The sequence below is a fragment of the Salmo salar genome, chromosome 01, assembly GCF_965601325.2.
Source record: "Salmo salar chromosome 01, fSalSal1, whole genome shotgun sequence".
Taxonomy (NCBI): Eukaryota; Metazoa; Chordata; class Actinopteri; order Salmoniformes; family Salmonidae; genus Salmo; species Salmo salar.
Window position 1 is genome coordinate 69,146,562 of NC_138291.1, and position 72,089 is coordinate 69,218,650.

A 72,089-nucleotide genomic window follows, 5' to 3' on the forward strand; every position below is an offset into this window, starting at 1 on the left:
GTCAGATTTACTATAAGAAAAATGTTATTACCTTTGCTGTCTTCGTCAGAATGCACTCCCAGGACTTCTACTTCAATAACAAATGTTGGTTTGGTCCCAAATAATCCATTGTTATATACAAATAGCGGAGTTTTGTTCGTGCGTTCAAGACACTATCCGAAAGGGTAAATAAGGGTGACGAGCATGGCGCAATTCGTGACAAAAAAAATCGAAATAATCCATTACCGTACTTCGAAGCATGTCAACCGCTGTTTAAAATCAATTTTTATGCAATTTTTCTCATAAAAAAGCGCTAATATTCCGACCGGGAATCTGCGTTTAGGTAAACAGACGAAAGAAAATAAAGCATGGGGTCGACTCGGGCACGCGCCTAAGCCCATAGTACTCTGATCGGCCACTTGCCAAACGCGATAAAGTGTTTCAGCCAGAGGCTGCCTCGATATCGTTCAGCTTTTTCCCGGGCTCTGAGAGCCTATGGGAGCCGTAGGAAGTGTCACGTTATAGCAAAGATCCTCAGTCTTCAATAAAAAGAGCCAAGATGAAACACAACTTGTCAGACAGGCCACTTCCTGCATGGAATCTTCTCAGGTTTTGGCCTGCCATATGAGTTCTGTTATACTCACAGACACCATTCAAACAGTTTTAGAAATTTTAGGGTGTTTTCTATCCAAAGCCAATAATTATATGCATATTCTAGTTACTGGGCAGGAGTAGTAACCAGATTAAATCAGGTACGTTTTTTATCTGGCTGTGTCAATACTGCCCTCTAGCCCTAACAGGTTAACAGATCCTCTTTGGGCTAGGTGTCCTGCTAGCGGGATAATTCCGACAACATCCGGTGAAATTGGACAGCGCCAAATTCAAATGACAAAATCGTAATATTAAACATTCATGAACATACAAGTGTCTCATATCATTTAAAAGCTTAAATTCGTGTTAATCCAATTGCAATGTCAGATTTCCAAAAGGCTTAACGGCGAAAGCATACCATGCGATTCACAAAATCACAAAAGGCGATTAAATAAATCACTTACCTTTGAAGATCGTCATCTGTTTGCAATCCCAAGGGTCCCAGCTGCAACATGGATGGTCATTTTGTTCAATAAAATCCTTCTTTATATCTAAAAAAGTCAGTTTAGTTGGCGCCATTGATTTTAGTAATCCACTCCTTCAACATGCAGACAAAGGAATCCAAAAAGCTACCGGTAAACTTCGTCCAAACAAGTCAAACAACGTTTCTATACAATCCTCATGTACCCTAATATGTAAATAAACAATAATATTTAATACGGAAAGAACGGTGTTCAATAGGAAAGGAAAATAACGAAGAGTGCGCCCTCATTCACACGCGCCAAAAGACTACTTTTCCTGTTGAGTTCCCTTTGGAAAGACTACTATTACTTGTTTGTTTTTCAAGAAACAAGCCTGAAACCCTGTATAAAGACTGTTGACATCTAGTGGAAGTCATAGGTACTGCAATCCGGGAGGAATATTTATATATAGACCCATAGACTTGCATTGGAAAAGCCTGTGACCTCCAAAAAAAAAAATGATTCCAGATGGATTTTCCTCGGGTTTTCACCTGCCTTATAAATGCTGTTATACTCACAGACATTATTTTAACAGTGTTAGAAACTTCAAAGAGTTTTATATCAAATTCTAACAATTATATGCATATCCTAGCTTCTGGGCCTGAATAACAGGCAGTTTACTTTAGGCACATCAGTCAGGCGGAAATTCAGGATACTGCCCCCTAGCCCTAAGAATTAAACACCTCCAACATGGTTAACAGATATTTAAATGTTTTATCTTTTTATGAATACCCATGGCGGTCAAAGTCACTGAAATATAGGAGTATAAGCTTATATGATTATACAATACAACCACACAATGGTGAGGATATTGGCTTGATTCATCATTTTAATAACTGTTCCCTGATGTCACTGATAAATCAAACAGTCTTGATGAACCCATCTTAACAGGTTCCATCAAAGTAGCTCCACTGTGTTGTGTATTCGTTTGATCACGTTTGTTTCTATAGTACCCTGGCTATGTATTAGGGCAAATTAGGCCCTCTCCACTGTTTGAATACAGAGATCAGAGACGTGGATTATTTGGTTGACCTAACTGCTGGGTTGCAGGCGTTGGGTCACTTAGTTAGGTTGTTTTCTTGAAAAACTGCTGCGTTGTTGATGCTGGGTACTGGGTTATTGGTACTGGGTTTTTGAGATTTGACCCAGCGGGTCAGAACAGAAGACTGAATAAGTAATTTAGTAGGGGTATGGCTTTCAAATAGTTATTTTTTGCTACCGATAAGAGTAAATGCAATTCCTTTTCATCTGTTTTGTTTTATAGGAGGCTGAAAAGATTTAGCATGGGCCCTTAGATTATCAAAAAGTTCTACAGCTGCATCATTGAGAGCATCTTGGCTGACTGCATCATCGCTCGGTACGGCAACTGCATGGCACTATAGAAGGTGGTGAGTACAGCCCATTACAACACTGGGGCAGAGCTCCCTGCCATCCGAGACCTCTATACCAGGCGGTGTCAGAGGAAGACCCCAAAAATTGACAAAGCTGTAGACTGTTCTCTCTGCTACCACACGGCAAATCTGGAACCACGGACCCTGAACAGCTTCTATCCCCAAGCCATAAGACTGCTAAACAAGACTGATAAATAACTAATCAAATGGCTCGCCGGAATGGCTTGCACTGACTCAATGCACATACACTGGACTCTACCCACACACTCACAGCCCAACACACACATATACACCCCAACACACAGATATACTTTTTTCCACTAACTCTCCTACACTACTGACTATGCACACACACTAGTGATGCCCGGTTTGACTCATAACCCGATTATATATATATATATATTTTTCCCCACAAAAGTAGTACACTGGACCTTTACTATTCCTATATTAGCGGGCCGATTTAGCCGTCTGTAGCACCTATGTTATGTGTGATGAGGCGCTATACAAATGCAACAGTCGCAGATGGAACTTCAAATAGGCCTATGGCATGTCAAGGGAACTGTAGCCCACTGTTCAGATGGGTTCTACGCATAGTCACTTTACCCCTAACTACTGTGGTGGTTAATTTCTTTACTTTCAAATGAGGAGAGACAAACTTATCACACAAGTCAGAGTCATACTTAAACTAAATCTTTATTCACTTATTAATAAGGGAGCAGGTCAGTACAACACACGCATATAAAGTGAATTGATTTGAGTTCTTAGGAAACTATGCAGTATTTTGTTTTTTAATGTATTATTTCTTACATTGTTTCCCCAGGAAATCTTAAGTCTTATTATATGCAGCCGGGGAAAAACTATTGGATATAAGCGCAACGTCAACTTACGACCAGGAATACGACTTTCCCGAAGCGGATCCTCTGTTCGGACCACCACCCAGGACAATGGATCTAATTCCAGTAGTCGACCCAAAACAACAGCTCAGCAGAAGGGGCAGACGAAGCGGCCACCTGGTCAGGCTCCGTAGACGTGCACATCATCCACCGCTCCCGAGTATACTACTAGCCAATGTCCAGTCTCTTGACAACAAGGAAGACGAAATTTGAGCAAGTGTTGCCTTCCAGAGGGACATCAGAGATTGTAACATTCTCTGTTTCACGGAAACATGGCTCTCTCAGGATATGTTGTCTGAATCGGTTCAGCCACCGGGCTTCTCCATGCATCGTGCCAACAGAGATGAACACCGCTCTCGGGAAGAGGAAAGGCGGGTGTGTATGCTTCATGATTAACGACTCATGGTGTAATCATAACAACATACAGGAACTCAATTCCTTCTGCTCACCTGACCTAGAATTCCTTACAATCAAATGCCGGCCATTTTACCTACCAAGAGAATTCTCGTCAGTTATAGTCAGAGCTGTGTACATTCCCCCTCAAGACAGCCATCAAGGAACTTCACTGGACTATATGCAAACTGGAAACCATAAAGTTGAGGCTGCATTTATTGTAGCTGGGGATTTTAACAAAGCAAATTTGAGAACAAGCTACCTAAATTGTACCAGCATATTGATTGCGCTACGAGTATGGGCAATACCCTCGACCACTGCTACTCTAACTTCCGCAATGCATACAAAGCCCTCCCCCGCCCACCCTTCGGCAAATTCGACCACGACGCCATCTTGCTCCTACCATCTTATAGACAGTAACTCAAACAGGATGTAGCAGTGATGAGAACCATTCAACGCTGGTCCGATCAATCGGAAGCCAAGCTTCAAGATTGATTTGATCACTCGGACTGGAATATGTTTTGGTCAGCCTCAGAGAACAACATCAACCTATACGCTGACTCGGTGAGTACGTTTACAAAGAAGTGCATTGGAGATGTTGTACCCACTGTGCCTATTAAAACCTACCCTAACCAGAATCCGTGGATGGACGGCGGCATTCTCGCAAAACTGAAAGCGTGATACACTGCATTTAACCATGGAAAGTGGTCTGGGAATATGACTGAATATAAACAGTGTAGATATTCCCTCCGCAAGGCAATCAAACAAGCAAAATGCCAGTACAGTGACAAGGTGGAGTTGCAATTCAACGGCTCAGACATGAGACATGTGGCAGAGTCTACAGGAAATCATGGACTACAAAAAGAAAACCAGGACACCGACATCACGCTTACAGACAAACTAAACACCTTCTTTGTCCACTTTGAGGATAATACAGTGCCACCGTCGTGCACCCCCCCCCCCCCCCTTCTCTGTGGCTGACGTGAGTAAAACATTTAAACGTGTTAACCCTCGCAAGGCTGCTGGCCCAGACTGCATCCCTAGCTGCGTCTTCAGAGCATGTGCAGACCAGCTGGCTGGTGTGTATACGGACATATTAAATCGCCCCCTATCCCAGTCTGTTGTCCCCACATGCTTCAAGATGGCTACCATTGTTCCTGTGCTTTGAGAGACTAGTCAAGGATCATATCATCTCCACCTTACCGGCCACCCTAGACCCACTTTAGTTAGCATACCGCCACAACAGGTCCACAGACGGCGCAATCGCCATCACACTGCTCTATCTCATCTGGACAAAAGGAATACCTATGTAAGAATGCTGTTCATTGACTACAGCTCAGCATTCAACATCATAGGACCCTCCAAGCTCATCATCAAGCTGGAGGCCCTGGATCTCAACACCGCCCTTCGCAATTGGGTCCTGGACTTTCCGACGGTCCGCCCACAGGTGGTGAAGGTTGGAAACAACATCTCCACTTTGCTGACACTCAACACTGGGGCCCCACAAGGGTGCGTGCTCAGCCCCCTCCTGTACTCCCTGTTCACCCACAACTGCGTGGCCATGCACGCCTCCAACTCAATCATCAAGTTTGCAGACGACACAACAGTAGTGGGCTTGATTACCAACAACAATGAGACAGCCTACAGGGAGGAGGTGAGGGCACTCGGAGTGTGGTGTCAGAGAACAACCTCTCACTCAACGTCAACAAAACAAAGGAGATGATCGTGGACTTCAGGAAACAGCAGAGGGAGCACCCCACTATCCACATCGAAGGGACAGCAGTGGAGAAGGTGGAAAGTTTTAAGTTCCTCGGCGAACGCGTCACAAACAAACTGAAATGGTCCACCCACACAGACAGTATGGTGAAGAAGGCGCAACAGCACCTCTTCAACCTCAAGAGGCTGAAGAAATTTGGCTTGCCACCCAAAACCCTGACAAACTTTTATAGATTCACAACCGAGAGCATTACAGCCTGGTACGGCAACTGCACCACCCTCAACCACAAGGCTCTCCAGAGGGTGATGTGGTCTGTACAACGCGTCACCGGGGGAAAACTACCTACCCTCCATGACACCTACAGCGCCCGATGTCACAGGAAGGCCAATAAGATCATCAAGGACATCAACCACCAGAGCCACTGCCTGTTCACACCGCTACCATCCAGATGGCGAGGTCAGTACAGGTGCATCAAAGCTGGGACTGAGAGGCTGAAAAACAGCTTCTATCTCAAGGCCATCAGACTGCTAAACAGCAATCACTAACTCAGAGAGGCTGCTACCTACATTAAGACCCAATCACTGGCCACTTTAATAAATGGAACTCTTGTCACTTTATACAATGCCACTTTAATCATGTTTACATATCTTACATTACTCATATCACATGTATGTACTGTATTTTATACCATCTATTGCACCTTGCCTATGCCGCTCGGCCAACGCTCAACCGTATATTACATGTACAGATTCTCATTCACCCCTTTAGATTTGTGTGTATTAGGTAGTTGTTGTGGAATTGTAAGGTTACTTGTTAGATATTACTGCACTGTCGGAACTAGAAGCACAAGCATTTCGCTACACTTGCATTAACATCTGCTAACCATGTGTATGTGACAAATAAAATTTGATTTGATGACCCAAGACGAGCATCATGATTCCACTATTTATAAGGCAACTCCTATAGTCTCTATTTGCCATTAATAACACCATACCTGCTATAGTTCCTGAGTATTATCATGATCATCAAAAACATAATTTGGTAATGTAAATAAGTCAAATAGATTAGGATCAGTTTCACTCTCCCCATTCACCAATCCATTTGTCAGTTATAAAAATCATTCAGTTTCCAAATCATAATCAAAACCCAATTAATTATCCAAAGAAAATGTAGAATGACATTGTTCGGTGATTCTCATTGGTCCTATCACTCAAAGGCAAAAAAAAAAATGTTTTAACAAACATCGACATTGTAATGCTTTTCATAGGAGAAGTATCGGAGTCAGGCGCAGGACACAGGGATGAGTGCAAACAAAACGTTTTACTCAAAAACAATAATCCAACTTCTCCCGCAGCAATAAGACATGGCTGGGAGAAATTCCTCCAACAACTACAAAACAGGTAACAATCACAGACAAGACAAACATGAAAGCCAGAGGGTTAAATAATGAACATAATCAGGGAATATGAAACAGGTGTGTATAATTAAGACAAAACCAAACGAACAGGGAAACAGATCGGTGGTAACTAGTAAGCCGGTGACGTTGATCGCCGAACGCTGCCCAAACAAGGAGAGGGGCCGACTTCGGCGGAAGTCGTGACAGTACCCCCCCTTGACGCGCGGCTCAAGCTGCGCGCCGACGCCGGCCTCGGGGACGACCCGGAGGACGGGGAGCAGGGTGATCCGGACGGAAGCGGTGAAACTCCTGGATTAATGATGGGTCCAGGATGTCCTCCGCCGGTACCCAGCTTCTCTCCTCCGGACCGTACCCCTCCCACTCCACGAGGTACTGAAGGCCCCTCACCCGATGTCTGGAGTCCATAATGGCTCGTACTGTAAAGGCCGGGGCCCCCTCGATATCCAGAGGGGGCGGAGGAACCTCCCGTACCTCAGACTGCTGGAGCGGACCAGCCACCATACGGCATGACGAGGTACTCATAGTGCCCAGAAGTGGTGCTAAATGCCGTCTTCCACTCATCCCCTCCCTTGATACGCACCAGGTTGTACGCGCTCCTGAGGTCCAATTTTGTGAAGAAGCGCACCCCGTGCAATGACTCTCATACTAGCGATAAGAGGCAGCGGGTAACTGTATTTTACCGTAATCTGGTTCACACCTCGATAGTCGATGCACGGGCGTAAACCTCCATCCTTCTTCTTCACAAAAAATGAACTCGAGGAGACAGGTGAAATGGAGGGCCGAATGTATCCTTGTCCCAGAGATTCGGTGACATATGTCTCCATAGCCTCCGTCTCCTCCTGTGACAGAGGATACACGTGACTCCTGGGAAGTGCAGCGCCCCCGGAGATTTATCACACAATCCCCCGGTCTATGGGGTGGTAATTGAGTCGCCTTCTTTTTACAGAAGGCGATTGCCAAATCGGCATATTCGGGGGGGAATGTGCATGGTGGAAAACTGGTTTGGACTTTCCACCGTAGTGGCACCTAAGGAAACACCTAAACACCTCCCTGAACACTGACAGGACCATCCCTTGAGAACCCTCTGTTGCCACGAAATAATAGGATCATGAGAAGCCAACCAGGGAAGACCCAAAACAACGGGAAACGCAGGAGAGTCAATCCGAAAGAGACTAATTCTCTCCTCATGACACCCCTGCGTTACCATAGCAATGGGAGCTGTGACCGCCCTAATCAGCCCCGACCCCAAAAGACGACTATCTAGGGTATGTACAGGGAAGGGAACAACAACGGGAACAATAGGAATCTCTAATCTATGAGTCAAAGACCGATCAATAAAGTTCCCAGCTGCGCCTGAATCTACTAGCACCTTGTGCAGGGAATGCTGGGAGAACCTCGGAAATCCTATAGATAACCACATGTGAGCAACAGGGGGGTCTGGGGGAGTCGTGTGCCTACTCACCTGAGATGAACCACCAGTGTTCTGCCTACCACCTCGACTTCCTGGAGAACCTCCCCAGCACCGATCAGCAGTGTGTCCTCTGCGGCCACAGCTAGTGCATGGAATGGTTCCCCCTCCGGTCTCCCTCGTACCAGCCCCTCCTAACTCCATAGGTGTTGGGTCTAAGGGGCTGGGGGATGGAACTAACGAACCCCGATCCGGACGTCCGCGGGAGGCCAACAGGTTATCCAGCCGGATCGATAAGTCCACCAGCTGGTCCAGGTGGATGGTGGTGTCCCTACAGGTTAGCTCCCGACGAACGTCCTCTCGCAAACCATACCTGTAGTGGTCGATCAGGGCCCGCTCATTCCATCCCGCACCCGCCGCCAGAGTTCTAAAGTCCAGCGCAAACTCCTGAGCACTCCTCATCCCCTGTCTTTACTGCAACAATCACTCCCCCGCCACTCTCCCTTCCGGTGGATGATCAAATACTGCCCAAAAGCGGCGGGCGAAGTCCTCGTAGTTATCCAGAGTAGGGCCTTCCCCTTCCCAGATGGCATTGGCCCACTCCAGGGCTTTACCAGGCAGACAGGAGATGAGAGCGCTCATTCTCTCGCGTCCCGAAGGTGTCGGCTGGACAGCCGCCAGGTAGAGCTCCAGCTGGAGTAGGAACCCCTGGCACCCGGCAGCTGTTCCGTCATACGCTCCTGGGAGCGAGAGCAGAATCCCACTGGATACTGACGACGGATGGTTGAGCATGTGTGTATGATGTGGTTCTGGTGGCGATGGAATGGCTGGGTCGAAGGGAAATCCTCTTCTCTCAATACTGTCCATAGTCTGCAGCACGCGATCCATGGCTGTCCCGAGACTCTGTAACATGATCGCGTGCTGCTGGATGCGCTCCTTTACTGGACTAGGAGTACTGGCTGCTCCTGCTGACTCCATTATAGTGGTCCGTGATTCTGTAATGCTTTTCATAGGAGAAGTATCGGAGTCAGGCGCAGGACACAGGGATGAGTGCAAACAAAACGTTTTACTCAAAAACAATAATCCAACTTCTCCCGCAGCAATAAGACATGGCTGGGAGAAATTCCTCCAACAACTACAAAACAGGTAACAATCACGGACAAGACAAACATGAAAGCCAGAGGGTTAAATAATGAACATAATCAGGGAATATGAAACAGGTGTGTATAATTAAGACAAAACCAAACGAACAGGGAAACATAGATCGGTGGTAACTAGTAAGCCGGTGACGTCGATCGCCGAACGCCGCCCGAACAAGGAGAGGGGCCGACTTCGGCGGAAGTCGTGACAGACATTGGCAAAATGTACGTTTATATTAACATACAGTATAATTATCCTATAATTCTAGTATTAACTTTCTTATCACAATCATAATACAGATCAGTATCTTAATGCATTATTAATCTAAATTACAATACATTTAGCAATGTGTAGACCTCTACAATCAACCTGATTCCCCAAAATAATTTTTTTAAACAAGTCTAAATCAATTTTGGTCACAGTTGACCATCCGGAGAAATCCCCAAAATCCAGCAGACCTAATCTGGTGAGATTTGTATCAAAACAAATAAATAACACAATAATACACTCCTTCACATATCACTCAATACACTCCTACATATCACTCAAGGTGTGTAAACTTCACTCCAAAACCTCAGAGGACTGTTACCTCCCCTGTTTTGACACATTTACATTTACATTACATTTAAGTCATTTAGCAGACGCTCTTATCCAGAGCGACTTACAAAATGGTGCATTCACCTTATGATATCCAGTGGAACAACCACTTTACAATAGTGCATCAAAATATTTTAAGGGGGGGGGGGGGTTAGAAGGATTACTTTATCCTATCCTAGGTATTCCTTAAAGAGGTGGGGTTTCAGGTGTCTCCGGAAGGTGGTGATTGACTCCGCTGTCCTGGCGTCGTGAAGGAGCTTGTTCCACCATTGGGGTGCCAGAGCAGCGAACAGTTTTGACTGGGCTGAGCGGGAACTGTGCTTCCTCAGAGGTAGGGGGGCCAGCAGGCCAGTGGTGGATGAACGCAGTGCCCTTGTTTGGGTGTAGGGCCTGATCAGAGCCTGAAGGTATGGAGGTGCCGTTCCCTTCACAGCTCCGTAGGCAATCACCATGGTCTTGTAGCGGATGCGAGCTTCAACTGGAAGCCAGTGGAGAGAGCGGAGGAGCGGGGTGACGTGAGAGAACTTGGGAAGGTTGAACACCAGACGGGCTGCGGCGTTCTGGATGAGTTGTAGGGGTTTAATGGCACAGTCAGGGAGCCCAGCCAACAGCGAGTTGCAGTAATCCAGACGGGAGATGACAAGTGCCTGGATTAGGACCTGCGCCGCTTCCTGTGTGAGGCAGGGTCGTACTCTGCGAATGTTGTAGAGCATGAACCTACAGGATCGGGTCACCGCCTTGATGTTAGTGGAGAACGACAGGGTGTTGTCCAGGATCACGCCAAGGTTCTTAGCACTCTGGGAGGAGGACACAAGGGAGTTGTCAACCGTGATGGCGAGATCATGGAACGGGCAGTCCTTCCCCGGGAGGAAGAGCAGCTCCGTCTTGCCGAGGTTCAGCTTGAGCTGGTGATCCGTCATCCACACTGATATGTCTGACAGACATGCAGAGATGCGATTCGCCGCCTGGTTATCAGAAGGGGGAAAGGAGAAGATTAATTGTGTGTCGTCTGCATAGCAATGATAGGAGAGACCATGTGAGGATATGACAGAGCCAAGTGACTTGGTGTATAGCGAGAATAGGAGAGGGCCTAGAACAGAGCCCTGGGGGACACCAGTGGTGAGAGCGCATGGTGCGGAGACAGATTCTCGCCACGCCACCTGGTAGGAGCGACCTGTCAGGTAGGACGCAATCCAAGCGTGGGCCGCGCCGGAGATGCCCAACTCGGAGAGGGTGGAGAGGAGGATCTGATGGTTCACAGTATCAAAGGCAGCAGATAGGTCTAAAAGGATGAGAGCAGAGGAGAGAGAGTTAGCTTTAGCAGTGCGGAGAGCCTCCGTGACACAGAGAAGAGCAGTCTCAGTTGAATGCCCAGTCTTGAAATCTGACTGATTAGGATCAAGAAGGTCATTCTGAGAGAGATAGCAGGAGAGCTGGCCAAGGACGGCACGTTCAAGAGTTTTGGAGAGAAAAGAAAGAAGGGATACTGGTCTGTAGTTGTTGACATCGGAGGGATCGAGTGTAGGTTTTTTCAGAAGGGGTGCAACTCTCGCTCTCTTGAAGACGGAAGGGACGTAGCCAGCGGTCAAGGATGAGTTGATGAGCGAGGTGAGGAAGGGGAGAAGGTCTCCGGAAATGGACTGGAGAAGAGAGGAGGGGATAGGGTCAAGTGGGCAGGTTGTTGGGCGGCCGGCCGTCACAAGACGCGAGATTTCATCTGGAGAGAGAGGGGAGAAAGAGGTCAAAGCACAGGGTAGGGCAGTGTGAGCAGGACCAGCGGTGTCGTTTGACTTAGCAAACGAGGATCGGATATCGTCAACCTTCTTTTCAAAATGGTTGACGAAGTCATCCGCAGAGAGGGAGGAGGGGGGGGAGGGGGAGGAGGATTCAGGAGGGAGGAGAAGGTAGCAAAGAGCTTCCTAGGGTTAGAGGCAGATGCTTGGAATTTAGAGTGGTAGAAAGTGGCTTTCACATGACTCCCAATGTGAGCAATGTAAAAAAAAAACACTACAACTGGTCAAAACATTTAAATTAAATAATTTAAAATAACAAAATAGAATTAGAATCACTACCCTTAATAACTCCATAAAGAAAAATAATTGTACCCATATGGTCATAGTAAAATTGACTTAAAATAGACTACCCTTAGTCAAAGGCAACGCCCTCTCCTTCTTCCTGTTGGTCCAAATCACAAATATGGCTTTAAAATTCATCATAATTATCAATATTACAAATGACCTTCAAATCAGTATTACAAATTACCTTAAATTCATTATCCAAATTGCTTTCCAGTGAGGGTGATCAAACCACACTGGAAAGTCAGGACAGGGGTCAGAGGTCATACAAACCCTTCGAATAAGTGTTTTTTACTATATTAGAATAATGAAATGAAAAACAGTCAAGCATTTCATACATTTCGTATCCCAGGTTTCTAGTAAATTTACAGTACCTGTCTTATCAAAAGAATTCACGTGTTCAATTAAAACTCAGAAAAGATAAACTTCTGAAAATTCCATTTGTGTGTGTGTCCTTTTAAGATACCTTGGCACGAAGACAAATGAAAAACTCACTAAACCCAAATGAAATAGAACACTAACAACAAATCAAACATGGTATTTAAAAAACAACAACAAATAGTCATGACAAGTGTGTTGTGTGTGTGTATTTGCAAACCTTAATGTAAAAACAAACAAAAATGGCCAGCCCTTATTTAATTTGGTAGTTTACAGCCTCAATCTCACTCACTGCTCTCCCCGAGACCACAGCGTCGGGAAACATTCCAAAGTGAGAAAATGACTGCCCCCTATACTAATATCATAATCAGTAACCCAAAGGTTTATGATAATGATAAGTCCATTGTACTCCCTCAAATCATTAATCATTTGTTTTAATGTACCCCAACGCTTATGTGCGCTTAATTTAGCATGTGCTACCCTTAGACACAGCAAAATGTATCTCGCCACCAAGTCTAACAATTCACTCCCATATTATATAATATGACTGGTCTCTCTTTTCCATAACCATATCACATTATCCTGGTATCGTTACTACATTATTTTTCTGTTGCAAATGTAGTCAATTTCTCAGGGTAAGGAATCAGTGATATTTGATCCCAGGCGTCTATTAAAAAGTTGTTTGAGACATAGTCTCCTATGTCTCCCTTAAAATACATACTGTAGGGGACTTCCATCAGTTCTGGAAGGAAGAATCCTTCACAAAACACATCAGATAATACAGTGTTTCATTAAGTGGAATCGACACCTACAATGAACAATAAACAACCCGTAACCCCTTTCCAGTAATCTAATCATTTCATCCTGTTGCATTAATTTAGTTAAATTATAAACCTGATGTTTAACCTTCAAAAAGTTGGTGCTGTCTCATCAGCGTAATAGTCAAAACTAAGTGTCACCCACTCGTAGCTACGATGTGGGCGTGCCCCAAGGGTCAATACTGTTCAGCCTGTACATTAATGATCTGCCTTCTGTCTGTACTGGGTCTGAAGTTCAAATGTATGCAGATGATACAGTGATATATCTGTATGCAAAGAGCAAACAACAAGCTGCACAATAACTCAATACTGTAATGGTCCAGGTTACAAATTGGCTCAGTGACTCATGTTTGCATTTTACATTTTAGTCATTTAGCAGACGCTCTTATCCAGAGCAACTTACAGTAGTGAATGCATACATTTCTTTTTTTTTTTCTCCGTACTGGTCCCCCGTGGGAATCAAACCCACAACCCTGGTGTTGCAAACACCATGCTCTACCAACTGAGCCACAGTTTGCATCTCAATGTGAAAAAAACAGTCTGCATGTTGTTCACAAAGAGGGCAACTGATGCCACTGAGCCAGATGTCTATGTGTCAGGGGAGAAGCTCCAGGTGGTGTCCGGTTTTATGTACCTTGGCATCATACTTGATTTCAACCTCTCTTTTAAAAAGCAGGTGAAAAAGGTAACTCATATAACCAAATTCAACCTAGCTAATTTCCGATTTATACGAAATTGTTTGACTACAGACGTAGCAAAACTGTACTTCAAATCTGTGATACTCCCCCACTTAACATACTGCTTGACTAGTTGGGCCCGAGCTGTACAACATTAAAACCCATTCAGTCTGTCTACAAACAGGCTCTCAAAGTGCTTGATAGGAAACCCAATAGCCATCATCACTGTTACATCCTCAGAAAGCATAAGCTCCTGAGTTGGAAAAATCTTGCACAATACACCGACACGTCTTGTATTCAAGATCCTAAATGGCCTGGCTCTCCCTCCACTCAGTACTTTTGTTAAACAGAAAACCCAAACCTATGGCAGCAGATCCACAAGGTCTGCCATGAGAGGTGACTGTATAGTTCTCTGAAGGAAAAGTACCTATAGTCAATCTGCTTTCTCTGTGAGAGCTTCCAATGTCTGGAATACCCTGCCATCAGACACACACAACTTTACCACCTATCACACCTTCACAAAAAACATGAAGACATGGCTAAAGGCCAATCAGACTGGTGAACATAATCCCTACCTGTGTATTGCCACTTTCCATGTTGTCTGCAGCTGGTGAGGTGTGGAAACACTTTGTTGCTTATATGTATTTTGTTTTGTTGCTTTTAGTGCTATTGCTCTGTCTGCATGTTACGTGTTGCTCATTCTATGTGTGTGTTCACCGCTCATTGATTGTCTATTGTTATTGTAATTGTTTTTAATAACCTGCCCTGGGACAGGTTGAAAATTAGCCGGCTGGCTGAAACCCACACTTCTACTGAAACGTTGATTAATGTGCACTGTCCCTGTAAAAATGTAAATAAACTCAAACTGCAATCCACTTTAATGACAAGACACTGTTCCACGTAATGGAAACAGATTATAATGTTAGAATACATTAACTTCCTGAACAAATTCACTGGTGTTACCTGAACTATAAAACCCTGCAACAGTAATCAGAAATCATTAAAGAACGTTTCCAATTCAACTATTTAGACCTCTACTGCAAATGTCCAACTGCATCCCTTACAGCCCGATATAGGCCAGCGAGCATGACTCGCTTTTACCAGCGGACTAAAACATTGGAACTCTTCTATTCTTAGCAGTAGGAAAAACATAGAGTTGAAGTCAGAAGTTTACATACACTTAGGTTGGAGTCATTAAAACTTGTTTTTCAACCACTCCACACATTTCTTGTTAACCAACTATAGTTTTGGCAAGTTGGTTAGGACATCTACTTTGTGCATGACACAAGTCATTTTTCCAACAATTGTTTACAGACAGATTATTTCACTTATAATTCACTGTATCACAATTCCAGTGGATCAGAAGTTTACATACACTAAGTTGACTGTGCCTTTAAACAGCTTGGAAAATTCCAGAAAATGATGTCATGGCTTTAGAAGCTTCTGATAGGCTAATTGACATCATTTGAGTCAATTGGAGGTGTACCTGTGGATGTATTTCAAGGCCTACCTTCAAACTCCGTGCCTCTTTGCTTGACATCATGGGAAAATCAAAAGAAATCAGCCAACACCTCAGAAAAAAAATTGTAGACCTCCACAAGTCTGGTTCATCCTTGGGAGCAATTTCCAAACCCCTGAAGGTACCACATTCATCGGTACAAACAATAGTACGTAAGTATAAACACCATGGGACCACGCAGCCGTCATACCGCTCAGGAAGGAGACACGTTCTGTCTTCTAGAGATGAACGTACTTTGGTGCAAAAAGTGCAAATCAATCCCAGAACAACAGCAAAGGACCTTGTGAAGATGCTGAAGGAAACAGGTACAAAAGTATATTTTTCCACAGTAAAACGAGTCCAATATTGACATAACCTGAAAGGCTGCTCAGCAAGGAAGAAGCCACTGCTCCAAAACCGCCATAAAAAAAGCCAGACAACGGTTTGCAACTGCACATGGGGACAAAGATTGTACTTTTTTGGAGAAATGTCCTGATGAAAAAAATAGGACTGTTTGGCCATAATGACCAACGATATGTTTGTTCGAAAAAGGGGGAGGATTGCAAGCCGAAGAACACCATCCCAACCGTGAAGCATGGGGATGGCAGCATCATGTTTTGGGGTGCTTTGCTGCAGGAGGGACTGGTGCACTTCACAAAATAGATGGCATCATGAGGTAGGAAAATTATATGGATATATTGAAGCAACATCTCAAGACATCAGTCAGGAAGATAAAGCTTGGTCACAAATGGGTCTTCCAAATGGACAATGACCCCAAACATACTTCCAAAGTTGTGGCAAAATGGCTTTAGGACAACAAAGTCAAGGTATTGGAGTGGCTATCACAAAGCCCTGACCTCAATCCTATAGAAAATGTGTGGGCAGAACTGAAAAAGCGTGTGCTAGCAAAAAGGCCTACAAACCTGACTCAGCTACACCAGTTCTGTCAGGACGAATGGGCCAAAATTTACCCAACTTATTGTGGGAAGCTTGTGGAAGTCTACCCGAAATGTTTGACCCAAGTTAAACAATTTAAAGGCAATGGTACCAAATTCTAATTGAGTGTATGTAAACTTCTGACCCACTGGGAATGTGATGAAAGAAATAAAAGCTGAAATAAATCATTCTCTCTACTATTATTCTAACATTTCACATTCTTAAAATAAAGTGGTGATCCTATCTGACCAAATCAGTGATTTTTTTACTAGGATTAAATGTCAGGAATTGTGTAAAACTGAGTTTAAATGTATTTGGCTAAGGTGTATGTAAACTTCCGACTTCAACTGTATATAACCCATTCCCAATAACGTTCTGCGCTTACTTCTACTGTAAGGTTAAAAGCAAACTTGACAACTGTCTCTTCTATTTCGGCTTCCTACTAATGAAATGTCCTAGACATTAAAAGTAACATGTAATGCACCAGATTTATAAAATACATCAGTCAATCCATAAGGAGAAAACACATTTCGGAATACCAGAGCCTTTTCCTGCCCACAACTTCAGTTCATTGCAGTTGTATCCTGCAATAAGTAATGCCCCTGTTTAGATATCAGTTATGTTCATGGTCACAGCTCTATCGCAATTACCTATCCGCTATTATTCGAATGCAATAGATGTAGGTAACTGTCCCTTATTTGATTGTTATTTAAATACTTCTCCATTCTCAATATGTTATTCCAGCAGACTATTTAGGTAAAAGACATTGTATTACATCAACATCGCTTCGCTATTTATGTTGAATGAATTAGCCTTTCAATTTGAACTGAGCTGTTGAAACGTTCAGTTTATATCTTTAACAAACACTGGTGGCAGTATCTGTCCAGGCAAAACATACCAATACTTGAATTACAATCAGAAACTCATATTTCAGTCAATATCATAGACTCAATGCTATTGAAATGACGAAGAAATCCAGCAAATAACCCAATTACGATGGTTTGTAGTCTTAACATCTGGCACATAATACCAACACAATTCCCAGAAAATAGCCCTACAGGTCCACACGTTTCTCTGCAGAGATTCTCACATGCGCAAAAGGAATAGATTAGCACTCAACGAGTTCAATCATTTATTGATTAGGAAACAGATCTTGTGCCTTTTTAATAAAAACAGATTGTTTTCTCATGCAACATATTTCAATTACTTTAGTACATCACATTCATCCTGCAATGATAATTTGTTTGATGGAAACCCTAGGCTTTATATGACGTTATAAATTACGTTGAGATTCCATCTTAATTCGCCCTAACTTTACGGAAAAAGGTTTATTCAATTAATATAGCAACTCCTCTCATACTGGGAAGAAAAAAAAACACATTTTTTTTTTTTTTAAAAAGCATCTCTGGATGTGAGAGATGCTATGTACTCTCTCATGCAAAGAAAGTGTGTGTTTAGGGCCTCCGAGTGGCGCAGTGGTCTAAGGCACGGCATCGCAGTGGGTTCGAGTCCAGGCTCTGTTGCAGCCGGCCGCGACCGGGAGGCCCATGGGGCGGCGCATAATTGGCCCAGCGTCGTCCGGGTTAGGGAGCGTTTGACCGGCAGGGATATCCTTGTCTCATCGCGCACTAGCGACTCCTGTGGTGGGCAGGGCGCAGTGCACGCTGACATGGTCGCCAGGTGTACGGTGTTTCCTTCGACACATTGGTGCGGCTGGCTTCCGGGTTGGATGGGCATTGTGTCTAGAAGCAGTGCGGCTTGGTTGGGTTGTGTTTCAGAGGACGCATGGCTCTCGACCTTCGCCTCTCCCGAGTCTGTACGGGAGTTGCAGCGATGAGACAAGACTGTAACTACCAGTTGGATATCACGAAATTGGGGAGGAAAATAAGGGGTGAAAAATACAAAAAATAATAATAATAAAAAATAAAAAGGTGTGTGTTTGCATGAGAGACGTGTGTGTTTGTTGTCAGCTGTTGGGACACGGGCCACATCAGAACACTAGCCTGGTTGATTGGACGAGGGGACGCTTTTATGGAACAGTTAGGGAGGAGGCCTCGCTGTGCGTTTGTGAATGATAGAGTGTGTTTGGTTTCATCAGAAATAGATTATTGTGTGTGTGTGTGTGTATACGCATGTGTGTTAAGTCACTGCCAGGACCTGCTTGCAGAATCACCAGAATCACATTCCTTAGGTCTCCAATGTTGGAAGTGACAGTGTCCAAACGTGGGAATCAAATTCCAAGAGCAATGTCTTCTCATCCTAATCACTTCAGTTATCCTGTGGTGTCCTAGAGCACCTCTGTGTGTACTCAGATGTGAAAGCACTTATTTTTCCAGAATGTATTATCACAGATGATAGCATTTGAAACTCTGAGTTATCATTACAACAATATAACTATCCATCTTACAATCATACTGATATTATATTAATGAAACAAATACTTATCTGCCTGTTTGTTTGTTTGTTTGTGTGTGTGTGTGTGTGTGTGTGTGTGTGTGTGTGTGTGTGTGTGTGTGTGTGTGGCGCACACGCGACCGTGGGTCTGTGAACAGTAGAGCAGTTTGCTCCCCTGTGTATAGCGCCCAGATACGCAACGCGCCTGTCACGTGACCTGTCAGTACTAATTGATATCAGTGCTTGTCCGGCTGTGGCAACTGCAGCCAGACAGAACACGGGCAAGCGTGAGTGAGAGAGAGGGAGTGAGATAGAGAGGTAGAGTGGAAGTTACCCATCCCAGGTCAATAATTAAATTATCAGAGTCAAAACACATAAGTATATTGGAAGACAAAAACTCAGTGAATTTGGGGAAATACAAATACTTAGGACGCAATGATGACCCAAATAGAGACGACGGTGCATTATGACAACGGATTCGGAGATGAGGAGGACTACATGATACAGGAGGATGAGTGGGACAGGGACATGTTGCTGGACCCTGCCTGGGAAAAACAGCAAAGAAAGGTAAATCGAGAGAAGATGACGACATGCACATAACAAATTAACTTTACACACTGCAGTACTTTACGCACCGGTTTGGGAGTTTACATGACAGCAAATTAACATTTGTTTGCATTTCCAAATTGTTTAATAATTAAATATTAAGTTATTCACGTTGAGCTCAGACTTCAAAGCGCTCTCTGGTTCCTGGTATTGGGTTCAGATGGAGCCAGGGGTCTGTCTTGGCTCCAGTTGACGGGAATATTGACGGACAGATGCGATGGGTACCAGCTAACAATAGCTCATTGAGCGGCTCTCGAAACTGCTGCCATTCCACTGATACGCGAGGAATGTGAACTGTCAACAGATGCTTCTTAACACGCGATGACGTGCTTGGGATTAGAATGGATGCTATATCTAATTTTAACCTCGAGACCAAAAGGCATTATAGTGGGTTAATCAAGTGTCCTTGGTGTGGAATTGTTTTGTTTATAGAAACCACAAAATACTGTACCAAGCATCTGAATATAGGCCCCCAACTCAGTAGCCTATCTGTCAGGCTAAGCAAATATTTATTTTGTGGGTATTTTAGGTACATGCTAATTAAGGCCTTCTGCATGGTATAAGCATGGTATAGTTGGATAGCAGTGTTGACCACATGGGATTTGTTTTCAGTTCTCAGTAACTTCTTTGGCATCTTAATTAAGGCTCTTTATTAGCTTTCCCTCCACTTTAATCCTACTACCCAGTAAGAGCCACCAGGGAAGACAGGGCTGCACTTGAATGAGACCTGCTGGCACACTGAACTGTCCTTACCTTTGTACACTAACTTGCCAATTAGGCTACCATGTTCTAGCACAGGCTAGGTGTGCCACCTGACTGTACCAGGTGCCACCTGATTCAGCCGGGTTTGGTGAACAGAGGCAAATTAGGCATGATTCTTGGAACCAAGAGTGAAAATAATGAATAAACAGCCTTCAACCAGTTCATGTGTTTGAACACCTCCTTCAATGACAGGGTTGGTCCCTATTGGACATGATTCATGAATATATTTAGCTCTGAACGTTAGGGCTGTTGGAGGGAGGAATGAGGTTGGCGGGGTTAGGTCTGGAGGACTAGCCATGTTTAACGAGGGGGCAGCAGTTCAATGTCACATACACTTTGGTCTGTTTTGTCATGCTGTGTCCTTTGTTCCAAAGCCTCTAATATTCCTAATTTAGACAGGCATTCCACCGGGCAGCCTCTCCAGGCGGGTGGCGTTAACCCACAGCCCTCTGGGGGACCAGGCTATGTACTATAAGAACTTAAGGTTCTCAAGGGCCAGAGGATCACTCCCCCAGTCATGCTGTGTGGACTGGAATGGCTTGAAAATACAACATGTGACTGAAGCATACAAACATTCTCTGTGTTTATGCACAGTACAGTCAACACTGTGTAGATGAAAGCTTGAAACAGATTGACAGATCACATTCCTGATTGATGTAAGGAGTCTAATTGAGGCTGATCCAGTAAGGGATTTTGAGAAGGGATGTTCAATGTATCCCATTCAATAAACTGTAGATCACTCTCAGTTTGTGACACGTGCAAGAATTGACACATTTGAGTATTTCAATTAAGGCCCATAGCCCCCGCCCATTTTAACCTTTGCCCTTTCGGTATTCACTTACAGTATCTGGAAGCACTGGACAGATAGTGAAAGCAATATGGCTATAGTTCCACTTATCCTTTTTGATTATCAGATACTTGTTATCATTTTAGTAAAAGTGTGGCTTTTTTCTTTTCAAAGAGAAACACATGAGAGAAGAATGCACTTTACGCATGTGACATTTTCCTCTCATTTTGATATTCAGTTAAAATGTTTTCTTCCTGTCTCTTATCACTAGGGCCACCAGAGCAGGCTACATTTAACACCTTATATCATCAGCAGTGGTGTAAAGTACTTAAGTAAAAATACTTTTAAGTACTACTTAAGTCGTTTTTGGGGTATGTGTACTTTACTATTTATATTTTTGCTAACTTTTACTTCATTACATTCTGAAATAAAATAATGTACTTTTTACACCATACATTTTCTGTACTACCCAAAAGTACTCGTTACATTTTGACAGGAAAATGATCCAATTCACACATTTATCAAGAGAACATCCCTGGTCATCCCTACTGCATCTGATCTGGCGGACTCACTAAACACAAATGCTTTGTCTGTAATTTATGTCCGAGTGTGACCTTGGCAATTCGTAAATTAAAAAACAACAAGACAATGGTGCCGTCTGGTTTGCTTAATGTAAGGAATTTGAAATGATTTATACTTTTACTTTTGATACTTAAGTACATTTGAACAATTACATTTACTTTTGATACTTAAGTATATTTATAACCAAATACTTTTAGACTTTTACTCAAGTAGTATTTTACTCGGTGACTTTCACTTTTACTTTAATCATTTTCTATTAAGTTATCTTTACTTTATCTTAAGTATGACAATTGAGTACTTTTTCCACCACTGATCATCAGGAATGTGAGCTGGGATCTTCTCAAAGCTTTCATCTATACAGTGTTGATTGCCTCTGGGCTCTGTTTGCTATTGTGAGATCAAGTGACTTAATATAAACATAGCAGGGGAGAGTTGTGATATTTAAGTCATGCATAAGGATACAGTAGAAATCATGAGCGTTATCGGAAAACAAATGATTGTATCCTTTACAATAGGCAGTAGGTTGGTTGGAGGGAAGGTGTAATTTGAAACCTAGGGGTTTGCTGACCCTCGACAAATAGGTTAATCTCAATATGTGGCACTTGCCATAGGGACCACAGTCATCACAATTGGCCTCTGGCTAAGTCATGCTAAGCTGTTATCTTATTGTATGTTACAACCAAGCTATACACTTGCAGTAGCTACCTTCATAAAGTATAGATGGCAAACACTTTCAACTGGGAAGGGTAAATTGGAAAATGTTATGTAAAATGGACTGTAACGTTTTAAAACATTGTGGAACATTCTACCTTTGATGAATAAGACCCTTGATGGAAAACTCACTCAAGGTTCTCTGATTAGCTCACAGAAAGTCTCTCTACCATCAATGCTCAAACCCATCCTAAATTATGTGAAATTGACATTGTACTGTTTGGATTTTACTCACCAAAATATCATTTTATTTGTAGACCTTCACAGCTTGGTGTAATTCCCACCTGAGGAAAGCAGAAACACAGATTGAGAACATTGAGGACGACTTCAGAAATGGCCTCAAACTCATGCTTCTCTTGGAAATTATTTCAGGTACTGTTTGTTGACTAAATAGTTGATAATTGAATACATTGATTGGTACTCACAGAGAGTTTAATGCTGTTTGCTCCTTCCCTCAGGTGAGAGGTTACCTAAGCCTGACAGAGGGAAGATGCGTTTTCACAAGATTGCCAATGTCAACAAAGCCCTAGACTTCATCACCAGCAAGGGAGTGAAACTTGTCTCTATTGGAGCTGAAGGTGGTATTTTATTTGGCCTGTACTTTACCTGTTGGCAGCTCAGTATCTTTTGATTCATTTGAATAATCCATTGTCTAATTCACTGAAGCAGGTCTTATTCATCAAAGGTAGAATGTTCCACAATGTTTTAAAACTTTACAGTCCATTTTATATTAACTTTTACAATTATGTGATGGATCTGATGGTAGTTGGATTTTTTCTCTTCAGAAATTGTGGATGGTAACATTAAGATGACTCTGGGAATGATTTGGACCATCATCCTCCGCTTTGCCATCCAGGACATCTCTGTAGAAGGTAATATAGGACAATTCTAACAAAATAGCGTACTTGAGGAAAAAAACCTGCCTTTGTTATTGTATTGTAAGTTATGTCCTTCATATGGATTCCCAGTGTTTTTATACTGCAGCTACCTTCTTGGACAGATGATCTGTATTGCCTTCCTGGTTTAATGAAATAGAGATCTCACTGGGGAATATTGCTGTTGAACAAATATTTCTCTCTCCTTTCAGAAACCTCTGCAAAGGAAGGCCTTCTCTTGTGGTGCCAGAGAAAGACTGCCCCCTACAGAAATGTCAATGTCCAGAACTTCCACATTAGGTGAGAACACTCTTAAGTCTTTTCCTAACCCTTTAGAGTCCAAGCCCTGTCTACCCCAGTTGATGGTGTTCTACTTAGCTATATGGAATTGTTGTAAGAAGATCATACCAATAATAATTTTGTTATTTTGAATTTTAAGACTCCTTGAAGTTGCCTAATATGTATTTTTCTATTTTATTATTTTCTATACTAATGTGTTAGTACTAAGTAATAAGACATGCAAAGCCTGCACACACTATAGCTCTCTAGGACCAGTGTTGGTGACCTCTGCTTTATTCAGTTATCATGCCAATCTGACCTCTGACCTGGTTCTCTCTACTGCCTGCTGGTGAAGCTGGAAGGACGGACTGGCCTTCTGCGCCCTGATTCACAGACACAGACCTGACCTTATCGACTATGCTAAGCTCAACAAGGTCTCTCGTGTGTCCCAATCACTAACCATGATGGTGTCTGGTGCCTCCCACATACTAACAGAGAAGGGTTCCCTATGTCCATAATATGAACTCCAGTCTTTTCCCACAGCGTAGATTAATATAAAGTTATTATGTGGGTGGGTTGACTTTTGAGAAGCAGAAATAAGAGTGTTTAATTATGTTTAACTCAGGGGTTCTCAAACTTTTTGGGGCCAGGGACACCTTTTGTGATAACAGGTTCATCAGGGACTCCCTCATGATCAGAACACAACTCAAGTGTGTTAAAATGGTCTACAAGGACTTTTACAGTACATGGCTGGACAAACCAATTCTCAGGCCCGGGAAATCAAATTTAAAAGGCCTGCCTCTCGGCATTGGAGAGAAAATGTTGCAGTTTTCAAGCTAATTTCCTGAAATTCTACACATTTTGTCTAAGGCAGAGATATTTTTTGTTGTTGCAGCTTTAAAGCTAATATCCTCCAATTCAACACATTTTGCCATGGCAAACGGTATCAGAGTATCGGGTCTCGGACCAGTCTCAGAGACAGCTTTTACCCACAAGCCATCAGACTGCTGAACTCCTGAACCGGAACCGACCACCTCCACACCAACAGTCTCCTTGCACTGACTCTTAGCACACATGCATTCGCTCACACACACACACACACACACACACACTTCTACATATGCATAAACACATACATACACACACACACACACACACACACACACACACACACACACACACACACACACACACACACACACACACACACACACACACACACACACACACACTAACAAGATCTCACGGTCTCACGATCTTACTTCAATATTCAACGTTTGTCCAGGGGGGGATAAACATCTATGATAAACATCCTGCAGGTTCATGCTCTACAACAGAGTACGACCCTACCTACCGTAGAGTACGACCCTACCTCATACAGGAAGTAGCGCAGGTCCTAATCCAGGCACTTGTCATCTCCCGCCTGGAGTACTGCAACTCGCTGTTGGCTGGGCTGCCGGCTTGTGCCATCAAACCCCTGCAACTTATCCAGAAGGCTGCAGCCCACCTGGTTTTCAACCTTCCAAAGTTCTCACGTCACCTTTCTCCTCCGTACACTCCACTGGCTTCCAGTCGAAGCTCTCTTCCACTACAAGACCATGATGCTTGCCTACGGAGCATCAAGAGGAACTGCCCCCTCCTTACCTTCAGACTATGCTCAAACCCTACATCCCAACCCGAGCACTCCATTCTGCCACTCTGGTCTCTTGGCCCTCCCACCCCTACAGGAGAGTAGCTCCCGCTAAGCCCAGTCCAAGCTCTTCTCTGTCCTGGCACGCCAATGGTGGAACCAGCTTCCCCCGGAAGATGGGGCAGCAGAGTCCCTGCCCATCTTCCGAAAGCACCTGAAACCCTACCTCTTCAAAGAGTATCTTAAATAATCCCCCTTCTCACCTCGGCTATTTCCAAATACCCTGGTATATGGTATATACAGTATACCGCCCAAGCCTAGTACACTCTGGGTAATTACATGTATTTATTTATTTCATTTATTAGTGTACTTTAATTGCTCTTATGCAAGCTTTTATATAACTGGCAGCAGATCTGCTCAAAGTTGAATTAGAATAACCATAGACCACTTAAACTGGTGCAAAACTTCCACTCACGGGTGGCCAAAAAGAAATTACTGAAAGCCACACCTTCACTAAACCACGCCTCCTATTTAACAAGGCCCCGCCATTACAATACATAAATCCTGTCAATACGATGGTACAGATTGATTCATCATTGTATCTAATGGTGGGTACAAATATCTACTTTCTTCAATACATTTTAAATGTGTAACCATCAATAATCATTAGTGGACCCTTGGGGGTACATAAAATAGGTTTGTGTCCTGGGAAACAGAAATGTACCCTAACTGTACGTATTTTTTGAAGAGTATTAAAGAGTAGACTACTACAGTGTGGATTTGTGTCCTTCCACCGTGTAACCTGTGGCCTTTATAATACCTAATGACATTTACAGTACATCTCCATCCTTGTTAATCAAAAAAAAAGAAAACATAGCCCATTATGGTTTTCCCAGGAGGCTGAACTGATTTAGCCCTGACTGCGAATAGATGAAGAAATGTGAGCCACATCCCAATAGAGCCCAGGGTTTACCTCAGCTGTGGTGGGCAGATACCTCTAAATGAAGCAGCTCTTTATAGGGCAATCAATCTATCCATTGTTGTTTGGGAATAAACATAAAAATGTATAGTTCTGGGCAACCCAAACCATTCAGAATGTTGTTTAATACAGAAAAGAGCCAGTTTTAGTAGAGGTGTCCTCGCTCTCTCTCGTACATATGCAAGTGGACACACACACACTCATACACACACACAAACACCTCTGCACCCCCCCCCCCCCCCCCCCCAAAACACTCCCATGCATGCATTGGACCTTGTCAGCTGTCATGTCTGGCTCCAGGTGAGTGGGCTCAGTAAGCCATGAGTGTTAGCTTGCTGAAATGGCTCCATGTGGGGAACAGGCCCATGGGTATCTGCCCGCCCTGGATCTCTGCAGCTGCCACTGTCCTGTAACAGGCTTTCCCCCCTCAGCCAGCATCAGTGGAACAGACTTAGGACAATAGCAGCAGCATGAGCCCTCTCCTCCCACTAAACAAACTGACTCACCCTACCCCATTAGTGAGGAGACACTTACTGACTGTCTGTCACCTGTTTGGTTAATACATCACTGGGTGCAGGACAGTTTGTAATCTGGTTTCAAATACTGTACATGTGCATGTTTTTTCATGTTAAAAGTAAATGAAAACATGACTATCTTAGTTTTAAAAAGTGTAATGGTGTTAAGGTGGTGTTGAAAGACAGCTATATACTAACTGCTATATAACAATATAATTGGAAAGTATGTTTCTATAATACTGATTATTTTCTAGGATGATCCTATGGGGAACCTGAACCTGGCCTTTGAAATAGCAGAGAAGCACCTGGATATTCCCAAGATGCTGGATGCAGAAGGTAATGTCTTCTAAGGAAACAGCGTTTTGAATTCGGCATTAGCTATAGGCATCTTGTTTTGCTCAATATGAAAACATAAACCATCTTATTTGGTCCTGTAATGGTGGGAGTCAGACTATGGGCTTTGTTGCAGGATTGGCTGGATGAGATTGCCAGGAGGATTGTCTGTACTTGTATGAACATTGTAATGATAAAGTCCTATGTGCCTGGTATATGTCCAGTTTGTATCACACATTTGCAATGGTACAGAAGGTGAGGGCACATTGGTCAAGTTTTAGGTCCTTGTTTAGACCCCTTGGCCATAGACCACCCCACTTTCCTTCCAGGATAGTCCTGGGCTAAGACGTTCAGGTGTGGAGTCTCTATCTGTGGTCCTTTTCCTCTGTCAGTGCTCTTGTGTTTCCTGTCTCCACCTTCAGTGTCTTCCTCCTTCTCTACTTGTCGTCTGTCACCCTCTTCTGTCCCTCCATCCACACTGTAGACATCATCAACACTCCTAAGCCTGATGAGAGAGCTATCATGACCTATGTGTCCTGCTTCTATCATGCTTTTGCTGGAGCTGAGCAGGTATACAGCTTGCACCATGAACAATTTGAATCGAGTTTGTGAATGCAATGTGTTTTGGGTACAATATCCCCAAATCATTTGATGATGATTACCCTGTGTCAATCATTCCACTTAAAATAAGCACACGATAATCCAATCATTCAAATTTTTTAAGGTCTTATTTCCCCGCCACTACCAAAAACACATATCCTGGTCTGTCCTCTTCGCTAGCCTGAAAGTTGTTTGACATCATAATTCTACTATGTTGGTAAATTGTGATTTTGACATTGACATGCATGTTTTTGAAACGATACACACAGATTGCATTAAATGTATGACTTAAATGGTGTGCATGTTGGTGGGGTGGGGGTAATTGGATGAGGAATAGCATTAGATATGTGACAACAACACTCTCACCTCACCTCTCTTTCTTCCCTGACCTCATCTCTCTTTCCTCCCTCCCCTTGGTAGGCTGAGACAGCGGCCAACAGGATCTGTAAAGTGCTGGGTGTGAACCAGGAGAATGAGAAACTTATGGAGGAATACGAGAAACTGGCCAGCGAGGTAAAGCATACTTTGGGATATTTACTTTCTTATTGGTGAACTCTCTTAGGGCCATACTTCTACCCCAATTGGAAAACTCAGAAAGTTGACCGTCTCACATCCCTATACACACAAACTTGCAGTAATGAAATTTCCAAGTATTCAAATCAAATTCGATGTCCAATTCAACTTAATTGAATTGAGAGGAATAACAACACACAAACCCAATAGCTCCACTCCATCATTACCTTCTGTATTCCGTAGCTACTGGAGTGGATCCGCCGAACCACCCCATGGCTGGAGAATAGGGCCGCAGAGAAGACCATGGTTGAGATGCAGAGGAAGCTGGAGGATTTCAGGGACTACCGCCGCATGCACAAGCCCCCCAAGGTGCAGGAGAAGTGCCAGCTGGAGATCAGCTTCAACACCCTGCAGACTAAGCTGCGCATAAGCAACCGGCCCGCCTTTATGCCCTCTGAGGGAAAGATGGTATCTGTAAGTGTTAACACCGAACATTCAATGATAAATCATATAAAACTGATTAAACACAAGCGACCAGTCAAAGTACAGTAGCTATAGATATCTATGGATGTAGGTAATCCAAAAGACCAAGGTAAAGACCAAGGCACTCTTACCAGAATGTTGATGAAGTTAAAAAGCTGTTTTAATAGCATATCAACTGAGCGTGATGGTTTGCTGCTTTTGACCCGTGTATTTGTGTCTCCATGTGGCTGTAGGACATAGCCAGTGCATGGCAGGGGCTGGACGGGGCCGAGAAAGGTTATGAGGAGTGGCTTCTGACCGAGATCCGCAGGTTGGAGAGACTGGACCACCTGGCTGAAAAGTTTTGCCAGAAAGCCACCACCCATGAAACCTGGGCTAGTGGTCAGTCTGGGCTATTATTGTCTGTCTGTGCAGTGTTTACTTATGTCTTTGTAATGTCTAGAGTTTGACCTTTGAATGTAAGTGATTAGCTCCAAATCCTTTGAGATTTTTCAATGGGAAAATGTCAGAGTAAATCTTTAGCATTTGTTTTGACTAACGGGAGATTCACGACCGTTGCTCTCTGTCTCTGTCTCTCTCTCTGTTTCTCTCTCTCTGTCTCTCTCAATTCAATTCAATTGGCATGGGAAACACATGTTAACATTGCCAAAGCAAGTGAAGTAGATAATATACAAAAGTGAAATAAACAATAATCTCTCTATCTCGCTCTCTCTCTGTGACCAAGGTAAAGAGCTGATTCTATCTCAGAAGGACTATGAGACGGCCACCCTGACGGAGGTGCGGGCGTTGCTAAGGAAACACGAGGCGTTTGAGAGTGACCTGGCTGCTCACCAGGACAGGGTGGAGCAGATAGCTGCCATCGCACAGGAGCTCAAGTGAGGACTTTTTCTCTAACCCTCACTCCTAACCATCATCCCTACCAAATCCTATTCCTAAAATCATGGCTTTGACAAGGAATACAATCTGCATTCTACTGAAAGGAAAATTCCACCCAAAAACCAGTCCATTGTTGATATACTCCCCAAATGTTTTGCATGTCAGCAATCCATTTTTAAGATATAGAACTTTCAAAATACATAAATATGGTATGATGCACTTTGCCTGTGATTAGGTATGGCAACAAATACATTATAAGTTATGTTAATTTGCTTTCTCCGTTCTGACCATTTTCATCAATTTTGTACATTTCTACATTTCCTGAACGAATTTCCACACTGTACAACATTTGTTTTGTCTTTGTGTGCCTCTATTTCGTAAATAAGTCACTTTTCCTTCATCAGAATAATTATTCTCCTCTGTGACCATGTTTTTTCAATGGATTCACTTGCAGTTTTTATTTCAGTGGATTATATTGCAGTCGGACGATTTCCGGGGGTCTCTAATTGGCAAGCTTGTTCTCTCTAAGTTGTTGACTTGGTCTGCTAGCAAGTTATCTAGCAGTTTTCAGCTGTGAACAGTTTCTTATTGGCAATAAAAATGTATGATTGACATACTTTTTTCACAGTCATTGCTGAATTATTTAATGTAACAAATAAAATATTAAAATACTGTTAGAGAAGGTACAGTAAAAATCCAAACTGGTCCATGCATCAATGCCAGTATTATGCTAGTAAAACACAGTAAACTTCCCAGCCCTAGATTGACCTGTATGTTTCCTGTGGTGTGGTGTAGTGAGCTGGACTATCATGGTGTGGCTGCTGTCAATCAGAGGTGTCAGAGCATCTGTGATCTGTGGGATCAACTTGGTACATTGACCCAGAAGAGGAGAGAGGCTGTGGAGGTGAGTTGAGGGGGTTGAGGTTTGGGACATGACATACTATGTTCTCAGCTAAACTGGGCTAAATCCAGTGAAAAGCAAGCCGGCACAGTACATCTTGGTAGTGTGAAAAGAGAACCAGTTCCATGAATCCAGTTGAAAACTGAGGAGGTAAAGCAGTGAATGACGTAACCTTGAGTTGGGGTGGAGTGTTCACAGGACAGCTTAATCCAAAATAAAGCTAAATCTCATGTATATTCTATTGAGATAGCTAGGGATGGGGACTTGGAAATGAAGACACAGCTGATTATTGGTTGCCACTAAGTCTGCTGACCGAGATAAGGGGATGAACTAAAGGCACAATCATGTAGATATGGCTGCCTGTACAGTATCTGGCTGGCAGGATGCCCACACTCCCCTTCCTCTGAGCCCCTCTGATCCATACTGGATGCTCATGACCTGCAAATGTGTCAAGACCCTTATCCAGGCCTGGGATTAGGGTGACTGACATGAGCTGCTGTCTGCCACCTGCCCCTGCCCAAAGGGAATGGTCTAATCCACGCAGACCATCTTCCAAACTCAGGGGTCAATTGGGTCACATCAATGTGATGCATCCTGGGATTAGCATCCCAAACAGGTGAAGCAATATTGATGAATGGTCAATGAGATGAATGGCAAAGTTTTTTCTCGCGCCTGTTTTCCAGAGGACAGAGAAGCTGCTGGAAACCATTGATCAGTTGTTCCTGGAGTTTGCCAAGAGATCAGCACCTTTCAACAACTGGATGGAAGGGGCTATGGAGGATCTGCAGGATATGTTTATTGTACACACGATCGATGAGGTCCAGGTACGTAATACTCGCTGTTACCATTTAGTCATCCTACCGTTGTTACAAATGTTGCAGCTATGTAATTTTGGTTCAGTGTCCAAAGTACTTGCTATGTACACTGCAACCTCTCCTCTCCTGCTCCCCTGCAGAGCCTGATCTCCGCCCATGAGCAGTTCAAGGCCACCCTCCCAGAGGCAGACGGAGAGAGACAGGCCATCCTGGGGATCCACAACGAGGTGCAGAAGATCTCCCAGAGCTACGGCATCAAAGCCAACCTCCTCAACCTCTACAGCACCATCACCACAGAGGAGCTCCTCGCCAAGTGGGACAAGGTACAACCTCGAAAATTCACATACATAAACTTGAGACACGCATGCACACATATGCATTCACGCATGCACATACACAGCCAACTTCTGTCAGATTGATGTATGTGTTGTTGCCATGTTGCTGACCAGGTGAAGAAGCTGGTTCCCCAGAGAGAAGGCTCCCTCCAGGAGGAGCTAGCCCGGCAGCATACTAACGAGAGGCTGAGACGGCAGTTTGCTACCCAGGCTAACCTCATCGGACCCTGGATACAGACAAGGATGGAGGTCAGAGAGTCAGCCATCAGTTTAGTGTCTAAGGGTACCCTTGGATCCAGAACAAAAACCTGATTTGCTAATTTGTGTGGTGCTGACAGGAGATTGGGAGCTGCTCCCTGGAGGTGGGCGGTACCCTGGAGGACCAGATGACCCAGCTGAAGCAGTTTGAGCACATCATCGTTACCTACAAGCCCAACATCGACAAGCTGGAGGGAGACCACCAGCACATCCAGGAGTCCCTGGTGTTTGACAACAAGCATACCAACTACACCATGGAGGTACTGCAGAGCACCACAGAGAGACGGTCTCTACATGCGGTCTATGTAGATTAGATGTGGTCATGGGGATAATGATGTCTTCGAGATCCCAAAGTGCATTGTTGGAATACATTGTTGACAGTTGATTAATCTGTCTGTCTGTGTCTATGTCTGTCGGTGTGTTTAATCGTCATGGTAAAAGCACATCCGTGTGGGCTGGGAGCTCCTCCTCACCACCATCGCCCGCACCATCAACGAGATCGAGACCCAGATCCTGACCCGCGATGCCAAGGGCATCAGCCAGGAACAGATGCACGAGTTCCGCTCCTCCTTCAACCATTTTGACCGGGTATAGTACTCCATCCACACCCTGGACTCCCGGTTCTCAGTCTCATATAATAACATTTAACCTGAATGGCATGTTAAGTAGCAGAATACCACTGACAAAAAAACAATTAACCGTCTTGCCTATCTTATTCAGAAGCTGCGTAAGGAAACTGAGGTAATATATTGTTGTTGATACTGTAATAAAATGGTCACTGCTTTGTGGCCTTGGTTGTTTAGACAGTTAAAACATAATACAAATCCAATTGTACTGTATGATAGTGTAATGTATAGATCTATAAAAAATGTATTTTTTTATATTGGTTCTACATTGTTGTAATGCTGCATGTTATGGACAGTGGACACTTGCATGTGTGTGTGTGTGTGTGTGACACCTCTGAGTGGACTCTAACACCTGGTCCCAGGAGAACACAGGCAAACTGTGAGGAGTTCAAGACCTGTCTGATCAGCCTTGGACATGTGGGCAATGAACATCAGGTACTCACCCCTACTGACCTCTAACCTTTCATGATTCCTGACTGACTCTCGTTGACGACTTAGGCTTCTTCCATCCTTCTAGAACAGACCAAATCTGCTGCTACCTCATATATTTTCCCAGTTCTATCTATATTTGAATAGTGGGCTCTAAATAATACACTACATTATGGCGATGTTGGCGGTAGCAGCTTTCATCTGTGGTTGTGTGTATTTGTCCATGTTTCTGATGTTAGCTTTGGTCTTCTCCCCTACCGGATCTCCACTGCTCTACCATCCACCTTCTCTTGGTCTCCCTCCCTCCCTCCTCTCTATCCCATCCCCTCCCGGTGCGGTGACCTACTCCCAACCTCCACCCTATGACCCTTGACCTCCGACTACAGAAGAAACATGGGGCGATGGACACTGATGACTTTAGGGCCTGTCTGATCTCCATGGGTTATGATTTGGTAGGGGTCTCAATGTTCCCATGCAGAATTACAGTATGCAAACAATGCATACTAATACCAAGAGGTATTGGTAATATTCAATGTGTAATAACGAACAAAGATATCATTGCTCTTTTCTCTGATCTCGCTCTAATATCTCTCTCTCTCTGTCTGTCTGTCTGTGTGACTTGCTGTCTGTCAGGGTGAAGTGGAATTTGCCCGTATCATGATGCTGGTTGACCCCAGTGCCACTGGCATGGTGTCTTTTCAATCATTTATTGATTTTATGACCAGAGAAACCGCTGACACGGACACCGCCGAGCAGGTTGTGGCATCCTTCAGGATCCTGGCAGCCGATAAGGTGTGTGTGTGTGTGTGAGAGAAAGTGAACGGGAGTGTGAAAATTGAGTGAAACATGTCAATCACACAGATGGGGCAGATTCAGTACAATGGTCAACACGCATATTATTCTGTCAGATTATTAATATTTGCTAAAGCGGACTTACCTACATGAGCCCGTGTTCTCTCTGTTTTTCTCCCGACTCCACAGCCCTACATCCTGGTTGAGGAGCTAAGGAGGGAGCTCCCCCCTGACCAGGCAGAGTACTGCATCTTGAGGATGCCCCGCTACAGCGGCCCAGGGGGATCTGCAGGGGCGCTAGACTACACCGCCTTCTCCACTGCCCTCTATGGAGAGAGTGACCTCTAACCCTGCAAGATGATGCCCAAGTGACCTCTTGACCCCACCCAATACGTCTGGATGAAGATCCCTTTAACCAAACACACTGTAAATGCAAGGCGAAGTTACCGATGTTAGATTCACAATAGGTAGATATAGTACATTTAGCTACTTATTGTAACACAATAGTTTCCCTCATATGAGTTCTGCGGTGAAGTGAAGATAGAATAACAGTTTTTCTTATCTGCTAAGAGGAATAACATGATCATATAAGCTACAATAGTTAGATATAATATAATGTTTATTGACTACAGTAATAGCAGCAGTTGGATATGTAGCTAGAACAGAAAAATTGCAGGCTAATAGTCAGCATTTTCTGCTCATCTTCTGTCAGTGCCTTATTAGGAACTACTGTATGAGTTGTAATTGGGAATAAGACAAAAACATCAAAGCTAGGACGTTGAACGGATGCCTGTTTCCAGTGGGATGTTGTTTATGTAACCAAAATGTACTTGTGGTATAATCATAACTCATGTTTCCTGCTCCATGCAAACTTTTCTCACATCACAATTTACCCAATATATATATAAAGGACAGTTATAGGCTATGATTGATTTATAAAAGAATAGGTTTCACAGTTAACACACAATGTACAGTATATTTCTCACACCCAAAGCTAAGAGAAATCATTGTTACATTTTCTTATTTGAGAACATAAGGAGTTTGGAACAACTTTGCCTATATTGCTTATTGCCTTAAATCCTATCAAATTCCTACATACTTTGAATCAAACCTCAAAGAGGGTTAAGCCTGTCTCTCAGCCTGCCACCTGTTAAGCAGTTGGGATTTCCCAGTTGAAAACAGGGAGGGAGAAGAGAATCCAGTTACTATTCAATCCAAAGCAACAAAAAACAATTGACCATTTGAGAGACTGTTGACAGTAAACTTTGTACTTTCAAGTGATTTGATTATCCAATAAACCCTCTTCCTGATCATCCCTGATGTTTATTTTTCTTTACATAATAAAAGAGTGCAGTTAAATACAATATTGTGTTTTTCTATTCTCTAGGCCTAAACTGTAAAAGCCATATTTCCTTTCATTGAAGTTGATTAAAGTAGGCTATATGAAAGTGAAATTGACAGTCACAATTCAAACATGGATATAATCAAATAAAAATGATCTGCAAAATCCGATGTGAATATCCTACATTTGATAAGATTGGCAGGGCAAGGGCACTCAATGGTAGCATTCCTGTAGTCAAAGGCCACTGTATGAGTGTGATTATGAGCCAAGAGAGGGTATATTGAGCCGTTTTGTGCCAAAATGGTAAAGTAGGACAAAAGTGGGGATAACGTAGCCTAGTTACCTGACACCACCTCTTTAAACATGGGGATAGTAGGCATATATTCCACAAGCATAAGCTTCCTGACAAAGAAGGGTATTTATTAAGTCAGTTCCCACTAATCACAGACCAACGCTAATGTCTTTTGAACGTTTGAGCAAGTTCGAATCCAGCAATAGAAAGTTGTTTTTGATATTTTTGTTTTAAGCCTATCCAAAACCTTAACCCTTACCTTAACCCTTCGGAGTTAAGGCCTAACCTTAAGATTTCTGAGTCAATGCCTAAGCTTAACCCTAAAAATGTGTAGTTAATGCCAAAACTTAATCTTAAACACTTCGAAATTTGACATTTGAGAAACATGGATGAACGTCTATTCTGATGTGAGACTGAAAGCTAGTTGAACTTGAAAGCCCTGATTGCTAAGTTCATTTTAAGATGTCAGGCTCACTACCCAAACCAGACACAATTTGTTTCAAGTGGCCAAGAGATGTCATGTGATCTCCTACTGCTCTCTAGTGGATGAACTGGGAACCAGACAGAGGATACACATCAACAGTTGAGTAGAGACTTCAGCTTTCTCCTCATACAGTGAATTCGGAAAGAATTCAGACACCTTGATTTTTTCCACATTTTGTTACGTTACAGCCTTATTCTAAAATTGCTTAAATTGTTCATTCCCCTCATCAATATGCAAATAATACCGCACAATAAAAAAAGCAAAAACAGGTTTTAAGAAATGTTTGCAAATGTATCACAAATAAAAAACTGAAATATCACATTTACATAAGTATTCAAACCCTTTACTCAGAACTTTGTTGAAGCACCTTAAGCAGTGATTACAGCATTGAGTCTTCTTGGGTATGATGCTACAAGCTTTGCACACCTGTATTTGGGGAGTTTCTCCCATTCTTCTCTGCAGATCATCTCAAGCATTGTCAGGTTGGATAGGGTGCGTATTTTCTGGTCTCTCCAGAGATATTCGATCAGGTTCAAGTCTGGGCTCTGGCTGGGCCACTCAAGGACTGAACTGAAAAAGCGTGTGTGAGCAAGGAGGCCTACAAGCCTGACTCAGTTACACCAGCTCTGTCAGGAGGAATGGGCCAACATTTCCCCATCTTATTTTGGGAAGATTGTGGAAGGCTACCCGAAACGTTTGACCCAAGTTAAACAGTTTAAAAGGCAATGCTACCAAATACTAATTGAGTGTATGTAAACTTCTGACCCACTGAGAGTGTGATGAAAGAAATAAAAGCTGAAATAAATCATTCTCTCTACTATTATTCTGACATTTTACATTCTTAAAATGAAGTGGTGATCCTAACTGACCTAAGACAGGGAATTCTTACAAGGATTAAATGTCAGGAATTGTGAAAAACTGAGTTTAAATGTATTTTGCTAAGGTGTATGTAAACTTTGACTTCAACTGTATATTGTTCCTATACTAAGCATGTGTTTGTAGGACTAAAATTTTACTTTATGAGGGTAGTATACAATATTACGGGTTGTTTAGAAAATTCCACCAGGTGGTCAAAATTCAACAGGTTAATAGTTGCCCTCATTGGGAGACTAGGTAGTATTAGTAGTAGTAGTAGTAATGTAGTAGTAGTAGTAAGTAGCCCAGAATTACTAGTGGCAGTACATTACCGTATTAACAGTGAATGTTTTAGTTAGGTAGGCAATGGATTAGCTGTAGTAAGTGGGGTCGCTATTGTTGTTTGGTTAGTGAATGTAGGGTTGGGGTAAGCTTTGTGGCATAATCAGTCGGATGTGCTCCTTCAGTGCTATAATTTGATTGGTAGAATATACACAACATGACCCAAAGTATGTGGACACCTGCTAGTCAAACATCTCATTCCAAAATCATGGGCATTAATATGGAGTTGGTCCCCCTTTGCTGCTATAACAGCCTCCACTCTTCTGGGAAGGCTTTCCACTAGATGTTCGAACATTGCTACAGGGAGTTGCTTCCATTCAGCCCACAAGAGAATTAGTGAGGTCAGGCACTGATATTGGGGGATTAGGCCTGGCTCGCAGTCGGTGTTCCAATTCATCCCAAAGGTGTTTGATGGGGTTGAGGTCAGGGCTCTGTGCAGGCCAGTCAAGTTCTTCCACACCGATCTCAACAAACTATTTCTGTATGTACCTCGCTTTGTGCACGGGGGCATTGCTGAAACAGGAAAAGGTCTTCCCCAAACTGTTGCTACAAAGTTGGAAGCACATCATTTCATTGTTTGCTGAAGCGTTAAGATTTCCCTTCACTGGAACTAAGGGGCCTAGCCCGAACCATGAAAAATAACCCCAGACCATTATTCCTCCTCCACCAAACTTTACAGTTGGCACTATGCATTCGGGCAGGTAGTGTTCTCCTGGCACCCGCCAAACCCAGATTCGTCCCTTGAACTGCCCGATGGTGAAGCATGATTCATCATTGTTATCTAAAAGCTGTATAAAGTGCATTATTCCAGACCGGTCTGCACGTTTTAAAGTTTGAATAGAATTTCTAGCATTAACAATCTAAGAGTAGCAGAATTGCCCAGGTTGGTTGATTCATGTGCGTGGTTGTGGACAAAAAAGCCTAGTTTTACCTGCCAAGCGCACGCTGGGTCAGAATGATAAGGAGCCACCCAATGAGAGTCGGTCCATCTCTCTGATTATTTTTCAACTATTCTTTCTACAGACAGTGAACTGTTTTACATTTTCAGACATGGCTGAATCGGGAGAAAGCGAAGATAAAATCACATTTCTAAGTACGGTAAGTACGTTAATGCTACTGAGAATTTAACACAGGTGGTGGCATTGGCGGGAAAGTAAGGTTGTGTGCCGCATACACTATGTTGGGTATCGATACGGTAGCCAGAAAAATAATCATTTACAGTAGGTTACTGTAAAATAATCACTGGTACTGTTGGCCACAATGGTCAGGTGTATGATATGTGTTATTTTACTTCTTCACTTTTTCCCCACTGTCAAACACTCTTTTGAAAGTTACTTAGAAAAAGTTACAAAAGCCGAACCTTTGTTTTCATGATAGAGAATTTAGAGTGCACTATGAAACTGTTCAATTTTTGTCTATTTGAAAGTTACTAGGCTGTGTTAAATGGCTATTACTTGTCTTTAAAGGTTTAATGCAACCATTTCTTTCTCAAAATCCCAACATTTTTGGTTAACAATTAAGTACCTTACTGTGATTGTTTAAAATTAAAATGGTCACAAATCTACTAAAATAGTTTCTTAACAAAGAGTAATTCCTCAAGAAAGAATTTTGCTAGGACTGTCTTGGAGTGGTCTGAGTGGGAAGGGGAAAACAAAAAACAAGCTGTTATTAGCAGAGAGGTTTGGAACTCTATTTGTTATTGTTTTATTAACTAATTTACTGCCTGTTTATGTCATCCCACCAAAACAGGCTGACATTTCAGGCGGTCTTTCAAACAGCTCTCCTTTCAAACAGTTCTCCTAACCTCCTAGTGTGGAAATATATATATAAAAAACAGGGAATCATGTTTTTGACTGCACTGAGCCTTTAAAACTTACTATTTGTAGGCTACCATGACATGTTTTTATTTTGCTACAAAAAGACAGTACATTACAGAATTTTCACTCTCTCTATTGCTCTCCTCTCATTTGAGTGAATAACAACAGCCATTTATCCCTTTTCTTTAGTCACTCTTGCAAATGGCTTGCTGACTTTTCTTACAAACTCTAAAGAAACATTAGCCTAATTCTGTAGAAATGTTAGTTTATTTCATTTTTTCTGTGTTTAATTATATTATCTCTACTGAGATAACGGAGGCCTATCATTCTCTGTGGTTGTGAGTCATCCTCTCATGGCTTGGTATCTCAGCCCTTTGATAAAGACATGTCACTGGTGGAGTGTTGGCTGATGCTGTGTGAGACAGTCACGTGCTTAGATAGACTATTTAGGGCCGTGGTGACAGGTACTGCTTCAGGCATTTTGGTCTCTCAGCCCACACTAGAAATCTCTGAAACTAAGTTTGCAGTTAATTTTGCTGTGGCCTTCAACTCTGCTCGCAAAGAATTTTAGATGGGCCAAGTCAATCCCCCTGCCCTGCCCTGACCTGACTCTACAATGCAAGATTGAGCTCAGTAACAATTCAAAACCTTTCAAATCTCATGGGATATTGACAATTTTAAATGTATGGCCTGAGTGGGAATGACATTCTTCACCCCAGCCAGCTCTGAGCCCTATTCCTTACTCAGTTAGGTCCCTAAGTGGTTCTACTGTGCAGTGTGACTCATAAAGTCCAGAGGCTGCTCATAGTAGGGTGGAATGGAGGTTGAGGCAGGGATCAGACACCACAGTGGCATCATGCCCTGGGCACTGAGAGGTGTTCCAGCCTGGCTGATTTCCTTATATGGCTGTGACCTGACTCCCTTGGTGTGCACTTTTTAAAGGAATCTTTGCTACAATGTTGCAGTAGTATCTAAGCAGTGTTAATTTTGGCACTCTTTTTTAAATTGAGTCTAGACTTAGTCATTTTGAATAAAATGTAATAGTCTTAGTCACATTTTTGCCATGTGAATAATGATTTTGTGTAGTTATTGTCGAAATTATGAAAACAGTGGGTATTTTAGTCAACTAAATGCCCTTTCATTTTAGTCACATTTTAGTCACATCACATTTGTATTGCCTCATTAACTTATACTGAACAAAAATATAAACGCAACATGTAACAATTTAAAAGTTACAGTTCACATAAGGAAATTAGTCAATTGAAGAAAAAAAACAATAGGCCCTAATCTATGGATTTCAAATGACTGGGAATACAGATATGCATCTGTTGGTGACAGATATTATACCTTAAAAAAAAGTTTGGGGCGTGGATCAGAAAACCATTCAGTATCTGGTGTGACCACCATTTGCCTCATGCAATGCGACAAATCTCCTTCGCATAGTTGATCAGGCTATTGATTGTGGTTTGTGCAATGTGGACATTTTCAGCTTCCAGGAATTGTGAAACATAAGGTGATAGTGACAGATGAATGGCACAACAATGGGCCTCAGGATCTCGTCATGATATCTATGTCATGACTCTCCTGTGAGGATCCAAAGATCAGGACAGTGGATCAGCAGGAGAGGGACACACACACACAATATATTTCAACATCCAATGATAGAAATTATGAGAGATGGAATATGGAAAATGTATGTCTATTTTGTGATGTCATTAAATTGGTATAAAGACGTTATAATGAAAATATTGTAACTTGAAGAGCTTTTACACTGGGTATATCAGGTTTACATCCTTTATGTTGTGTTGAAAATATCAAGGATAAACAGAATGTTTTTGTGACAATAGGATTGTGATTTTAGTTACTTAACGAGATCATAGTAATTATGATACCTTGCCTCATAACTAGCCACGCCCCAGGGAGCCCAGAGAGCATGTCAGCATGACATTTTTACCAGAGGGTATAAAAGATTGAGTTAAAAATGTACGTATCAGACTAAAAGGACCACAAGCTGCAGCTAGGTCTACATTAGTCACAACCCTGAAATGCCACACGGGGTTGGTGAAGACAAAGAAATGTCTAACAATCCAATGACCCGATCCTGTAGGTTCATGCTCTACAACATTCGCAGAGTACGACCCTGCCTCACACAGGAAGCGGCGCAGGTCCTAATCCAGGCACTTGTCATCTCCCGTCTGGATTACTGAAACTCGCTGTTGGCTGGGCTCCCTGCCTGTGCCATTAAACCCCTACAACTCATCCAGAACGCCGCAGCCCGTCTGGTGTTCAACCTTCCCAAGTTCTCTCACGTCACCCCGCTCCCCGGTGCTTGCCTACGGAGCTGTGAGGGGAACGGCACCTCCGTACCTTCAGGCTCTGATCAGGCCCTACACCCAAACAAGGGCACTGTGTTCATCCACCTCTGGCCTGCTTGCCTCCCTACCTCTGAGGAAGCACAGTTCCTTCTCAGCCCAGTCAAAACTGTTCGCTGCTCTGGCACCCCAATGGTGGAACAAGCTCCCTCACGACGCCAGGACAGCGGAGTCAATCACCACCTTCCGGAGACACCTGAAACCCCACCTCTTTAAGGAATACCTAGGATAGGATAAAGTAATCCTTCTAACCCCCCCCCCCTAAAAGATTTAGATGCACTATTGTAAAGTGGTTGTTCCACTGGATATCATAAGGTGAATGCACCAATTTGTAAGTCGCTCTGGATAAGAGCGTCTGCTAAATGACTTAAATGTAATGTAAATGTAATGCTACGGTTGAGTACAGTGAGGGAAAAAAGTATTTGATCCCCTGCTGATTTTGTACATTTGCCCACTGACAAAGAAATTATCAGTCTATCATTTTAATGGTTGTTTTATTTGAACAGTGAGAGACAGAATAACAACAAAAATATCCAGAAAAACGCATGTCAAAAATGTTATAAATTGATTTGCATTTTAATGAGGGAAATAAGTATTTGACCCCTCTGCAAAACATGACTTAGTACTTGGTGGCAAAACCCTTGTTGGCAATCACAGAGGTCAGATGGTTCTTGTAGTTGGCCACCAGGTTTCAGGAGGGATTTTGTCCCACTCCTCTTTGCAGATCTTCTCCAAGTCATTAAGGTTTTGAGGCTGACGTTTGGCAACTCGAACCTTCAGCTCCCTCCACAGATTTTCTATGGGATTAAGGTCTGGAGACTGGCTAGGCCACTCCAGGACCTTAATGTGCTTCTTCTTGAGCCACTCCTTTGTTGCCTTGGCCGTGTCTTTTGGGTCATTGTCATGCTGGAATACCCATCCACGACCCATTTTCAATGCCCTGGCTGAGAGGGAAGGAGGTTCTCACCCAAGATTGGACGGTACATTGCCCCGTCCATCGTCCCTTTGATGCGGTGAATTTGTCCTGTCCCCTTAGCAGAAAAACACCCCCAAAGCATAATGTTTCCACCTCCATGTTTGACGGTGGGGATGGTATTCTTGGGGTTATAGGCAGCATTCCTCCTCCTCCAAACACGGCGAGTTGAGTTAATACCAAAGAGCTCCATTTTGGTCTCATCTGACCACAACACTTTCACCCAGTTGTCCTCTGAATCATTCAGATGTTCATTGGAAAACTTCAGACGGGCATGTATATGTGCTTTCTTGAGCAGGGGGACTTTGCGGGCGCTGCAGGATTTCAGTCCTTCACGCCGTAGTGTGTTACCAATTGTTTTCTTGGTGACTATGGTCCCAGCTGCCTTGAGATCATTGACAAGATCCTCCCGTGTAGTTCTGGGCTGATTCCTCACCGTTCTCATGATCATTGTAACCCCACGAGGTGAGATCTTGCATGGAGCCCCAGGCCGAGGGAGATTGACAGTTCTTTTGTGTTTCTTCCATTTGCGAATAATCGCACCAACTGTTGTCACCTTCTCACCAAGCTGCTTGGCGATGGTCTTGTAGCCCATTCCAGCCTTGTGTAGGTCTACAATCTTGTCCCTGACATACTTGGAGAGCTCTTTGGTCTTGGCCATGGTGGAGAGTTTGGAATCTGATTGATTGCTTCTGTGGACAGGTGTCTTTTATTCAGTTAACACGCTGAGATTAGGAGCACTCCCTTTAAGAGTGTGCTCCTAATCTCAGCTCGTTACCTGTATAAAAGACACCTGGGAGTAAGAAATCTTTCTGATTAAGAGGGGGTCAACTACTTATTTCCCTCATTAAAATGCAAATCAATTTATAACATTTTTGACATGCGTTTTTCTGGATTCTTTGTCAGTGGGCAAACGTAAAAAAATCAGCAGGGGATCAAATACTTTTTTCCCTCACTGTACTTCGTACCCCTGCACATTGACTCAGTACTGGTTTCCCTTGTATATAGCCAAGTTATCGTTAGTCATTGTGTATGTATTAGTACTTTCATTATTGTCACGTCCTGACCAGTAAAAGGGGTTATTTGTTATTGTAGTTTGGTCAGGGCATGGCAGGGGGTGGTTTTTCTGTGTGTTTTGGGGCTTTTGGGGTTATATTCTATGTCCTTTTTTCTATGTTTTGTATTTCTTTGTTTTGGCCTGGTATGGCTCTCAATCAGGGACAGCTGTACTTCGTTGTCGCTGATTGGGAGCCATACTTAGGTAGCCTGGTATCCTTTGGGTTTTGTGGGTGGTTAATTTCTGTTTAGTGTTGTTACCTGACAGAACTGTTTTGGCTGTCCTTCGTTGTTTTGTTTTAAGTGTTTCATTAAAATATTATGATGAGCACTAACCACGCTGCGCCTTGGTCTACTCCATTCTACAGCCGTTACAATTATTATGTGTTTTACCTTTCTATTATGTCTCTATTTTCTTTCTCTCTGTACTGTTGGGGAGGGCCCGTAAGTAATTAATTTGATTTGCTGCTAATATTAATTGCGCTTATCACTGAAAAACTCTCAATCTCTCCAAAAACTCTTGTCCAGTCCACTTAGTCAGATTTTAGTAACAGAAATAGTTTAGTGTCATATTGTTTTAGTCAACTGAAATTAAAAATCATTTTAGTTTAGTTATAGTTTTTTTCTGGGTTTATTTAGTCAATTAGGTCCATGCCAGGGACGAGCTCATACTGGTCAGTGTGTCATGAAGAGATACAGTGACATGCCATGCAAGGCAGACAACGCAGGTAACCTTCGAAGAGGAGAGAAGTAGTTAACGTGATAATGTTAGAATAAACTTCAATAGTGTCTGATAGAGACCCCACAATAATAACAGCCACTTTATGGATGGTTTATTTAGAAACAGTTTCCATTATGTGAAATCCTTTTTAATCCTGATAATCTCTCTCTTCTTCCTCTTCCTCCTTGTGGACGCAGCCTTCCAGCAGACCCTCTGGAGTGTCACGTCCATCTTCTCCTGGAGTGGAGTTGCTCAAGGCAGGTTGCCTCTTTCTGTCATTAAAGAGAACACAACCTATCGGTCAAGGACAAAATGCAACTGCTGCGATTTTGGGAATGTCTATGAGATATCGTAGGGTATCTGAAGGGCGGGGACAGGTTGAGGCTGCTGATTGGACACACAGGGGAGTGTCTGACTGTCCCGTCTACAGAGCGGGGGCGGTGCAGTCACACCCATACACATATCAAACACCAACAAGCATTTTGATGATTTAAATTCTGCCAATAATTCACTCATGTAAGCTTGTGCTCTCTCTCTCATGTCAACAGGGCAGTGCACTATGAGGGTGGAGCAGTGTCCAGCCATGCCCGCTCTCTCTAGAGGCTGGAGATACTGCGTGTTGCGTAAGTCTGTCACACCTCTTTCTCATACCCCTCATACACGCCCCATAAGATGCAGCCATGTGCAGCCATGTGTATCTGTGTTTGTTAAAGATGCGCTCACTTGTATTTGGTCCAGTGGAGTGGTAGCAGTAAGAGGAGAGGTAATACTGTCTGCAAACTGCAAAAATATTCATAGGATCTAAGTGCAGACAGCATTCCTCCCTCCTTTTACTGCTATTGCCATAGCTCCATGCACTTACTGCATGCTGACTGAACTCTAGCTGATTGAGCAGTAGCCATACACGCTGGGGTCTGCCATTCTGGCTCCACCATGTCACCATAGGGAGGTACCTGAATCTGACCGAGGATAGAGGCCTTCACCTGATGGACAGGGGGAGGGCCGACGTCAAGTCCATATCCTGCTGCCGACCCTCCAAGGTCAGAGGTCAAATGACAAATTAACTGTTCTTTGTCTACCCCGAACACATAGGCAAAATCTGATACCCAGTGCTATTGATTGGTAAAATGTTGATGTTGATTAGAATCACATTTCCACATTAGTCTTTAGGAGAAGCTGAAGTGTGGGCCAAAGAAGCACATTGATGGTATGGCTGCCACGGTGATCAAGTATGATGACTCCATGTGCTACGTCCAGCATGTGGACTCTGGTCTGTAGCTCACCTACTAAGCCATCAATGCCAAGTTTGTCCGCTTGGGAGGGGTGCAGCACAAGGTAATAGAATGTATTTTTCCAGTACTGATTTCTGCTGAACTTCATTACACCGTAGGTTTACTCAGTATTTCAGTCATTACTTTGACATGTGCTTATTTTCCCAGCTTTAATTTGTTGACTTTTTGTGTGTAATGTGTACTGTATTGTGTTTTGTTGTCACATTGTCCCATGACCTTTTCTCTTGGTCATTATGCACAGTGAGTGTCACATGGATCACAGTCTGAGCCTGTCTCTTTATCATAAAGAGGAGTCCCACACAACCAGACTCATCCTCAACACAGTCCTCTTCTTCACACACTTCATCAGATAGGCCACCACACAGCCCTCTAGGGAACCTGGCTAAATAGGTTCCCCCAGAGAGTGATTTAGCTGAGGTAGCAGTGTAAATGATGGAGCCATTGTGTAGTTAGTTAACATTTGGGCTCATTTAGCAAGGCCTGGACAAAAAGATCTATACATTTGGAAATGCAGAAATGGTTGATTGAATGTTGTCAATCTTCTGTCAATCTACTCTCCTGTTTTTAGGAGACTCGATGGTCTCAGTCAGCAGGGGAACATTCCCTCTTTCAACCTGCCACTAGAGACAGTGGGCCTGAGTCTGCAGGATCTGATTGGCTACTTCCAGATATGTGGGGAGGGGCTAGGACCTGAGGCTAGGCAGAAAAGTGTGCGAGCACTGAAGAACAGTGGAGGTAATGGTGATTTATTTAGCCTTGAATCTACTGTCCCCAGAATAGCCACGACAAAATACGTTTTCTGTATTTGTATGTTTTTGTTTGAAAATTTGCTATTTTAACACTTTATATTTCTTTCTCTCTCAGGGGGTCATCACGTTTGGTCCTTGACTGCATTGACCATTTATACTGGTACAGCAACGCAACTCATTTTTCTAAGCTGCTGGGAAAAAGGCAGCAGATGAGTGTGAAAACATCCTCAACTACTTCTATGAGCTAGCAGGTGAGAATGACCCACTCAGCATAAAATACATTTACTGTAGTGAACAGTACTATGTGTATATAAACTCAGCAAAAAAAGAAACGTCCTCTCACTGTCAACTATGCTTATTTTCAGCAAACTTAACGTGTAAACATTTGTATGAACATAAGATACAACAACTGAGACATAATCTGAACAAGTTCCACAGACATGTGACTAACAGAAATTGAATAATTTGTCCCTGAACAAAGAGCGGGTCAAAATCAAAAGTAACAGTCAGCATCTGGTGTGGCCACCAGCTGCATTAAGTACTGCAGTGCATCTCCTCATGGACTGCACCAGATTTGCCAGTTCTTGCTGTGAGATGTTACCCCACTCTTCCACCAAGGCACCTGCAAGTTCCCGGACATTTCTGGGGGGAATGGCCCTAGCCCTCACCCTCCAATCCAACAGGTCCCAGACGTGCTCAATGGGATTGAGATCCGGGCTCTTCGCTGGCCATGGCAGAACACTGACATTCCTGTCTTGCAGGAAATCATGCATAGAACGAGCAGTATGGCTGGTGGCATTTTCATGCTGGAGGGTCATGTCAGGATGAGCCTGCCGGAAGGGTACCACATGAGGGAGGAGGATGTCTCCCTGTAACGCACAGCGTTGAGATTGCCTGCAATGACAACAAGCTCAGTCCGATGATGGTGTGACACACCGCCCCAGACCATGATGGACCCTCCACCTCCAAATCGATCCTGCTCCAGAGTACAGGCCTCGGTATACGCTCATTCCTTCGACGATAAATGTGAATCCGACCATCACCCCTGGTGAGACAAAACCACGACTCTTCAGTGAAGAGCACTTTTTGCCAGTCCTGTCTGGTACAGCAACGGTTGGTTTGTGCCCATAGGCGATGCTGTTGCCGGTGATGTCTGGTGAGGACCTGCCTTACAACAGGCCTACTACAAGCCCTCAGTCCAGCCTCTCTCAGCCTATTGCGGACAGTCTGATTACTGATGTAGGGATTGTGCGTTCCTGGTGTAACTCAGGTAGTTGTAGTTACCATCCTGTACCTGTCCCGCAGGTGTGATGTATGGATGTACCGATCTTGTGCAGGCGTTGTTACACGTGGTCTGCCACTGCGAGGATGATCAGCTGTCCGTCCTGTCTCCCTGTAGTGCTGTCTTAGGCGTCTCACAGTACAGACATTGAAATGTATTGCCCTGGCCACATTTGCAGTCCTCATGCCTCCTTGCAGCATGCCTAAGGCACTTTCACGCAGATGAGTCAGTAGAAAGGCCTCTTTAGTGTCCTAAGTTTTCTTAACTGTGACCTTAATTGCCTACCGTCTGTAAGCTGTTAGTGTCTTAACTACCGTTCCACAGGTGCATGTTCATTAATTGTTTATGGTTCATTGAACAAGCATGGGAAACAGTGTTTAACCCCTTTACAGTGAAGATCTGTGAAGTTATTTGGATTTTTACGAATTATCTTTGAAAGACAGGGTCCTGAAAAAGGGATGTTTCTTTTTTTGCTGAGTTTATAGTAGGCTATATGATATTATAAACTAGGTGGTTCGAGCCCTGAATGCTGAAAGCTGTGGTATATCAGACCGTAAACCACGGGTATGACATTTATTTTTACTTCTCCAATTATGTTGTTAACCGGTTTATAATAGCAATAAGGCACCCCTGGGGTTTGTGATACTGTATATGACCAATACACCAGTAGTGGAAAAAGTACCCAATTGTCATAGTAAGTAAAAGTAACCCAGTGTCACGCCCTGACCTGAGAGAGACGGTTTATTTCTCTATTTTGTTAGGTCAGGGTGTGGGGTGGGCATTCTATGTTATGTATTTATTTGTTTTGGGCCGAGTATGGTTCCTAATCAAAGGCAGCTGTCTATCGTTGTCTCTGATTAGGAATCATACTTAGGCAGCCTTTTCCCACCTGTGAATGTGGGTAGTTGTTTTCTGTTTTGTTATCTGTTACCTGACAGAACTGTGCGCTTTCGTTTTCCCTTTGTTATTTTTGTTCGAGTGTTTGGTTGATTCTAATAAAAGATCATGAACACGAGCCACGCTGAATCTTGGTCCCCTCTCTACGACAGTCGTTACACCCAGTAAAATACTACTTGAGTAAAAGTCCAAAAGCATTTGGTTCTAAATATACTTAAGTATCAAAAGTAAATGTAATTGATCAAATATACTTCATTATAAATCATTTCAAATTCCTTATATTAAGCAAAGCAGACAACACCTTTTTATTGTTTTTAAAATGAACGGATAGCCAGGGGCACACTCCAACACACACATGATTTACAAACGATTAATTTGTGTTTAGTGTGTCCGCCAGATAAAGAGGCAGTAGAGATGACAACGTATTCTCTTGATAATTGTGTGAATTGGACAATTTTCCTGTCCTGCTAAGCATTCTAAATGTGACGAGTACTTTTGGCTGTCAAGGAAAATGTAGGGAGTAAAGATTTGGATGTGCTGTGTTGTTCTCTGTGTGTATGGCAGTGGATTCCAACCAGCATCTAATCTGTGATAACCTGCTACCAGAGCGAAAAAAAACCCCTGCTTCTCCAGACTTGCCTTGTCAACCAGGTCACCAGGTACACAACCATTAATAACCCTCTGACTCACACTGAAATGTCCATTCTTCACTCACATAGGCCTACATTACTTTCCAAGTATTGCCAGTTGTAATCTCGTTAGCTATGTTGCAACATTTCCTCCATCTTGTGCCAATATCAGTTTTTCTCAAATCTGGCTTCCAATAGTTTATATTTTGTTCTAAGAGATTGTCAGTTGTATAGGTTTTGAAAGGTTTTGTATAGCTTACCTATCATATTAACATTATTTTCTGACTCAAATAGATTTCCCTCAAGATTTCTCATTTTGTGATTTGACATTTTGTGTTAAAACCTGTTGGGGCTAGGGGGCAGTATTGAGAAATTTTGAAAAAAATATGTGCCCATTTTTTACTGCCTCCTACACCAACTCAGAAGCTAGGATAGTTTCTGGGCAGGAGTAATAATCAGATTAAATCGGGTACGTTTTTTATCCGGCTGTGAAAATACTGCCCCCTAGCCATAACAGGTTAACTTGGCTTTCGAAGACCTTAGAATGGCAGGGTAGGATAGATATAGGTCTGTAACATTTTGGGTCTAGAGTGTCTCCCCCTTTGAAGAGGGGGATGACCGCAGCAGCTTTCTAATCTTTGGGGATCTCAGATGATACGAAAGAGAGGTTGAACAGGCTGGTATTATATGTTGCAACAATTACGGCAGATCATTTAGAAAGAGAGGGTCCAGATTGTCTAGCCCGGCTGACTTGTAGGGGTCCAGATTTTGCAGCTCTTTCAGAACATCAGCTATCTGGATATGGCTGAAGGAGAAATGGGGAGGCTTGGTCAAGTTGCTGTGGGGGGTGCAGGGCTGTTGACTGGGGTTGGGGTAGCCAGGTGGAAATCATGGCCAGCTATAGAAAAATACTTATTGAAATGATCAATTATTGTGGATTTATCAGTTGTGACAGTGTTTCCTAGCCTCAGTGCAGTGGACAGCTGGGAGGAGGTGCTCTATTCTCCATGGACTTTACAGTGTCCCAGAACATTTTGGAGTTTGCTCTTTCAAACTGCCTGTGTATTAATGGTTCCTAACTTCCCTGAAAAGTTTCATATCACGGGGGCTATTTGATGCTAATTCAGTACGCCACAGGATGTTTTTGTGCTGGTCAAGGGCAGTCATCTGTTCCTGGCTCTACATTTTTTGAATGGGGCATGCTTATTTAAGATGGTGAGGAAAGCACTTTTAAAGAGTAACCAGGCATCCTCTACTGACGGAATGAGGTCAATATCGTCCCAGGATTCCCGGGCCAAGTCGATAAGAAAGGCTTGCTCGCTGAAGTGTTTTAGGGAGCGTTTGACTGTGATGAGGGGTGGTCGTTTGACCGCAGACCCATAGCGGATGCAGGCAATGAGGCAGTGATCGCTGAGATCCTGGTTGAAGACAGCAGAGGTGTATTTGGAGGGCAGGTTGGTTAGGATTATATCCATGAGGGTGCCTGTGTTTACGGATTTGGGGTTGTACCTGGTAGGGTCATTGATCATTTGTGTGAGATTGAGGGCATCTAGCTTAGATTGTAGGACGGCCGGGGTGTTAACCTCTATGGGCTAGGTGGGACGCAAGCGTCCCACCCGTGGTGCACTCCATCAACAGCAGGTGCATTTCAAGAGCGGGAAATTTGAATCCAAATAAATGTCAAAATTCAAATTTTTCAAACATACAACTATTTTACACCCTTTGAAAGATAAACATCTCCTTAATCTAAAAACGTTTTAGGATTTCAAAAAGGTTTTACGGCGAAAGCATAAATTTAGAGTATGTTAGGACAGTACATTTACAAGAGTTGTGTGTAATGTTGTGCCAATTCAAAGACAGACGTCACCAAAACCATAAAATCAGCTAAAATTATGCACTAACCTTTTACAATCTCCAACAGATGACACTCCTAGGACATTGTGTTAGACAATGCATGCATTTTTAGTTCTATCAAGTTCATATTTATATCCAAAAACAGCGTTTTACTGTGGCGTTGATGTTCAGGAAATCGTTTCCCTCCAATAACCGGCATTCAAGTCAGCACCACAAATTAAATAATTAAAATTAGAAAACATTGGTAAAATATTATATTGTCATTTAAAGAATTATAGATTTACATCTCTTGAACGCAATCAACTTGCCAGATTTAAAAATAACCTTACTGGGAAATCACACTTTGCAATAATCTGAGCACTGCGCCCAGAAAAATACGCGTTGCGATACAGACTAGCCGCCATGTTGGGGAGATCTAAAATCGAAAATACTATGTAAATAATCCATTACCTTTGATTCTCTTCATCAGATGTCACTTCCAGGTATCACAGGTCCATAACGAATGTAGTTTTGTTCAAAAAAGCTCATCATTTATGTCCAAAAATCTCCGTCTTGTTAGCACATGATCTAAGCATTACGGCCTTTTTTAACCAGAACATGAATAATATTCAAGGTGGACGAATGCATTCTCTTTTATAACGTATTGGAACGAGGGTACCCAACATGAACTCGCGCGCCAGGTGTCTAATGGGCCATCATCGTAGAATAGATTTAAGGCATAATGTACAGACAAGGGAATGGTAGGATGTGAATACAGTGGAGGTAAACCTAGGCATTGAGTGACGATAAGAGAGGTATTGTCTCTCGAGACACCATTTAAACCAGGTGAGGTCACTGCATATGTGGGAGGTGGAAAAAAGGTTTAGCTAAGGCATATTGAGCAGGGCTGGAGGCTCTACAATGAAGTAAGACAATCGCTAACCAAAACAGCAATGGACAAGGCATATTGAAATTAGGGAGAGGCATGCGTAGTCGAGTTATCATGGGGTCTAGTGAGTAGCTAGGCGGGCTGGAGACACAGCGATTCAGACAGCTAGTGGGCCGGGGCTAGCAGGCTAGCAGAAGGGCCTTAGGGGGACGTCGCGATGGAAGAGTCTGTTGTAGCCCCCTCGTGCGGTTATGTCGGCAGACCGGTCGTAACGGATCGGTAGGGCTCCGTGTAGTAAAAGGTTCCAGGCCAATTGGCAAAATAGGTATTGTAGCCCAAGAAATTGGCTGATGGACCTCTTCAGCTAACAGTCCGATATGCTCTAGACAGCTAGTGGGCCGCGGCTAGCAGAAGGGCATTCAGGGGACGTCACGACGGAGGAGCCTGTTGAAAACCCCCTCGTGCGGATTACATCGGTAGTCCACTAGATGGATCGACCGGGCTCTGTATTGGCAGTAAAAGCGGTCCAGGCCAATTGGCAAATAGGTAATGTAGCCCAAGGAGTGGCTGATGGACCTCTTCAGCTAGCCGGGAGATGGGCCTAGCATAGGCTAGCTCCAGGCTAATTGGTGCTTGCTTCGGGACAGAGACATTAGCCAGGAGTAGCCACTCGGATAGCAGCTAGCTAGCTGCGATGATCCAGGTGAAAAGGTTCAGAGCTTGCGGTAGGAATCCGGAGATGTGGAAAAAAAGAAGTCCGATATGCTCTGGGATGAATCACGCTGTGCAGACTGACAGGAGTTGTCCGAGCTAAAGGTTAGCTGATGATCACTAGCAGTGGCTAGCTGACAACTAGCTAGTATCTAGTTAGCTGGCAACTAGCTAGTATCGAGTTAGCTGGCTAGCTTCTGTTGGGGGTTCCGGTTCTAAAGTAAAGAAAATAGCAGATCCATACCACATTGGGTGAGGTGGGTTGCAGGAGAGTATGTTGAAGTTGAGGTAAAAAAAAAAATACATATATATATATATGCTCAAAAAAATAAAGGGAACACTTAAACAGCACATCCTAGATCTGAATGAAAGAAATTATCTTATTAAATACTTTCTTCTTTACATAGTTGAATGTGCTGACAACAAAATCACACAAAAATAATCAATGGAAATCCAATTTATCAACCCATGGAGGTCTGGATTTGGAGTCACACTCAAAATTAAAGTGGAAAACCACACTACAGGCTGATCCAACTTTGATGTAATGTCCTTAAAACAAGTCAAAATGAGGCTCAGTAGTGTGTGTGGCCTCGACGTGCCTGTATGACCTCCCTACAACGCCTGGGCATGCTCCTGATGAGGTGGCGGATGGTCTCCTGAGGGATCTCCTCCCAGACCTGGACTAAAGCATCCGCCAACTCCTGGACAGTCTGTGGTGCAACGTGGCGTTGGTGGATGGAGCGAGACATGATGTCCCAGATGTGCTCAATTGGATTCAGGTCTGGGGAACGGGCGGCCAGTCCATAGCATCAATGCCTTCCTCTTGCAGGAACTGCTGACACACTCCAGCCACATGAGGTCTAGCATTGTCTTGCATTAGGAGGAACCCAGGGCCAACCGCACCAGCATATGGTCTCACAAGGGGTCTGAGGATCTCATCTCGGTACCTAATGGCAGTCAGGCTACCTCTGGCGAGCACATGGAGGGCTGTGCGGCCCCCCAAAGAAATCCCACCCCACACCATGACTGACCCACCGCCAAACCGGTCATGCTGGAGGATGTTGCAGGCAGCAGAATGTTCTCCACGGCGTCTCCAGACTCTGTCACGTCTGTCACGTGCTCAGTGTGAACCTGCTTTCATCTGTGAAGAGCACAGGGCGCCAGTGGCGAATTTGCCAATCTTGGTGTTCTCTGGCAAATTTCAAACGTCCTGCACGGTGTTGGGCTGTAAGCACAACCCCCACCTGTGGACGTTGGGCCCTCATACCACCCTCATGGAGTCTGTTTCTGACCGTTTGAGCAGACACATGCGCATTAGTGGCCTGCTGGAGGTCATTTTGCAGGGCTCTGGCAGTGCTCCTCCTTGCTCAAAGGCGGAGGTAGCGGTCCTGCTGCTGGGTTGTTGCCCTCCTACGGCCTCCTCCACGTCTCCTGATGTACTGGCCTGTCTCCTGGTAGCGCCTCCATGCTCTGGACACTACGCTGACAGACACAGCAAACCTTCTTGCCACAGCTCGCATTGATGTGCCATCCTGGATGAGCTGGACTACCTGAGTCACTTGTGTGGGTTGTAGACAACGTCTCATGCTACCACTATAGTGAAAGCACCGCCAGCATTCAAAAGTGACCAAAACATCAGCCAGGAAGCATAGGAACTGAGAAGTGGTCTGTTGTCACCACCTGCTGAACCACTCCTTTATTGGGGGTGTCTTGCTTATTGCCTATAATTTTCACCTGTTGTCTATTCCATTTGCACAACAGCATGTGAAATGTATTGTCAATTAGTGTTGCTTCCTAAGTGGACAGTTTGATTTCACAGAAGTGTGATTAACTTGGAGTTACATTGTGTTGTTTAAGTGTTCCCTTTATTTTTTTGAGCAGTGTATATATACGAAATATATGTGAAGAAAAAAAGATATATACACGGACATGACAAGATGAAGACAAAGACGCCTGACTGCTACGCCATCTTGGATCATTTTAAGTTGAATGTATTTGAAAATATCTACCAACAATGGTCAATCCAAAATGTATTTTTTAAAATGTGATGGAAATAAATGTACCAAGTCATTTACGGTTTCTATGCCTGTAGTTTTCCATGTGTGCAAATTTTACGATGAATTCTGAAAAGCTATCCAAGGATTATTCCATTAGGTTGTGTTTCTAGGGAGTGGTATTGGTTCTTGTAAAATAAGCCATGGGTAGCGAGTTGATACAGTTCCAAGTCTGGAAGGTTAATAAAACCACCCTCAGACTTAGTAAGATGTATAAATTTACTTTTTATTCTATGAATTGTATTTGCCCATATGATGTCTGATATGACCAATTATATATTTTTTAAAGAATGTCTTCGCTGGGGTAATTGTTATTCCCGAAAATAAATACAAAAACGTTGGGAGCCATCAAATCAAACTTTATTTGTCACATGCGCCGAATACAAAAAGTGTAGACCTTACCGTGAAATTCTTACTTACAAGCCCTTAACCAACAGTGCAGTTCAAGAAGAGTTAAGAACATATTTAAAATAAACTAAAGTAAAACATTTAAAAAAGTAACACAATAACATAACAATAACGAGGCTATATACCGAGTCATGTGAAGTAGATAATAAACCGCAAGAAGCAACAGTGTTCAAAAAATATGGGGGGGGGGGGCTATGTAATAGTCCGGTGGTCTTATGGCTTGGGGGGTAGAAGCTGTTAAGGAATTAAAGTTATCTTTATACACTACCGGTCAAAAGTTTTAGAACACTTACTCATTCAAGGGTTTTTCTTTACTTTTACTATGTTCTACATTGTAGAATAGTAGTGATATCAAAACTATGAAATAACTCATATGGAATCATGTAGTAACCAAAAAAGTTTTAAATGAATCAAAATATATTTTATATTTGAGATTCTTCAAATAGCCACCCTTTTCCTTGATGACAGCTTTGCGCACTTGGCATTCTCTCAACCACTTCATGAGGCAGATACCTGGAATGCATTTCAATTAACAGGTGTGTTTTGTTAAAAGTAAATTTGTGGAATTTCTCTTTGCTTAGTTCCCTCCTGTACTCCTTGTTCACCCACGACTGCGTGGCCACGCATGACTCCAACAACATAATTTAGTTTGCCTGACGACACAACGGTGGTAGGCATGATCACCGATGATGATGAGACAGTGTACAGGGAGGTCAGAGACTGCCAGGACAACACCCTCCCCCTCAACGTCTGCAAGAAAAAAAGGAGTAAAAAAAAAAAGAATTACTTTTTAACACGGCATTGTCGAAAAAACGCTCGTAAGCAAGCAATTTACTATAAATATAGTCAACACCTGTTGTATTCGGCGAATGTGACAATTTTTTTCAATTTTATTTATAGTATACTGTTTGCACTGTAATTCTGACTGTCCCCTCTTCAGCTTGATTTAATTAGGCATCCAGTAATGTCAACTGACCTTTAAACATGAGTAAAATCTGTCACGCCCTGATCTGTTTCACCTGTTCCTGTGACTGTCTCCACCCTCTCCAGGTGTCGCATATTTTCCCCAGTGTATTTATCCCTGTGTTTCCTGTCTCTCTGTGCCAGTTCGTCTTGCATGTTTAGTCTTGTAAGTCAACCAGCGTGTTTTTCCCGTACTCCTTTTTGCTATTCTCCTTTTTCTAGTCCTCCTGGTTTTGACCCTTGCCTGTTTCTGGACTCTGTACCCGCCTGCCTGACCATTCTGCCTGCTTTGACCACGAGCCTGTCTGCCACTCTGTACCTAATGGACTCTGATCTGGTTTTGACCTTTTGCCTGTCCACGACCAATCTCTTGCCTACCCTTTTGAATTATTAAACATTGTAAGACTCCAACCAACTGCCACCTGTGTCTGCATCTGGGTCTCAGCTTGTGCCTTGATAAAATCATTATGGTGCAGAGCATCTGAGTCATGTAAAAGCTTCTCTCTCACTTCCCACACAGCGACGTGCTGCAGGATGTGGAGAATGACATCATCCACATGGGCCACGCCATCAGGACCTTCTACTCCGCCCTCATCAACCTGCTGGGACACTGTGCCCCTGAGATGCATGTGAGTCTGTTTAACCTCCTGATTGGACACTGTCAATAGTCCAATAGACTAGCGCTGTTTTGTAGGACCACAAATAGCTCCCCTGGGTTTACACTGATTGGCCATGCAGTGATTGACACTGCATACTAATCCAAACTTTATCAGGGTTAAGAATCTCTATTTCCTCACTTTTATTATGTGTCCAAAAAGTGAAGGTTGGTATTATATCCTGCAAATTACTTGACAGCTAAATAATTTGACATTGGCTGCTTCTCTGAGGTGTTTGAAGAACTTGGAGTGAATGGCAGAGCTTAAAGGCCCAGTGCAGTTAACTTAATTTCCTGTTTTTTTTAATATATTAACATATATTTCCACACTATGAGATAATACTGGAATGCTATTGTGAAAATGATGATAATGCCCTTTTTGTGTAAGAGCTGTTTGAAAAGGCCAACTACAGTTTCAGCCTATTTTGGTGGGATAGAGTTTTGGCCTGCCTGGTGACATTAGTTAATATGCCAATAAAAGAGATGAAGCCAAGATGACGTTGCTGTGAGAGGGAGTGTTTTCTCGCTTGTCAAAGCAACTTTGAGGGTTAGGTGGTTAACAGTCTAATATTGGCTATCAATGTAGCAAGAAACTAACTATAACTTGTTTTAACCACATAGGACAAGTTTAGAGTTAGTTTTTGTCAAGTTGAATGGGAAGACCACGACAGAAAGACAACAGAAGATGGAATATCCAAGCCTCAGAGAAGACGACAGGAGTAGGTGGCTACAATGAGAGCCAGAGCAGCATGGATACACTAGATGTGTCATGACTTCTACTAAAGGTGGCTCCTCCCCCTGTTCGGGCTGCGCTCGGCGGTTGTCGTCGCCGGTCTACTAGCTGCCACCGATTCCTTTTCGTTTGGTTTTGTCCGTCTTGTGTTGCAGCTGTTTTGAGTTTAGGTTCATTAGTGGGTTATTTATTCTCGCACTACCAGTTTGGGTTCGTGCGGGATTGTTTTTGGTTTACCTGTCGTGGTTTTGGGTTGCGTTGTATTTTCTGTGTCTTTAGTGGACAGGCGTTCTTTCTGGACTGCGTTCCGGACCTTTTGGGTGGACTCTTATTCGGGTCATGTGCCTGTTCATTTTTTGGTTGGACTCAGGAATAAACACTCTTCTCTTGCATATTTGGTCTCCTGAGCCTGACTTCACCCCCCCCCCCCACCCCACCTCTCCTAGGGAGAACTGACAAGATGCTGCAAGCTCAAGCAAGAGAAAAACAAAACTGACAAGGATGAGATCCTTGCAACCTCTTTACCTCAGACCACAAATAAAAATTTAAAAAAGTGAAAGAGGACATTTCCATGTCTGAACTTTTCTCCGCAATCCTCTCCCTGTCTAATAAACAAGGTGCCACGTTATCAAGTGTCCATCATAGAGCAGGCTACCGAAGAAACATCAAAGAAGATTGATAATTATCAGAGACTGTCCGTCAGCTTCACAAAGTTGTGAGCGAGAACAAGGAAAAGATAACGTTCCTAGAGAATGAGCTGAAGAAACTCCAATCCCAAATTAATGAGCTGTAAGAATGTAGCTGAACTTCAAAGGTACTCTCTCGGGTGGAATCTGAAAATCCAAGGTGTAAGAGAGGGAGAGGACATTAGGGAAGCCGTCATTAATATCCTGGGAATGGTGGCTCCGTGCATCAAAGACAAGTTAAGAGACATGATCGACGTGGTACATTGACTTGGGAAACTAAGATCTGATGTACCCCCTCGCAATATCATCCTGCGCTTCAATATTCACCATTACAGGGACATCATCTGAAAATTGGCCTAAGGGAACAAGTTTCTGGATGAGAAGAAGCTCAAAGAGGCTACGATACCGCAGGATCAGACTGCCAGGGAGAAACTGTGGCCGCTTATACAGAACGCACGACAAGAGGGAAAGAAGGCTGGGTTCAAGGGCTCACACGCATTTATCAAAGGAAGAAAGATTACTGGTTAACTCTGACATGAACCACACTTGAACTGGGAGTACTGCCAAGAGTACATTTAATGTACCGCCACAAGTAAATTTACTGTTTGAACTACAATTATGAACACTTGCCAACAAAAAAAAAGAAAAGGGATTTGTTATACTGTTAACCCCCGCTACCTCAGCTAACCGTAGTTTTCCGTCAGAGTAACCCTCAAGGTTCAATGTTTGTTTTATTGTTCACATTACTACATCTGTCATCTAGTTTGTCTCTTTTTTATGCAGGACTTTGTTTTCATCTCACTCAATATCGTCAGTCTGAATGCTTTGAGAGATCTTAGAAAAAGGAAAGCCTTATTTTTATATTGTAAACGCAGTAATGTAGACTTTGTCCTTCAGGAAACTCATTTGTGTGAAAGGGATTTGAAAACCATTCTGCTGGTGATTTGACACTTATCCACAAGTTTAAAGGCGACATTCTTAAATCCACATCTTCACAGGATGGGAGATGAGTCATAGTAACTGTTAAACTTGACAATGCTATTTTCATCATCTGTAATGTGTATGGCCATAACTCACATGCTTCAATAAGACCCCTTTTGCCCAATTTACCAGACAATTACAGGATTTACACAACAAATACTCAGAGGCTTTTCTAATTATTTCAGGGGATTTTAATGAAACACATGACTGTTGATTGTTTTAGTCCTAGAATGAGTCAAAGCTCTAAAAATAGCAATATCATCATAACATTATGCAAGGATCTCTGATGCCTGGTGTTATTTCAATCCGGATGCAAGGGTTATACCTGGACCAACAAAACTATGACACGTAAATCTAGAATAGATTTATTCCTAATTTCCCCCATTTTGTTCTAGCTGTAGATCATCAGTTGGCTCCCTTTTCTGATCATCATTTGATTTCCCTGAATTTACAAAAGAAACAAAGAAGAAAAGAGAGAAAAGGGGGGAGTGAATGAGATAAATTGGTTCTAGTCTCATCAGCCTGGGGTTAAGTTGGCTCAAGTTGAGACAGATTGCCAAGCATTTATTACAAATCCACCCCCCATCAAAACATTCTGTTGCGTTAGCCAAAATATAATGTGGTGAAATTATTGTCCAAATCTCTTTCAGGGCTTGTCATTTATCCAGATGGAACTGTAGTCGAACCAGACCCAGCCACTGTGTTCTGCTCGGACCACAAGTCAGCCATGGCGCTGTTCCTGGACTGTGTAGGACATCGAGGACCAGAGCGTCCTTTTCCACCTGCTGGAAGTGTTCTTCCTGACAGACCTGCAGGCTACTGCCTCTCTGGACACAATGAGGGAGACATTGGGCATACTGACAAAGCACCACTGAAGTGACCATTGTTATGGAACTGAGGGACCTACAGAAATGCCCACTGTGATTCATTATAACCTCATTGGAGTGATCAGCTAATGAACATTGCGTAACAAAGAGTGAGACACTATCACATCACAAGGATTATCCTCTCTAACACAGATGAAGTGCACCATTAATAAATTAACGAAATTTGAATTAAGGTTAGTATTGGAGACAGAATAGTAGTGGCTACTACCGAACACTATGGGGCACTGTTACCATATCCAGTTTTTTCCTCACTCATTCACTCCCCCTTCCACTAATTCTTAACAGACTTCAATGAACAACCTGTCCCCTTCGCTCCTGTCCCTCCATTTCTCTGACTCTCCTCTCAGACTTTTATGGATAAAATCATTTTTCCTCAGTCTCTCCCTGCTAGCCTCCCCTAGGGTAAAATTGTACATCTCTTTTTGGTCCTGACACTTCAGTAAAGTAAACTTCACCCGGCGGCTTCTCTCCCTGCAAACTAATCTGAGTGCCACAGACATGGCCCTAGCCCGTACCTGTGTAAGGCTGTGCTCACTAAGTACTCCAGCCTGTTCTCTGAGACCGAGGGCCAGGGGCCACTGCTGGATGCTCTCCTACAGGCTGTCTACCACTTGTCCAGGGCCCTCAGCCTCACCAAGGCCCAGAGAGATGCCATGCTGGCCATAAGCAGGTGGGGGACATGGAGGAACTATGTTATCACTGTCACTCCATACTGCTCCCTTATTGCCTCCATCACTTGCACACCTTCTCTACCATAGAGGCAGAATGGGCACAGTTATTTACAAGGATATGTTATTCTAAAGGAAATGTTGGTGCATACTCTGTCTTTATCTGCTTGTGTCCTCAGTAAGCTTAGGCTGTCCATGATGCAACTTCTCCTCTGTCGGCTTGTTTTTGAGGTGCCTTTCTGACAGACCACACCAAAATGCCACTCAATTAAGTGATAATGCCCGATAAGCCGGTGTTTGGAGGATATATTGGCACAAGTGTTGTTCGTTGAGGCCCCGCGAATCGTGCTAATATATCCTCCAAACACCGGTTTCGAGGGCATTATCACTTTTATACAACGGGTTATCAACATATTCGAATAATGATTTACATATTTTCATTAAACGTTATTTAGATGAATTCGTTCATACTATTTCATCTTTCCATAAGATATAGTCCCGACACAAATCTAGGGCTGCTACCCAAGCCGGCTGGTCGTTCACCCTATCGGATCATGTTCTGTATCTATGGACGCAACGTTTGTTCGTTCTAAATGTTCTATTGCCATATTGGCTGGCAGCGTTCTTATTCCTTGCTAACTGACAGTTACATCAAACAATGCAGTCAGAATAACATCAAGTAGCTGCATTTGCGTTTGTTTAAGCTGTTTTCTAGTGACATTTATTTGGGTACATCCATAGATTTGAGCCATGTTTTCAATTTAAATGTAAAAATACAATAATTAGTGCAGCTTCGCAAGTCCATGGGCATTGCATTCAAGTATATTGTAGCTAACAGAGAACGCCGATAGACTGATTTTACTGTGTTGAAAAGGGACAAAGCAATCCCCTCTAGTTACTGCCCTTGTTATCCTGGAGTTGCTTTCCTTGAGCATAATATGCCGGCATAGGGGTGGAGGTGCAAGTATATGCAGGATCTTAAAGACAAGGCTTGCATCTACGTACTGTTTAAAGCTATCCAGACTAAATCATTTATGTTTGTAAATGATATGACAATGGTGGTAACTGTTTGGTTTGTTATCAAAAATCATAATGTTTTGTTTGTAGAGTGATTTTAATTGGTTTCAGAATAGTAGCTCCTGCTTGTGACCAGCATGTGAGGCAATATGTGAGAAGATCATAGCATGCATATATAGTTTGGCGGCCTCCAGGGAAAGGAAAGGTCTTATAACATATCGTTGGATATTGTGTTAACCACCTTCTTCACATGTTTCTTAAATGTCAAGTTGGAGTCCAAAATGATGCCGAGATAGCTGAAGTTCAACACAACTTTCAGATTCTCCCCATTAACCTCTATGGGATGGTGACTCCCCCCACGGGACGGTTAAGCTAACGTAGGCTAATGTGAGTAGCATGAGGTTGTAAGTAACATTTCCCAGGACATCTGATATGGGCAGAAAGCTTAAATTCCTGTTAATCTAACTGCACTGTCCAATTTACAGTAGCTATTACAGTGAAAGTCTTTGCTATTGTTGGGGAGAGTGCACAGTTATGAACTTCAAAGTGTATTAGTAAACCAATTAGGCACATTTGGGCAGTCTTGATGCAATGGATCAGTCTAAACGTTTGCACATACACTGCTGCCATCCAGTGGCCAAAATCTCAATTGCGCCTGGGCTGGAATAATACATTATGGCCTTTCTCTCGCATTCCAAAAATGATTTTAAGAAAAACAATATTTTTTTCTTTGTATTATCTTTTACCAGATCAAATGTGTTATATTCTCCTACATTCCTTTCACATTTCAACAAAATGCAATGTGTTTCCTTTCAAATGGTACCAAGGATATGCATATCCTTGCTTCAGGGCCTGAGTATGTCATTTTAGGCAAAAATTTAAAAAAGGGTAGGATTCTGAAGAGGTTATTAAAAGATCAGCTTGTTGGGAATAATCAATGGATTTCTTAGAAGTACATACAGTCTTGTTGATATTGAAATGCAGACAAGAATTAGTCATCCATTTAGAAACATGTACCATAGCATGTTAACAACTACAGTGCCTTGCAAAAGTCTTCATCCCCCTTGGCATTTTTCCTATTCTGTTGCATTACAACTTGTAATTTAAATTGATTTTTATTTGGATTTCATGTAATGTACATACACAAAATAGTCAAAATTGGTCAAGTAAAATAAAAAAGTGGTGCGTGCATATGTATTCACCCCCTTTGCAATGAATAAGATCTGGCGCAACCAATTACCTTCAGAAGTCACATAATTAATTAAAGTCCACCTATGTGCATTCTTGGTGTCAAGTGATCTGTCACATGATCTCAGTATATACACCTGTTCTGAAAGGCCCCAGAGTCTGCAACATCACTAAGCAAGGCGCACCACCAAGCAAGCGGCACAATGAAGACCAAGGAGCTCTCCAAACAGGTCAGGGACAAAGTTGTGGAGAAGTACAGATTAGGGTTGGGTTATCAAAAAATATCAGAAACTTTGAACATCCCATGGAGCACCATTAAATCTCTTATAAAATGGAAAGAATATGGCACCAAAACGCATGGACCAGGCAAGAAGTGCATTAATCAGAGGCAACAAAGAAAACGCTATGTCTGGCGCAAACCCAACACCTCGCATCACCCCGAGAACACCATCCCCAGTGAAGCATGGTGGTGGCAGCATCATAGTGTGGGGATATTTTTCATCGGCAGGGACTGGGAAACTGGTCAGAATGGAAGGAATGATGGATGGCGCTATGTACAGAGAAATTCTTGAGGGAAACCTGTTTCAGTCTTCCAGAGATTTGAGACTGGGACGGAGGTTCACCTTCCAGCAGGACAATGACCCTAAGCATACTTCTAAAGCAACACTTGAGTGGTTTAAGGGGAAACATTTAAATGTCTTGGAATGGCCTAGTCAAAGCCCAGACCTCAATCCAATTGAGAATCTGTGTTATGACTTAAAGATTGCTGTACACCAGTGGAACACATTCAAGGAGCTGGAGCAGTTTTGCCTTAAAGAATGGGCAAAAATCCCAGTGGCTAGATGTGCCAAGCTTATAGAGACACCCCTGGATACTTGCAGCTGTAATTGCTCTATAAAGTATTGACTTGGGGGGGATAGTTATGCACGCTCAAGTTTTTTGTTTGTTGTTGTCTTATTTCTTGTTTCACAATTAAAATATTTTGCATCTTCAAAGTAGAAGTAGGCATGTTGTGTAAATCAAATGATACAACCCCCAAAAAATCCATTTTAATTCCAGGTTGTAAGGCAACAAAATAGGAAAAATGCCATGGGGGTGAATACTTTTGTAAGCCACTGTACTCTTTGCCAGCCTTCAGAAGACCATAACATATGCAAATATGTTCCCCTTTGTGTTTTACACCTTCAGCAGAGGAATGACATTTCTGAGTGCATGTCATTCAGTTTCACTGGCATATAGTACGTTCTATGGATGGTCTAAAACTTCAATAATTTGAACATGACTGGGGATTCAAACATATCTTTATCCATTTATCGTCATCAACAGCTCCTACCAGGTCTTTCTCACATTTTTGTTTTACATGTTTTGTATCATTGGGAAAAGCCTCTATCAACCAACCCTTGATACAGTTCGGAAATCAACTTTGAGGTTTGTCAGACTGCCATAAAATAGCATCTGGCTTGTCCAGTGTTTTCTGCACAGAGGAATAAAGTGTTGTTTCGGCAAAAATGCACTTCACCTCCATCACAATCTGGTCTTTCCTGGTTGCCTGACCCCTTGAAATTACCATTATTCCTAGATCCCAGACTGTAGCGTTAAGCTTAAGCTACTATCTTGTAGCTACTTTGTATCATTCACTGATATTGTTAATATGCTGCAAAATTCACCTGATCTCTATAGACTGGTCTTCCCTGGCTGTCTGATCCTGCTGGGACCCCTTTCACTATCCGATCCTGCTAAGACATGATGAGCATGGTGTTGTGTACTGACTGCACTAGATGGCTGCATTCCCGCTGGATGGCTGCGAGACCTGCAGGTCCCGAACAGAGATCATTGCGGGGGTGGTCGGCAATTTTCATGCTGCGGGCAGGAGCCATTTGTCAGACGATTATTTGGAAATGGTCCTTTTTCTGCTTTGTCTGCATTAGCCTACCTATTTTATTAAAAACACGTATTTTTCACATTCACACACTCAGAATTCGCTGCTTCAACTTCAGTAGCCTACCTCTCCTAGTTGGGCATGAGAGTTCAAGTGTGCCTGGTGTGTGTGTGTGGTCTCATTGAAATAGAGTAGGCTGCCTACATGGGCAGAGAATCACATGGCAGTTAACTTGAAAATGAAATGTTCTTAAATATTATTAGCCTAGTTTACTATTGTAAATTGTGGTGGCAGGTAGCCTAGTGATTAGAGCTTTGGGCCAGTAACTGAAAGGTTGCTAGTTCGAATCCCTGAGCTGCCCTGTTCATTGTAAATAAGATTTTGTCCATAACTGACTTGCCTAGTTAAATAGAAATCTGTAAATGTACATTGATAGTGGAGGGTGTGCAACCAACGTGAGTCAAAGTACAATCCAAAAATGTAATCATCATTGAAAAGGAATTGTGCGCAAACAGTTGAAGTTGGAAGTTTACATACACTTAGGTTGGAGTCATTAATAACCTTCTTATGGCTTGGGGGCAGTATTTTTTACGTCTGGATGAGAAGCGTGCCCAAAGTAAACTGCCTGTTACTCAGGCCCAGAAGCTAGGATATGCATATAATTGGTAGATTTGGATAAACACTCTAAAGTTTCCAAAACTGTTAAAATAATGTCTGTGAATATAACAGAACTGATATGGCAGACGAAAACCTGAGGAAAATCCATCCAGGAAGTGGGATTTTTTTTGAGGAGGGTAGTTTTCAATCTAATGGGTTAGGACCCAGATTGCAGTTCCTATGGCTTCCACTAGATGTCAACAGTCTTTAGACATTGTTTGAGGCTTGGTTTCTGAAAAATGAAGAAGAATGAGACCTTTCTGTCAGTAGACTGTAGAATCATGCAGTACTGGTTTGCGCGCGTGACCGAGAGTGCGCCGTTCATGTTTTTCCTTTCTATTGAATACGCTATTGTCCGATTAAATATTAACGATTATTTAGACAATTGACAACCCGAGGATTAATTATAAACATCTTTTGACATATTTCAACGAACTTTACCGGTACTATTAGGATGTATTCGTCTGCATGTTTTGACCGCCTTTGAGCGAGTGGATTACTGAACAAAACGTGCCAACAAAACTGAGTTTTTGGGATATAAAGAGGGACTTTATCAAACAAAACAAACATTTATTGTGTAGCTGGGACTCTTGTGACTGCAACCAGATGAAGATCTTCAAAGGTAAGTGATTAATTTTATTGCCATTTCTGACTTTCGAGACGCCTCTACTTGGTTGGAAAATGTTTGTATGCTTTTGTAAGCGGGGCGCTGTCCTCAGATAATCGCATGGTTTGCTTTCGCCGTAAAGCCTTTTTGAAATCTGACAGTGGCTGGATTAACAAGAAGTTAATCTTTAAGCCGATGTATAACACTTGTATTTTTCGGAATGTTTATTATGACTATTTCTGTGTTTTGAATTTGGCGCTCGGCAATTTCACCGGATGTTGTCGAGGTGGGTCGCTAGCGGAACGCCTGCGCCAGAAAGTTTGCAGCATGTTGTGGGGGTGCTTTGCTGCCGGAGGGACTGGTGCACTTCATAAAATAGATGGCATCATGAGGCATGAAAAGTATGTGGATATATTGAAGCAACATCTCAAGACATCAGTCGGGAAGTTAAAGCTTGGTCGCAAATGGGTCTTCTAAATGGACAACGACCCCAAGCATACTTCCAAAGATGTCGCAAAATGGCTTAAGGACAACAAAGTCAAGGTATTGGAGTGGCCATCACAAAGCCCTGACCTCAATCCCATAGAATATTTGTGGCCAGAACTGAAAAAGCGTGTGCGAGCAAGGAGGCCTACAAACCTGACTCAGTTACACCAGCTCTGTGAGGAGGAATGGGGCAAAATTCACCCAACTTATTGTGCGAAGCTTGTGGAAGGCTACCCAAAATTAAACAATTTAAAGGCAATGCTACCAAATACTAATTGAGTGTATGTAAATGTCTGACCCACTGGAAATGTGATGAAAGAACTAAAAGCTGAAATAAATCATTCTCTCTACTATTATTCCGACATTTCACATTCTTAAAATAAAGTGGTGATCCTAACTGACCTAAGACAGGGCATTTTTACTAGGATTAAATGTCAGGTATTGTGAAAAACTGAATTGAAATATATTTGACTAAGGTGTTTGTAAACTTCCGACTTCAACTGTAGGTTAGACTATTATGGTGAGTGAGTGGGTATTGATTACCCATTTACTTGTCTCTGCCTGCAAATCATCCTCTTAAGGTAGGCTATATCCTATAGGCTTATGCAAAACATAGCAAGTGTAGCTGTCATCATTCTTGCTGATTCGAGTTCAGTAGCCATACCTGCGAGATCTGGTGCGCGTGTAGTCTCAATTAAATAGAGTAGGCTATAGCCTATGCATGCGCAGAGAAGGACGTGGCTGTTATCTTTCCAAGGAAATGTACTTCCTAAATTGGCCTATGATTAGGCTATAGTTTACTACATTGCCTAGAAATAGGCCTAAATATTCATCACTCATATTTCTCTGTCTGAAAATCTTCCCACTCCTAAAAAGTAGGCTATAAAAATATCTCAAGAGAAAGTGCAAGTCTCTCCAATTCTGCTCTCATCAAACTACATCTCGCATATTGCCTTACATAGCTCAGTAATACAAAACAAGGGCCATGTGAGAATCTCTGGCAATTTAACCTATTTCTTAAGTTATTTTTGCGTTTTTGATATTGAGAATACGGCGCAAAATGGCTGGGACCATGGCTGGCAAGTGAGCTGCGCCACATTCGCCTAAAATAACTGGTTTGGGACCAGCTCTTGCAGTAGAGGGTGGGAGTCGGACAGAAAGCCAGCAAGTGCAGGCGGGAGCAGGATGAAGAAATCAGTCCTGCAGACCTCTACTGTGTCAGTGTGAAAAGTAGGGAATTAGCTAGGGAAACTGACAGATCAATAATGTTACATTGCCATACTGACTAATAAAACTCATATTGTCCTGAAAAAACATAAGAATATCAATATTCAATTGTTTGGTCGATGGCTTCATTGTTTGACTCTAGTGTGATTGAGTCAAAACGAATAGCTGATGTTAGCCAAGTTTTGGCCATCTCTCTCTAATGATACATCAACTGGCGAAGGCTAGCCAAGTTAATTTACTTCAGAAACGGGACAAAACAAAGGCTACAAAACATCTCCATACAAACAGCAGCTGTTAGATAGTGATATGAGGTGGCTATTATTACTATCTGACAGATAACTGGATGCTAGCGCTGACCCGGATGTGGTAGTTAGCGTACCTTATTCATTCACCTCAGTTGAGAGGGGATGAGACATTAGCTAACGTTACATGTCAGTTACAATACTAGCTCAGCACTGCAAATAAATACTAGTTTCATTTTTTTCTGTTAAACAGCAGTTACGTTGCCAGCTACATCAGTCAACTAAATAGTTTACATCTCGGTGCAAGAGCGCAACATATGCACACTGAACTATTCTCAACTCTTCTGTGCTGGTCCAGCCAGCCTTCCAGAAGCTTTGCCTTCACACAGCCTGTCATCCCTCTCTGTGGTGTCCTTGCAGTCCTAAATCCAGCCAGCTGAAAACTCCAAACAGCTTACCCAACCTCTCAGAGGCATCCGCATGCTCCTAAAGCACACCTTTGCTGCTTTTGGTATCACATTGCGATGATAAAACTGGAGGGGACAAACATGCAACTTCAGACCCCCCCCCCGTCCCCCCCCGTCCTCAGTGAAAGGGGTGCCCCTGCATAAAATGATGCTGATTCGACTGGCTGAGAAAAGCTGCCTGCCTGTATCTCATCCCGACTACCAACCCCTACACATTCATTATTATGGGACAGCTGGAGATCGAATTTCAATACTGAAACAATGTTGCAAATGTCAGAGAGCCAGACAGCAATGTTTATACAAATCTCCGCTATTGAAAATCAATTGCTAGTTTAAAAGAAATGGGAGATAATGTATATATGCTTTTTACAGTGGAGATCAAGTTCATAAATTGTCTGGCTGGGCTGATGAGACAATGGATTGCGCAGTCAGATGGAACAAAGTAAATAGGCTTTTCAACGTTATAGCTTTAGCCGGTGTTAACACCAGCTGGAAAGCGATTTTAACCAATTAGCACCCAGGATTAGACCCACCTGTTGTAAAAAGTTAGGTATGGACTCTACAAGGTGTTGAAAGTATTCCACAGGGATGCTGGCCCACGTTGACTCCAATGCTTCCCACATTTGTGTCAAGTTGGCTTGATGTCCCAGCAGCGTTGCAGCGGCATGGACTCTACAAGGTGTCGAAAGTATTCCACAGGGATGCTGGCCCATGTTGACTCCAATGCTTCCCACAGTTGTGTCAAATTGTCTGGATGTCCCGGCAGCATTGCAGTTCTTGACACACTCAAACCGGTGCCCCTACCATACCTCGTTCCAAGGCACTTAAATATTTTGTCTTCATCCTCTGAATGGCACACACACACAATCCAATGCCTCAATTTTATCCTTAAATCCTTATTTAACCTGTCTCCTCCTCTTCATCTTTACTGATTGAAGTGGATTTATCAAGTGGCGTCAATAAGGGATCATTGCTTTCACCTGTATTCACCTGGTCAGTCTATGTAATGGAAAGAGCAGGTGTTCAAAATGTTTTAAACACTTGGCGTATAACAGCAGTAATACACACAGGCCATGTAATATATGTGTGTATTTCAACCTGTACAACTTTTCTGAAGACATTGACTTTGGGTAACTCCATATTTTCAGCTGTTGACCAATCACTATGAGCAGAGCTGGAGGTTTGGGACACGTGGCCTCCACCTCAGAGGAGGAGCTTCACTTCTACAGGAAGCTATTCTGGGGGTTGTTCAACGCGCTCTCCAGGAAGGTACAGTTGGACCAACTCTTAACCCAGCCTGTCCCAAAAACAACCCTTTGATGTTAACAGACTTGAAGGGTGTAAGCAATAGCCTACAAAGGGAGCTCCCAATAGCCCATTTGAAGGATAAGCGGAGTTGTCAACATATCATAACCAGGCCCATTCATATGTAATCGGGACCATTTAGATCTGTAAACATATATTGGAGGGGGCATTGGATTTGTTTTCAGACCAAGCAATAATGCTACTGCCCACACTAACCCACCCAGTCCATTATTTATATTATGTGTGTCTTTTCCTGTGTAGCCCTAAGGCATGTGTTTGTTCAGACTCTCCCTGTCTCCCTGTCTCCTCTCCTAAACAGCCCTATGACACTGAGCTCTCTAGGCTGGCTCTGCAGTATCTGGCAGCTGCAGCTGAAGCCCTCCCTCTTGACCACATGGACCCTGTTTGAGCCTGGTTGGAGAGACACCCACTCCATGGATGGAGAGGGATACTTTGACTCCCAGCCTGTAGACTCCTACAAGCGAGCCTTCAGCTAGGGCCTTTGAACTCTCGTTATTCTTCCCCTCTCTTGTAGAAATACCCCTTAAATTGACATGACATTCGAATTTCTAATATAAAATTGTTCTGATATGTGTCATGAATGTAGAAATGTTTTCTTCTTAATTAGTGTCTGTACCAGAGAAACTGGAGTTTGTGGTGAATAAATGCAGAACACACCCATGAGAAGTGGTCAATGGACAAGGTAACTGAGCTTACTATGAGTATAGCGTATGTTCTGTACAATAACTTTGACTGTCATTCTGTGTCAAACGTCAACTGCTTCGTCATTCTGTGTCAAGCGTGAACTGCTTCGTATGGAGAATATGCTGTGTGTGTATAGGATTATCATACTGTATATTATTAATTAGTTATGGGTATCATTGCTGTCTTTCAGTTTGCCAATGGCTTGGTCCTTGAGGAGCTCTGTGAAGAGACCAAAGTACACTCTCTCCTGAAGCCTTACATAGCTCTGGCTGAGAGGGTAGGTCTAAGCTATAGCAAACAGAGAGAGTACTGTAATATTTGTATGTAACTGTCTGTATTTGTTACAGTTCAACATTTTATCTTCCATTTGCTACTTTCATATTTGTTTTCCTCAGGACACAGAGGTGTATCGCTGGTCCATAAAGGAGACAGTGAAAAGTATGTTGGCCTTTGGCTGGACCATAGCGAGAACTAAAGAGGGAGATTTTATTATTTTATTTATTTATTTCACCTTTATTTAACCAGGTAGGCCAGTTGATAACAAGTTCTCATTTTCAATTGCAACCTGGCCAAGAAAAAGCAAAGCAGCGCGACACAAACAACACAGAGTTACACATGGAATAAACAAACGTACAGTCAATAACACAATAGAAAAAAGGCAGTGTGTGCAAATGATGTAAGATTAGGGTGGCAAGGCAATAAATAGGCCATAGGGGCGAAATAATTACAATTTAGCAATTAAACACAGGAGTGATAGATGTGCAGCAGATGAATGTGCAAGTAGAGATACTGGGGTGCAAAGGAGAAAAATAAATAAATAAACAATAGTATGGGGATGAGGTAGTTGGATGGGATATTTACAGATTGGCTATGTACAGGTGCAGTGATCTGTGAGCTGCTCTGACAGCTGGTGCTTAAAGTTAGTGAGGGAGAGATGAGTCTCGAGCTTCAGTGATTTTTGCAATTCGTTCAAGTCATTGGCAGCAGAGAACTGGAAGGAAAGGTGGCCAAAGTAGGAATTGGCTTTGGGGGTGACCAGTGAAATATACCTGCTGGAGCGTGTGCTACAGGTGGGTGCTGTTATGGTGACCAGTGAGCTGAGATAAGGCGGGGCTTTACCTAGCAAAGACTTATAGATGACCTGGAGCCAGTGTGTTTGGCAACGAATATGAAGCGGGGGCCAGCCAATGAGAGCATACAGGTCGCAGTGGTGGGTAGTATATGTTTTTTTTTGTGACGAAACGGATGGCACTGTGATAGATTGCATCCAATTTGCTGAGTAGAGTGTTGTAGGCTATTTTGTAAATGACATCGCCAAATTCAAGGATCGGTAGGATAGTCAGTTTTACGAGAGTATGTCTGGCAGCATGAGTGAAGGATGCTTGGTTGCGAAATAGGAAGCCGATTCTAGATTTAATTTTGGATTGGAGATGCTTAATGTGAGTCTGGAAGGAGAGTTTACAGTCTAACCAGACACCTAGGTATTTGTAGTTGTCCACATATTCCAATTCAGAACTGTCGAGAGTAGTAATGGTAGATGGGCGGGCAGGTGCGTGCAGCGATCGGTTGAAGAGCATGCATTTAGTTTTACTTGCATTTAAGAGCAGTTGGAGGCCACGGAAGGAGAGTTGTATGGCATTGAAGCTCATCTGGAGGTTTGTTAACACAGCGTCCAAAGAAGGGCCAGAAGTATACAGAAGGGTGTCATCTGGGTAGAGGTGGATCAACATAATAATAATAATAATAATAAAGAAATAAAAAATCTTCCTTCCTTGTTTTCTTCTTTGAAACTGAGCAGCTGTACAGTTCATATTGTTGTTGTTGTTCACACTGAATGTACTAACTATACTATTACGCAATGGATACATATATTTCAATGGATGCATTGACATGGATTGCAGTGTACGCAAAGAAATATTTAAATGAATGCATCTCTCTGTCTCTGTGGTTTAGCTGTCATTTGAAGGAGGCTCAAACTTCACCTCCAAACCAATGGACATGAGCAGTGTGACACTCATTGGACCAGTTTGTAAAACAGGCTTGCAAAACTCTAGGAATTTTCTATTAATTTCCAGGTTTTCCAGAAAACCTGGTTGGAAGATTCTGGATTTCCTGCTTATGTTCTCCTGATTCCTGAGAATCCTCCAACCCAAGATTTCATATCTAGAATTGATTTTTGTTATTGACCATATAATTGATTGTTTTATACTTTCCTTCAGTCTATGGTT

General features: G+C 43.0%; 1 protein-coding gene across 1 annotated transcript; it reads left to right on the top strand.

The window, feature by feature from the left end:
- The first annotated feature begins 19,068 nt into the window (after positions 1 to 19,068).
- Positions 19,069 to 34,823, top strand: LOC106607666 (alpha-actinin-2). The gene is made up of 21 exons (XM_014204865.3): positions 19,069 to 19,390; positions 22,529 to 22,643; positions 22,730 to 22,849; positions 23,057 to 23,143; positions 23,359 to 23,446; positions 23,781 to 23,859; positions 26,804 to 26,885; positions 27,367 to 27,452; positions 27,903 to 27,995; positions 28,239 to 28,469; positions 28,712 to 28,859; positions 29,203 to 29,353; positions 30,150 to 30,258; positions 30,939 to 31,079; positions 31,211 to 31,393; positions 31,520 to 31,654; positions 31,744 to 31,923; positions 32,105 to 32,251; positions 33,105 to 33,170; positions 33,352 to 33,510; positions 33,700 to 34,823. The coding sequence occupies exons 1-21, from the start codon at positions 19,259 to 19,261 to the stop codon at positions 33,856 to 33,858; spliced, it is 2,691 nt and encodes an 896-aa protein (XP_014060340.1). The 5' UTR covers positions 19,069 to 19,258; the 3' UTR covers positions 33,859 to 34,823.
- Positions 34,824 to 72,089: the final 37,266 nt, after the last annotated feature.

Bases quoted from the DNA above. Each gene is read 5' to 3' on its own strand.
- LOC106607666 (XM_014204865.3), top strand. From the start codon at position 19,259: ATGATGACCCAAATAGAGACGACGGTGCATTATGACAACGGATTCGGA. The intron at 23,447-23,780 runs GTGAGAACACTC...CTGCTGGTGAAG, and splicing joins GTCCAGAACTTCCACATTAG to CTGGAAGGACGGACTGGCCT. The intron at 31,080-31,210 runs GTACGTAATACT...GCTCCCCTGCAG, and splicing joins ACACGATCGATGAGGTCCAG to AGCCTGATCTCCGCCCATGA.